Here is a 54,402-nt window from a genome sequence, read left to right on the forward strand (position 1 = left end):
CACTCCGCTGTGTTTAAAACGGGTAGCCAGCAGGGACCTACTACAGAGCAGAGGGAACTCTGCTCAGCGTTCCGTGGGAGCCTGGGTGGGACGGAGCTGGAGGGGGAAGGGATACATGCTCATGTACAGCTGAGGCCCTTTGCTGCTCACTTGAAACCATCACAACATTGTTAATCGGCTATACCCCGATACAAAATAAAAAGTGTTTAAAAATTGCATGCGTGCATAAACAAACAAACGTTAACAGAGGCACAGAAAAGAATGAAGGTGACTGACTCTGACTGGGGAGGGGGCTTAAGGAGATTTTCCTCTCCAGATCACACCTTCCTGTCCCCTCTGACTGTCTCGTTACAACTATCTATGGTTATGAAAGAGAGTGATAGTTGCTCAGTCGTGTCCAAGTCTCTGCAACCCCGTGGGCTGTAGCTCTCCAGGCTCCTCTGCCCCTGGAATTCTCCAGGCAAGAGTACTGGAGTGGGTTTCCATTTCCTTCCGCAGGGGATCTTTCTGACCCAGGTCGAGCCCGGGTCTCCGGCATTGCAGGCGGACTCTTTACTATCTGAGCCACCGGGGAAGCCCTGAGCTATGGATACAGAGAACCGCACACGCGTTTAATCTCACTGACGTTTATAAAGCGTTCGAGAGCTCGGTAGTGAATAGCTGCAGTATGTATCTGTAACGGAGAAATGCTCACGTTGCAAATCTAAGTTACAAGTGCAAGAGAAGACAGCACACCCAGAACATGAATCCCGCTGCATAAATATTCACGGAAAACGACTGAGGGAGATCCGCTAGGACGCTAACAGCGGGGCTTCCAGGCAGGGAAATCATGGATAATTATTTCCTCCTTTCTAGTTTTTTAATACTTCCCAATTTTCTGTTATAAGCATGTATCACTTTTATAATTGAAAAAATAAGCACTCTTTAAAAAAAAAACAACTCTAAGTGTAAGCGCCAAGTGCAATGCAGGGTTCACGTCAGTGAGCTGCCAAGTTTTCCTCCCAGCAGAGGCAGCTTGAGAAATAGTCAAACGCAGAGCTATTCCCGGTGAACTTGGGTTCCCAGGAAAGCGGGTCCCGGGGGGAAGGTGAGAGGGCATCGTGTGACGGCCACGGAGCGGCCACTCTCGGGGTCCTGGAAAGGCCCACCACCCAGGTGCACGGCTGGCACGTGCTGAGGACCTGCCGTTTTCCGTACAGACCAGATTTCTGAGCCACGTACTCCTCACCGCCTGTATGATAATACGATGTTATAATACCCCATGGACAGCAAGGAGATCAAGCCAGTCCATCCTAAAGGAAATCAGTCCTGAATATTCATTGGAAGGACTGGTGCTGAAGCTGAAGCTCCAATACTTTGGCCACCTGATGTGAAGAGCTGACTCATTGGAAAAGACCCTGATGCTGGGAAAGATTGAGGGCAGGAGGAGAAGGGGACGACAGAGGATGAGATGGTTGGATGGCATCACTGACTCGATGGACATGAGTTTGAGCAAGCCCCGGGAGTTGGTGATGGACAGGGAGGCCTGGCGTGCTGCGGTCCACGGGGTCGCAAAGAGTCGGACACGACTGGGCAACTGAACACCGCCACCCCCTCATGTGCGATGCTCCAGCAGGCTGATAAGACGCTATCTCAGTGCGTATTCACCCAGCTCAGGGGACGTGCAGGCCCCTGCAATGACGCTCTCACCGGGCAGGCCCTTCCCCAGGCTCCCGTACCTGTGACCCGTCAGTCCCCGTCTGGCTGGCAGCGAGCCCCTGCCCCCCTCGCCCAGATGCCGTGGGAGACTCAAGCATGCAGAGCGGGACACGTGGGCTCCTGAAACTCATGACCGATGAGACACAGCGCAGAGACGAGACAGAGGGTGCAGGGGGATGGGGCCTGGAAGGCGCCTCGTCGGGGGGGTGACTGCAGCGTAAAGAGGGGAGTGACAGCTGGGCTGTGACTTAGAGCACGTGGAGGACTTGTTCACAGGGAGACGAGGAGACAGCGCGCAACTCTCCAGCCCGCCCCCACAAAGGCGGCAGGGACCCCCCCGTAACAGGCTCCCGGTGAAGCCCACCCCCACAAAGGCGGCAGGGACCCCCCCCGTAACAGGCTCCCGGTGGAGCCCATCCCCACAAAGGCAGCAGGGATCCCCCTGTAACAGGCTCCCGGTGAAGCCCACCCCCACAAAGGCAGCAGGGACCCCCCCATAACAGGCTCCCAGTGAAGCCGGTTCCCACAAAGGCAGCAGGGATCCCCCCATAACAGGCTCCCGGTGAACCCCGTCCCCACAAAGGCGGCAGGGACCCCCCCGTAACAGGCTCCCGGTGGAGCCCATCCCCACAAAGGCGGCAGGGACCCCCCCATAACAGGTCCCCGGTGAAGCCGGTTCCCACAAAGGCAGCAGGGACCCCCCCGTAACAGGCTCCCGGTGAAGCCCATCCCCACAAAGGCGGCAGGGACCCCCCCATAACAGGCTCCCGGTGAAGCCGGTTCCCACAAAGGCGTCAGGGACCCCCCCATAACAGGCTCCCGGTGAACCCCGTCCCCACAAAGGCGGCAGGGACCTGCCTATAACGGCTTCCGGTGAAGCAGGACAGGATGCGCTGGAAGGGACAGGAAGAGAAGTTAGACACACACAGGGTTTTGAGATTTGACTTAGAAACAGCCATTTGCACCCCAGCAAGAGGTGCTCTAAAGACCAAAGAACTGCAAGGATATCCTGGAGCGTTTTCAATAATCACGTACGTGAGTACTGACCGTGTAATTCTGAAACACACATACACAGAGTAAATAAGAAGTAGGCAACACTTATCACTAGGAACCGAGCTTGTCGCTATTATTGCTGAAAAAGTATAAAATCTAACAATTTAAGGAAAACTCTGTAAGCCTTCATTGAAATACCAATATAACCTCAGCACACGCTTCAGTAGAGTAAAGCATTTCCCAGCAATGTCCGGAAACAATAATGTTCCCAGGAGTTACGAGCACCCCCAGCACCCAGGTTGTGGTTTTTAAAGTGCCTTTCCTGCTACGAAGCCACCAAGGGTCCACAGAATACAGTTAATTCCAGGTATGGGGCAGGAAATACAGGAGATAAGCCTGAAACACCTGTCCTTCCTAGGGTCACGTCAAAAGGACTCAAGACGAAACCGAAAGGGGCTCAGACAAGCCAAAAATGAAACCATTGATCATCAGAAAGAGCAACTGCGGGGAATTGGAGCTCATCACCCACAGGTTCAAAGTGAAACTAAAATTAAAAATCTCCTTTGTCATCTCTGGAGGATGTTTAGAAACTAATTATTATTCTGAAAACTGGTAAATATGAAGGAAAAAATCAGACATCTAAGGAACACTGCCCTAGAATAATCATACAATCAAAGAAAGAAAAATCTTCTTTTGGGAAAAAAAAAATCCAGCAAATGAAAAGAAGGACAGAATCAGAACTTTGCCATTTTGCCTCCTTGTCACACGATGGATCTGGGCAAAGATCATTGCTGCTCCTGGACCCAGAAGGCCACTGGCCAGTGGTGGACAGGATGGACCAGGCTGCCCATCCGAGTCCTCTTGGTCGAAACACCGGCTGACCAGACATGAAGGTGATGAAAGAACGTGGTGGACTCAGCAAAGCACGTTGATGTGGGAAACTCTGCAAGACCAGAGAGCTGATTTCCTCACTAAATAAACTCCAAGAAAAAGATGAAAAAGGCAGAGGGAGAATCCATAAATTAAGAGATTAAGGACCCATCAACCAAATGCAACATGGGAATATGGATCCTGAGTCACATGAACTAGCCGTGAAAAGCACTTATGAGTCAATGAGGGGAACAGGAAGGTGGAGAGCTGGTGATGTCGATGGATCAAATGACTGAGACTCACTTTAAAACATTACTGCACCACCTCACTTGGTCAGAATGGCCACCATTAAAAAGTCTCCAAGTGTCAAGTGCTGGATAGGGTGTGGAGAAAAGGGGAACCCACCTACACTGTTGGTGGGAGTGTAAACTGGTGCAGCCACCGTGGAGAACACTGTGGTTCCTCAAAAACTAAAAATAGAACTACCATGTGACTGAGCAACCTCACTCCTGGGCATGTATCCAGAGAAAAATATGGTTCAACAAGATACACACGGCCAACGTTCATAGCGCTAGTTACGATATCCGAGACATGGAAGCAACCTAAATGTCCATCGATAGAGGGATGGATAAAGACATGATACATTTATACAATGGAATACTACTCAGCCGTGAAAAAGAACTCAGTAATGCCATTTTCAGCAATGTGGATGGACCTAGAGATTATGATACTAAGTAAGACAGAGGAAGGACCCTGATGCTGGGAAGGATTGGGGGCAGGAGGAGAAGGGGACGACAGAGGATGAGATGGCTGGATGGCATCACCGACTCAATGGGCATGGGTTTGGGTAAACTCCAGGAGTTGGTGATGGACAGGGAGGCCTGGCGTGCTGCAATTCATGGGGTCGCAAAGAGTCAGACACGACTGAGCAACTGAACTGAACTGAAGACAGAGAAAGACAAACACCGTGAGACGTCTCGCGTCTGTGGAATCTAAACGATGGCACAGATGAGCCTGACAGTGGAGCAGAAGCATGCTCACAGACACAGATCAGACGTGCGGTCGCCGAGCGAGGGAGGGAAGGGCCGGAAGCGTGGGATAGCAGATGCAGAGCACTGTACGTAGGATGCGCAGACAACAAGGGCCGACTGCACGGCACAGGGGACTCTGTCCAGTCTCCCGGGATAAACCGTGGTGGAGGTGAGCATTCCAGAAGAATGCATATACGTGTATAACTGAGTCACTTTGCTATATAGCAGAGATTGGCACAGCATTGTGAATCAACCATCCTTCAATTAAAGCAATAAAATTAAAATAACTGCTGCAAAATGGAGGAGGTACAGGGAAAACAAAATAGACCAGTAATTAATAATTCGTGAAGCCAGTCATTATTTATTCTGTTTTTTTATATATGTTAAAAACCTCCCCAAATAGAAGTTTCTGAAACGTTTGAAGGGTTCTAGTCACAGCTCACTGCAGGCTCTCAGGAAGAGCTGTTCACACAGCCTATAAAAGACAGCATGCTTCTGGAAATCTGCCTTGGGTGACTTAGCCTCCAACTATAAAAATAAATGGAAAAAAAATGCACATACCTTAATAAAAAATAAGTATTGCTAAAAAAAATAAATAAATAAAAAATTAAAAAAAAAAGAAGCAACTTCACAGCAAAGGTGAAGTCAGCAGTACATGCGAAAAGGTTGAAAAGAATTGTTTTCATAAAATGAGAGGGTAGGAAAATAGAAGCATTTCAAATTAATATATTGTACAATATGCAATTTTAAGTGTGCAACTAAAGTCATAAATAGTACAATTAGGTCACTGATTATTTACTCCATATTCCTGCCTGAAGGTTTGCATATTCAGGGTAGCAAAAATGAAGCTCCTTATTTTTATCCTTTCATTGGGAAAAGAGAAGATTGCCTAACATGTAGGTTGTCTAGATCCCCTGGAGAAGGAAATAGCAACCCACTCCAGTATTCTTGCCCGGAGAATCCCATTGACAGAGGACCCTGGCAGGCTACAGTCCACAGGGTCCCAAAGAGTCGGAAACGACTGAGCAACTAATGCTTTCTCCTTTCACTTGGAAAAAGTATCTGACGGCTCTGAGACAGACTGGAATCTGGGCCATTTCGCTGCAGCTCTTGCACCCGGACAAAGTTCTCTCCCAGCAGCAAAATACAAAGAAACCATATAGGGCTAAAGACAACTGCGTGCATACACAGTTAGGGCGAATTCTGGGGAGAAGATCCCGAGAAGTCCCCACTGCCACTTCTGAAGACCCAAAAGCAAAAGCAGGATGTTGGGGGCTCCTCTGAAGCTCAGTGGTGAAGAATCCGCCTGCCAATGCAAGGGACACAGGTTCGATCCCTGGTCCAGGAAGATCCCACATGCCACAGAGCAAACTAAGCCCGTGGGCCACAACCACTGAAGCCCAAGTGCCTGACCCCGTGCGCCACGAATGAGAAGCCACTGCAATGAGAAGCCAGCACTCCACCCCGAGAGAGCAGCCCCCACTGGCCATTACTGAGAAAAGCACACAGGCAGTAAGACCCAGCATAGCCAAAAGTAAAGAATAAAGAAGTTAGTAAAATAATTTAAAACACAGGCGATCAGGAGCAAAAGCAGGGTACTGTGCATGCCCCCTGCACACAAAACCACTGGAGTGGCGGGCAGACAGCTGAAGCCACCCTCCGGCCTGACCCCTGGACACGCCCCATCCTCAGCCCATGTAAGGAACGAGCTTGCCCCCGTCTCGGGAAGCTGGCGGGCAAGGGCAGCTGGTTGGTCGTTCCCACTCCTGCCAGTGGAGTGGGGCACAGTGAAGCCTCTCCTGGGTTTCTTGTCTGGCCTCTGCTCAGTTTCCACTGACTGAGGAAGGCCAAGAACCCTGGTCAGTGTCAGATCCTTACAAAACGAAACATGCACTTCACCTATGACCTGGAAATATCACGCCTGAGTCTTTGCTCAAGAGAAACGAAAACATGTTCACACAACGACTTGTGCAAGAATGCTCCCAGAAGCTCCATCCCTACTTGCCCCAAACTGGAAACAACCGTGTCTCTGAGCCAGCGACTGGATATACACACCTGGGCTGCCCCTTGTGCAAGGCAGTACTGCGTGGGGACAAGGGATGGACTGCCAACGTGTACAAGAGTGTGGGCGAATCATGCATGACGGTCAGAGAAACAAGCCTTGAACAAACACTGTGAGTCCATCTACAAGCTGTTCTAGGACGGGCAAAACTAAACCACAGCAGGGAAATCAGAACACTGCTTCCCTCTGGACTGTGAGGAGAGGGCAGGGAATCTCTGGGTGATGGTATCTTTTTCTCTACAGAGGTATCAGTTCAATGCAGTTCAGTTGTTCAGTCATGTCCGACTCTTTGCGACCCCATGGACTGTGGCACGCCAGGCCTCCCTGTCCATCACCAACTCCCAGAGTTTACTCAAACTCATGTCCATCCAGTCGGTGATGCCATCCAACCATCTCATCCTCTGTCGTCCCCTTGCTCCTCCTGCCTTCAATCTTTCCCAGCATCAGGATCTTTTCCAATGAGTCAGCTCTTTGTATCAGGTGGCCAAAGTATTGGAGTTTCAGCTTCAGCATCAGTCCTTCCAATGAACATTCAGGACTGATTTCCTTTAGGATGGACTGGTTGGATCTCCTTGCAGTCCAAGGCACTCTCAAGAGTCTTCTCCAACACCACAGTTCAAAAGCATCAATTCTTTGGCCCTCAGCTTTCTTTATAGTCCAACTCTCACATCCATACATGACTACTGGAAAATCCATACCCTTGACTAGATACACCTTTGTTGGCAAAGTAATGTCTCTGCTTTTTAATATGCTGTCTAGGTTGTTCATCACTACAGAGGTATAATTGACATAAAACACTGTGTTAATTTCAGGTGGTATGCCATGATGACCAGATATTTGTATATCCTGTGAAATGATCACCATAATAAGACTAGTTAATGTGTGTCATCATCCAGCTACAGAAGTTTTTTCTTGTGATGAGAACTCTCAAGATCTACTCTCAACAACTTCCAGACACACAGTGCAGGGCCTTCTCTGGTGTCCAGTGGTTAAGAATCTGCCTTGCAATGCAGGGGACACAGGTTCCACCCCTGGTCGGTGAACTAAGAACCCACGTGCTATGGAGCAAGTAAGCCCTTACATCCGAACCAGAGAGTCTGTGACCGAGAGGGTCCCACACGATGCAACCAAGACCCTTAGTGCTGCAGCTAAGAGCTGATACAGCCAAACACATAGATAAATATTTTAAACATATATGTACACAATACAGAATTACTAACTACGTCACCATGCTGTACCTTCCATTCCCAGGACTTTGTTTTATAACTGAAAGGTTGTACCTCTTGACTCTCTAGGTGACGGTATCTTGAAAAGGGTCTGGGTTACATAGGTTCACATACTTGTCAGAAATGACACATCATTAGTTGAAATTAGGACATGTCATTATAAGTAAATGTTGTTGTTGATGTTTAGTTGCTAAATTGTGTCTGACTCTTTGCAGTCCCACAGACTATAAGCCATCAGGCTCCTCTGTCCATGGGATTTCCCAGGCAAGAATACTAGAGCAGGTTGCCATTTCCTTCTCCAGGGGAGCTTCCCCACCAGGGATCCAACCTGCGTCTCCTGCGTTGCAGGCAGATTCTTTACGTCTGAGCCACCAGGAAAACCCAAATAAATGTTACCTCCACAGAAAAAAGTAAGAAACATGGAACTCTACTTAACGATATTCATGGTGAAGCATGGTGAAGCCCAGATGTCTGAGACCCACTTTGAAAGACATCCTCATAAACTGGACTTGGTTACAGAAATGGAAAGATAGACAGATGGGTGAGAAGCAAGCGTCCAGCAATATTACAGGATCCAGGTGACAGGTAATTAGGAGTTGGCTGTAACATTCGTCTGTCCTGTAAACCTCTTCATGACGACACATTGAGGAAAGATCTGCCGATGAAACCCGCAGAGGTGTGGGCAGGAGCTCCTAGGAACTCACCCTGGGTCCTGCTGCCCCAGTTCCTGGCGGGGTGTTAATGGCTCGGGCCCTCCCACTGCACCCAGTCAGACAAGCTTCCCTCCACCCCCGGGCCACGCTGCCCCCGTGGAGCCTGGGGCGTGTCTTCCTGAAGCCACCTGCCCAGGCCACGGCGCCTGGCAGCCTTCGGTGACACCTACAGTCTCACTGAGCCCTCTCTCCTGTGAAGACACCCCTCTCTGGGTACATCTGCTTATTCAAGTCACAGCAAAGCTGAGACGCGGGTGAAGAGGCATCGCTGACCCTGGGTGCCAGACGGCGGGCTGCGGGGGACATTAAGAAAGGCCCGTAGGGTGCCGTGGGGCAGGTGGGGGGTTCTGGAGGTGGGGGGTGCGGAGGGGAAGGGATGGAGAACAGAGCTTGGATCCTGATCTCATCTCTTACAGCTGCTAAGAGGTTTGAGTTCTGTTCTCAAAGCTACAGAGCTCTCTAAGCCCTCCTGAAAAGCTGGGTATAAGTCTTATTACATTTCAAACATTTTACCAAAATGCCTAAATATTTTGAAATTTAAAAAACGATGCGTGAAAGATCTAAAACAGGCAAAGCAACAGTCAGAAAGTAGATGAGAAAGTGCCAAAAAAAAAAGAAAGAAAGAAAGTGCTGAGAGCTGGGGTGGACAGGGGAAGCGATGGCCAACAGGTACAAGGTTTCTTACAAGGTGATACAAGTGTTCTGAAATACATAGATGGTGGCAACGAGTGCACAGTGCTGCGATACCCGAAAACCACTGTACTGTATACTTTACACAGGTGGACTATACGGCATTCGAATTACATCTCAATAAGGCTATTACTAAAAAAATCTTCAATATAAATTTTGGTCAATTTACGAAGTAAAAGATAGGGAAAGATAGATCCAACTGAACGCGGAGTTCCAGAGATTAGCAAGGAGAGATAAGAAAGCCTTCCTAAATGAACAATGTGAAGAAGTAGAGGAAAACAACAGAACAGGAAAGACTAGAGATCCTTTCAGGGAAATCGGAGTTATCACGGGAACATTTCAAGCAAGGATGTTCATGATAGAGAATAGAAACAGTATGGACCTAACAGAAGCAGAAGAGATTAAGAAGAGATAGCAAGAATACGTGGAACAACTGTACAAAAAAAGATCTTAATGACCTGAATAACCATGATGGTGTGGTCACTCACCTAGAGCCAGACTTCCTGGAGTGTGAAGTCAAGGGCGTTAGGAAGCATTACTATGAGCAAAGCTAGTGGAGGTGATGGAATTCCAGCTGAGCTGTTTAAAATCCTAAAAGATGATGCTGTTAAAGTGCTGCACTCAACATGTCAGCAAATTTGGAAAACTCAGCAGTGGCCACAGGACTGGAAAAGGTCAGTTTTCATTACAATCCCAAAGAAGGGCAATGCCAAAGAATGTTCAAACTACTGCACAATTGTGTTCATTTCACATGCTAGTAAGGCAATGCTCAAAATCCTTTCAAGCTAGGCTTCAATAGTACATGAACCAAGAACTTCCAGATGTACAAGCTGGGTTTAGAAAAGGCAGAGGAACCAGAGATCAAATTGTCAACATTGTTGGATCATAGAGAAAGCAAGGGAATTCCAGAAAAACATCTACTTCTGCTTCACTGACTACACTAATGCCTTTCACTGTGTGGATCACAGTCACAAACTGGGAAATTCTTGAAGAGGCGGGAATACCAGACAACCTGGCCTGTCTCCTGAGAAACCTGTATTCAGGTCAAGAAGCAACAGTTAGAACCAGACATGGAACAACTAACTGGTTCAAAATTGGGAAAGGAGTATGTCAAGGCTTATATGTGTCACCCTGCTTATTTAACTTATATGCAGAGTACATCATGCAAAATGCCGGGCTGGATGAATCACAAGCTGGAATCAAGATTGCTGGGAGAAATAGCAACAACCTCAGATATGCAGATGATACCACTCTAATGGCAGAAAGTGAAGAGGAACTAAAGAGCCTCTTGATGAGGGTGAAAGAGGAGAGTGAAAAAGCTGGCTTAAAACTCAGCATTCAGAAAACTAAGATCATGGCATCTGATCCCATCACTTCATGGCAAATAGATGGGGAAAAGGTGGAAACAGTGACAGATTTTATTTTCTTGGCTCCAAAATGACCATGAATGGTGATAGAAGTCATGAAATTAAAAGATGCTTGCTCCTTGGAAGGAAAGCTCTGACAAACCTAGACAGCATATTAAAAAGCAGAGACATCACTTTGCTGAAAAAGGCCCTTATAGTCAAAACCTTGGTTTTTCCAGTAGTCATGTATAGTTGTGAGAGCTGGATCTTAATGCTGAGCACTGGAGAATTAATGCTTTTGAACTGTGGTGTTGGAGAAGACTCTTGAGAGTCCCTTGGACTGCAAGGAGATCCAACCAGTCAATCCTAAAGGAAATCAGTCCTGAATATTCACTGGAAGGACTGATGCTGAAGCTCTAATACTTTGGCCACCTGATGCGAAGAGCCAACTCATTGGAAAAGAGCGTAAAGCTGGGAAAGACTGTGGGCAGGAGGAGAAGGGGACAACAGAGGATGAGATGCTTTGACAGCATTCTGGACTCAATAGACATGAATTTGAGCAAACTCTGGGAGATAGTGGAGGACAGAGGAGCCTGGTGTGCTGCAGTCCACGGGGTCTCCAGGAGTCAGACACGGCTCAGTGACCGAACAACAGCAGCAGGGAAGTACAATACAGTGATCCAAAAAATTTATATGGGAGAGCTTTTGGAGATAAATATTATTTTATATTGAAAATCATTTTTTACTTTTTTAAAATTTAAGATTTGCAAATGTATGCTATACTTGCTTTAAAGGGAAGCATACTAATTGCAAAACCCACCCCGTTCACAGACAGTTCCCAAGCAGCGGAGGGTTTAGGTCAGGAGATGGTGTGGTCCAGAGCCAGAAAACAACTAGGGGGTAACATCTGTACCAGTAGTGAGTTTGAGACTCAAGTCAAGACCCCTTACCCTCCAGCGGTCTTTATTTCATCAGTGAGCAAGTACACATATGTATGCAGCTGTAACTCATAGCTAAGTCAATTCAATCTCAGTGTAATGATATAATAGCTTAACATAGAACCACAACCTAACATGGCTAGGAGAGCTGTAGGGACCTCTTGGTCCAAACCCCCCCTCACTTCATCGTCAAAGCTGACAAAACCAAACTATGCTAAGTGAGTTGGAGTCACACAGCTTTTAATAGTAGAAAGCAAGGCTGAGACTACGAACAAAGCTAGAGGAAGTTATGGAATTCCAGCTGAGCTATTTCTAATCCTAAAAGATGATGCTGTTAAAGTGCTGCACTCAATATGCCAGCAAATTTGGAAAACTCAGCAGTGGCCACAGGACTGGAAAAGGTCAGTTTTCATTCCAATCCCAAAGAAGGGCAATGCCAAAGAATGTTCAAACTACCATACAATTGTGCTCATTTCACATGCTAACAAGGTTATGCTCCAAAATCCTTCAAGCTAGGCTTCAGCAGTACATGAACCGAGAACAGCAAAGGCTGAGACTCGGAGCTTCGTTCTCTCATACGCTGTCATACGCCCTTCACCACTGTCTCTCTTTTTCTTAATCCATAGTATTTTACTTTTCTTGAGAGAAGGTATAAATAAGAATTAAAGTAACAATGTTAAATATTTCTATTATTTTAAAGGTTTTTTAGGAAAAATGTTTGAGGAAAAATAACTCAAAGTGGTTAAAACTCAAGGTCTATGGGACGATTGTGTCATGTACATTTCACATGGGTCTCTGCAGACAGAAACTTGCTAGGGGTTTATGGAGTTTGAAAATATGACCTATTTCATTAATGAGTATCAAAATATCTTTCCAAAAAGGCAAGTTCCACCAAACGAGAAAATCTTTCAAACAGGATGGTCTCTCTGAATGTTGACCAAGCACCAAAGAGCGGACATTCAAGGCTCTGCTTCAAAGACCGAGTCTGTGTTAACTCACATCCCCTAACAACCCCAAGAGGGTCCCTTCTCCAGCGAAGATCTCGGGCTGTTTGCTGAACCCAAAAAGCAATCCCCTCGAGATGGCTTGATGTTAATTCCACAGGGAACTGTGTCGCTTCAGGCAAGTCTGTCCTTTTTGGTCTTTCGACTTAACCCTTTTTTCTCTCCTTATGGGATGGAAGCGTTTGTCCCTAACAGTGGGGCTCCAGCTGGGTTTTTCCAGTGGGAGGTGCTCATGGACCCACATGCTGAAGATGCTCCCAGACTACATGTGGACAGATGGGGTGGGGCAGCATCTCCACTCACCTGCTGCTGTCTGGGCACCAACAGCTCACCCCTTGTGACCCTCCTAAGGCACCCCTCCCTGCCTTCGTTGAAAATTGGTCTCCTTTCTTAAAGTCCCTCTCTTAAAATATACAGGTCAACTTTTTCCTTGAGTGCTGACTGATTCTGCCATCTTACTTAAATATGTAACATTTCCCTGCCTTCTCAAATGAATCCAATGACGTGTGTATCCTTGACTTGATGTCCAAAGCTCAGCACGGGGCTGCCACGGTGAGGTGCTTGGGGCCCATTTAAAGGGTGCATGCCCCCACCAGCCCTGCCTCACAGGATCACGCTGTAATGGTGAGACGGGGAGAACTGTTTATGCGCTGTCGACGGGGATTCCCTTACGGCTTACATGGTAAAGAATCCGCCTGCAATGCAGGAGACCGGGTTCGATCCCTGGGTCGGGAAGATCCTCTGGAGAAGGGAATGGCACCCACTCCAGTATTCGTGCCTGGAGAATGCCATGGTGGGTTACAGTCCACAGGGTCCCAAAGAGCCAGACACGACCGAGCGACTAAACAACCATGCCCACCACCACCAAGTACCACAAAGACCGAAAGAAATTTGAAGCAGGCAAGTGACCCCAAAGGCATCAGAGATGATTCAGGACACCAAAGAAAAAGTAAACACCTTAAACATTTTAGTTTCCTTTAAACTAAGTATTTTAGTTTATGTAAAATTAATGTATTAATTAATTAATTAAAATAAACTAATGCATTTTGTATTTAGCTGTGCTGGCTCTTAGTTGTGGCATGTGGGATCTAGTTCCCTGACCAGGGATTGAACCTGGGCCCCTGTGCCTTGAGAGCGCGAGTTTTAGCCTCTGGACCACCAAGTGACCCAGTGAAGTTGCTCAGTCATGTCCGACTTTGCGACCCCATGGACTGTAGCCCACCAGGCTCCTCCATCCATGGAATTCTCCAAGCAAGAACACTGGAGTGGGTTGCCACATTCTCCAGGGGATCTTCCTGACCCAGAGATCGAACCCAGGTCTCCCGCATTGGAGGCAGATGCTTGACCGTCTGAGCCACCGAGGGGACCACCAAAGAAGTCCCTAAATTAATTTTTAAATTAATGTTAAAGTTTAATTCAGTTTTAATTTTTATTTAAAAAATCTGTACTAGCACAATTCACAGATCAGAAGAAGACAGAGACGCCACATTCAGAAGCTTCACTCCCACTCTGCCCCCAGCTTCATTCCCCCCCACCCACCAGGTGACCAGTTTGATGGTTTCTTGTGAAACTGCAAGCAGGTATGAAGAAGTCTCCGATTTCCCTTCCTGGCTTGCGTGAAGCATGGCGGGCTGGGTGTGTGAGTTCACCCGGGTGCTGTAACAGAACACCGCACGCTGGGAGGGCTCCGGAGGCTGGAGGTTTGACCTCAGGGTACCAGCAGAGTCGGCTCCGTCCGCGCCGCCCTCGGGGGCAGGCAGCCCAGCCGCCCTGCGCCTCTGCCCGCGTCCACGTGGCCGCCCTCTCTTAGGGCGCCGCTCATCCCGGGTTAGGGCCCCCGGCGAGCTCACTGCGGCTTGGCCACCTCTCTGTAAATTGTTTATTACTCCATACTTGGCTGCATCAGCATGCAAATTTGGAGGGAGACAAAATTCAACCCATAACACTGTGATACTTTTCTTCTTTCTTTTTATTTTTCCACTTAGTCACATGACCCTGGAGATCTTCATATATCGATAGACAGAATTTTCTTGTTAGACATCACTTTTTTGTAGATACCAAATTCCCATATAAACATGAGTCAGTTTATGGACTATATCCATTTCCAGTGAAATAGTACCTATTTTTCTTTCAGTAATACACTGGTTTAATTTCTCTACAGAAATTAATTAGTATTATTAATTAAATGAATAAAAATGTTCTCTGTTGAAAAATTAACGTTTCAATATTTGATCGGTCAAGTCAGCTCTCTTCACCACTGCCTTTTCCAAGTTGTATTGTCCATTTCTGTAATTCTTTTTAAAAATTATTATTTTCTTTAAATTAAAAGCAAAAAACTAAAAATTAAATAAGAAATATAGAAAATCTTATAAAAGGAAGTCTAAATAAACTACCCAAAATGCTACCAAGCAGGAAAGAAAATAGTGTTGAATATGGAATGAATATCATTTCAAACATATGTCTAAAACTGTATACAAATCAAAGGATTTTGTTGAATTTTTAACCATGAGAGAAGAATGAAAACTTGTGTGAACTGAAAAAAAATCGCTGAACTTCAGAAAAAAAGGGGCTTTTAAAAATAAGATGTCCCTGAAATATTTCTCTGAGGTTATAAAACAATCAGAAACTTGAATTTATTATATGCTTGTATCTACATGTCTCAGTTTCAGATGAAAGCTGTGGATTCCGTGCTACGCAGGAAGAGATTTGTATTCCTAAACTTCTTTCTCCACTAACCCTTTGTTACTTATATTTTCATTTTTATTTTGTCAAGTGTTATAACACATTTAGTTCAACAGACATTTCTCGTTGCGTAGTTTTAATCTGTGTTTATATGAATTTAACACATAATATTGACCATTTCATTTTTTTTACTGCATAAAAATTTTTATAACATTTTCATCTCATCGTTGGTTCTATTTCTTGTCATTCTTTTTTTTTTTTTTACAAGAAGTGCTATACACAATATATCTTGCGTCCTTCCATGCTGGCGTGTGACTTCCTGTTTCCTTTCTTGGCTGGTGACGTCATCTAGGGTCCCACTTTCTTCCTTTCTTGGCTGGTGACGTCATCTAGGGTCCCACTTTCTTCCTTTCTTGGCTGGTGACGTCATCTAGGGTCCCACTTTCTAGGGTCCCACTTTCTTCCTTTCTTGGCTGGTGATGTCATCTAGGGTCCCACTTTCTCCCCCCACACATCACTAATATTGCCCCCTCCCCACAATGTTTGGTGCTGGCGGTTTAGTCGCTAGGTTGTGTCCAACTTTTGCAACCCGTGGACAGTAGCCTGCCAGGCTGCTCTGTCCATGGGATTCTCCAGGCAAGAATACTGGAGTGGGCTGCTAGTCCCCTCTCCAGGGGACCTTCTCAGACCAGGGATTGGACCCAGGCTTCCTGTGCTGCAGGCAGAGTCTCTACCAGCTGAGCTACGAGGGAAGCCCCCCGCCACCACGTTTGCTGGTCACGAATGCTGCTGACCTCCTCCCTGATAAATGACTTCTTTACCCACCTACATGCTAGAAGGAGTGCGTGTTCAGTATTAACTTTCAGTAATTTAACAAGGTCTATGGTATTTACTCAAATGCACCCTCTCTGTTCCGGAAGGAAAATCCGCCCTGCAGAAAAGCCTTACGAGTGCAGTGAATGTGGGAAGTCTTACTGCTGGCTCTGGCCTTCAGTATCAACAGAGAATTCACGGTGGAGAAAGGCCTCAGGTGCAGTGACTGCAAGAAATCTTTTCTTAATAAATCTAGTCTTTTTGATCATCAGAGAGCTCACACTGGAGACAGGGCCTGATGAGCGCAGCTGGGGAGGCCAGGGCTGGGGTTGGTGGAGTCTGGGGTGGTAACAGCGTGGAGGACGCAGGGCAGGCATCAGGCAGCAGATGGGCCATTTCCAGGGCGGGATCTGAGGCACAGGGCGGGTGTGTCTTCTTATCATCACCTCCCAGCAATGGACAGGTGTTTGGGATTCAGGGTCAGGTTGCCTATTTCAGGACAACGGGAGTCTGGTCACCGTAATCCTCTTTCGCTTCCAACCCAGCTTTGGGAACTCAAAGGGCACCTGGCCCACCCTCTGTCCCTGCCCTGCCCTCCCCTCCTCAAGAGCCCTGCTCACGCACTGCACCCCACACTCAGCGGTCACGACTATCCGCTGGGAAGCAACACTGATGGCTTTCCTGTGAACGATCCCATTGTCTACCTGGTAATGCTCTGTCACCTCCATGCCAAGCACTGCACGGGGTTTAGCCAAGAGTGGAGAAGAGACTTGCATGATCCTGCATGATATCACTTAGGTGCAACTGACAAGCAATATGAATGAATGCACATGCAGAATAGAAACAAACTCAGATTAGGGGCTTTGCTGGTGGCTCGCTGCTGAAGAACCTGCCGACGCAGGAGATGTGGGTACGATCCTGGGTCGGGAAGATCCTCTGGAGGAGGAAATGCAACCCACTCCAGGGTTCTTGCTGGAGAATCCCATGGACGGGGAGCCTGGCGGGCTACAGTTCATGGGGTCACAAAAAGTTGGACACGACTTAGCAACTCCAGAGAAGGTATTGATTGTTCTGTATAAATTTCCCCCGAAACACTGTGTTCCTTTGAGCCAGAGATTTAACGGCTTCTTCATTACAGGGTTCCTTGACCCTATCATATTCATGAACATTCTTTCTGTTCAGGGTCTTGGGTTCTGTTTTTGGGCTCCTCTGGTTATCCTTGTGTTGGTTCATCAGTCATCCCTTCAAATCCATTACCTTCGCTGCTACAGCCTCTTTGTATTTTCCTTCTGAAATTACTGTGTTATCTCAAACTCCATGTTCTACATCAGGAATTTGACTTCTTGTTCTTTCCAAATAATGTATTAGATCTGTGATAGGGCTGGAGTCTCGTTTTTCATCTCTTTTATTGCCTCGGCCTTGAGCTAGGTTTTACTGAGTTCATATCCTGTCTAGTTGCTCCATATCATGACACCTGGATGTTTTCTGCTGTTCCTTAGACTACGGCTTCCAGCAGACCAGGTTCTTTGATACTTCTATGCAGTATTTTACGCATTTTGGTTGTTATAAACTCGCATAGCTGAGTGTCACTTCTTTCATCTTGCACATTCTTATGATGGTACCCATCTGCCCAGAACGTCTACTTGTTCTGCTATTGTGTGGATAAGTCCTCCTTGATATTCTTCCCAAGACTCAGTTTATGTTACACTTTGTGTGACTTGAGGGCACGTGGTGTGGTGGGGCCAGTGTAGTCACCTGGAGATGTTAGCAGCCCTTGTCAAGGCACCGGCCGTCTCCCGAGCGCTCATCTGGGGTCTGGGGTCTGGGACACCCTCCCTCCCTCCTGGGGCCTTTGAGCCGTCTCTCTGAGACAGTGGCCTCCCTGTAACCCGGGGGTGATACGTAAGACTGCCGCTTGTAAGGTTTCCATTCTCTCCTCCCCAGGGCTTCCTAGCTACCACTCCAACCATTTTCTTCCAATTGGAGGATGTTTGTGAAATTTTCTACACTTCTTTCTGTGGGAGGAGGTGAAGTGGAGGATATTCATCAGTTTCAAGCACCTCTGGGGGGATTTCAGTAAAACATCTTGTTGAACCATTTGACACGTCAGAAGTTGGACCTCAGAATCAAGCGTAGATTGATGAGAAGGACCCTACAGTGGGGAGCTGGGGACTGCAGCCAGCTAAGAACAAGATGACAAAATACTAAAACTGGAAAGGAGATATACAGCCTAGGATATATGGATATATGGCCAGATACTGGATACAAAATGTAAAGAATATGAACAATAAAAGATCCAACGGAGTCTATTTATCATTTGATGTGCTATGTTGGGACAGTGAACTACTTACTCTAAGGCTTCAAAATTCCAGTCAAATAGGCTTGACGCACAACCTTGAATCAGTGGTACTTAGAAGAATGACAATATTCTGCTGGCGTTATGAAAGTGAAAGTCACTCAGTGTGTCCAGGGGATCTTCCTGACCCAGGAATTGACACCAGGGTCTCCTGCACCACCAGGAGATTGTGGTGCAGATTCACCACCAGCTGAGCTATAAGGGAAGATGTGGTGTTATGCGGAGTGTCCAAGAAGAAGAAATCACCAGTGAAACAAGGCAGCGAGTCCAGAACACAGATCAGAAAATCAGTGGAAGCAGAGTCTTAAAGGCAGGAATGATCAAGAGAATCAGTCCCCCTAATAAACCATGAAAATGTCGGCTGGGGAAAGCAGGTCTCCAGTTTTCTCACCAGCCACCAAGATGGGGTGACATTCACCGGCATCCAGTGTCAGCTGTCCTGACACAGAGCTACAAACACTCAATAACAAAAGTTATAGGTTTTCCTTGAAACAGATTGCATCACACCCGTGTTCTCTTAGTCTTGATATGTGGAATTGTTATTATTGGGGCTTGCTAAATTATTCATGTGGAATCTACATCAGAAGACTTCTAAAGACCTTTCATATGTAAATATTAGATAAAACCATTATTTATTGGGGATTTTTGCATTTTTTAATTGAAGCAAAATTTACATACAGTGAACTGCACAGATCTTAGAATGCAATTCAATACACATCAAAAAATATCTCCACCCACATAGCCAACATTCGAGACACAGAACCTCCCCAGAAAATTCCCTTTTACCCACTTCTGCTCATCTCTCCCATTCCAAGCAACTCCTGCTCTCAATTTTATTGTAGATTATTTTGCCTGGTTTAGAACTTCCTGTGAAAGGAATCATACAGCATAGGCTCTTTTGTATCTGGCTTCTTCGGCTCATCATTTTTCGTGCTGTTGCATGCGTCACTAGTTTGTGCCTTTTCATGACTGATCAGCATTCTACTGTATGGATACGTTGCAAGAAGTTTACTCTCTTATTGCTAGACATTTATACTCTTTCCAGTTTTCAACCATTTTTTTCTGTGTCTTCTTGTGAACAAATATTTTTGTTTCATTTGGGTAAAACTCAGAGATGGAATTTCCTGCAGGTGTGTGCACAACTTCATAGGAAAACACCAGTTTTCCAAAGTGGCTGTACCACCGTGCACTCCTGCAAGTAATGGAGGAGTGGTCTAGCTGTTCCTCATCTCTGCCAACACTTTGCCTGGTCTTCATATTCGCCATTCTCTTGGGAAACAACAGGCCCTCATTTTGGTTTTAAACGGCATTTCTCGGATGATGACGATGTGAGCATCTCTTCACGTGCTTGTTGGCTATTTGAATTCTTCTTTTTGAGGTATCTGCCAGCAACATTTGATGGAATATCAGCTGACTATGTACAAGTCTATTTCTGGGCTCCCTGTTCTCTTCCAGTGACCCACTGGTCCATGCTATGGCCTTAGAATGCTGTCTTTTGATCTCTTTAGCTCTACGGTAAGCTATGAAATCATCCTGCATGAGTCCTCAGCTTTGCTGAGTTTTTTCAAGATTGTTTTGACTCCTCTATAATCTCTGAGCTTCATATATGCTTAAGAGTTTATCAATTTTTGCCAAGGGTCTGCTGCACTTTTGATTAGAATCACATTAAATCTGTAGATTAACTTGGGGGAGATTTTACATTTTAGCTAAATCAAGTCTTCCTGTTTATAAGTTAGGTATATTTCTCCATTTAGATCTTTAATTTCTCCTTGCAATGTTTTATATGCAAATACATTTCACATACATATAACATGTAAATGCTTTTATACAAAGAGTCAAGGAAACTATGATTATATGGTTTTTTAAAAAGTCTGATGAACTGATGAAAGACCTCTCAGCGAGTGGGAAAGGCACACAGCAAACAGTGTGTGGACAGGAGCACCTGGACACTCAGGCGCTTCCAGTTCCGCAAAATCGGGGGTTTGACTATTAGGCACAGTATCAACTCTTCCAGAGCTTCCCAGCTGGCACGGCGGTGAAGAACCCGCCTGCCAACGCAGCAGACTCAAGAGACCCGGGTTCGATCCCTGGCTCGGGAAGATCCCCTGGAGGAGGCAGTGGCCACCCACGCCAGGCTTCCTGCCTGGAGAATCCCACGGACAGAGGAGCCTGGCGGGCTACAGTCCACGGGGCCGCAGAGAGTCGGACACGACTGAGCGCACACGCATCACAGGGCAACTTTCAGTGGAAAATAAACTGACACCGGGAACAAGGTCTTAGTCTGACTGCCGTCCTGTGTAAAGCATGCTTTCCAAGCCCACATTCCACGATTTGTTCCGACACTCACCGCCCCCTACTCGGGAGTCTCTCCTGTTTGTCCATCAGAGTGGCGCCCTTGCCCCCAACGGGCCACTACTTCCTGGAGTTGGGTGCTGCTCACCTCCTCGCTGGACCATTGAAATAATATCCTAACTGGTCTTTGCGCACCCAGGTCTTCAGCTGCCAATTCAACCCACATGCTGGACTCCAAAATTACTTTTAAAAGCATACACCTGTGTGTATAATATATATTTGTTATTTCTGCTAAACAAAATGTTTCTTACGCATGGCTTTTCTTTCAAATGGTATGGCAGAATACATTCTCCATATATTCCATGGTAGTTTTGTTAAGTTAGAGGTTATTAATTTCCCAGTAAATAAAAGAATATGCTTTGACTAGTTTGCTTGAGACATCTGAATCACCACTCATTTTTCTCAGCTACAAAATTATCGAATTTGAAAGGATATGAAATTAAAATATGGCAGGAAGACAGAATATACCTCCTGCCTCTGTGAAGAACATTAACTTCCCACCAAACCAAGCCTCTAGACTGCAGAAGAAGCCAACAGCAAATTGAGTCTCCTTGATGGATGATCTGAGTCGAATCTTCCTGCCTGTGACATAAATCATGATTTAAAATGTGATTAGCAACGATGTAAATAAAATCCACACTTCCTGGAAGCCATGTTGGCAAAGACGAATCATTGGCCATCATGTCAACGACCCCAAGAGAAGATTTCAGTGTGATTTGCCAAGTATAAATCAGCAAGAGGAAGTCTGTCCTGGATAGAAGTACAGCTCTGTGCCTCCAAGGGGTTCATCCACTTTACTTCCAAGCCGTTCTACAAACCTGACATAATTATGTCAAGGGAAAAAAATGCAAAACAAAAGGCGTGGCGTGCTGCCGCGTCTCTGCTCGCCAAATTGGAAGGGAGAAAGCGAGCTATTGTGCGGCTCCGCAGTCCGGCGCGTCCCGGCAGCTCCGAGGGACAGAAGAGCATCCGTCACGCTCTGCATCGCAATTGCTCCTTGCCGCTCTCTCTCAGCTCATCATAACATACTACGTTCCACTTTTTCCCCAGCCAGGGGCATCATTCGGGACAACAGCTGCAGGGCCCGGCCTTGGTGCCTCCTCACAACAGTGAGATGTGTTTGCTCGTTGTTTCAGGCTTGGCAATCCCCATGTTCACACTCCTGCTTGACAGCTTTTCTTGCTGCCAAAAAAACGAATGCATTCAGCCCTGAAACTTCCATGGGGCTGAGCAAAGGAGCTCCCGGGGTACTCAGCACTCCTCTGTACTGTAATTTACCCCCGAGCCAAGTTGTTCTGGGAATGTGTTGAGGGGACGCACTGCTTTCATTCTTTTTATAGCTTCATAATTGCCCAAGGAGGGCTGCCTTTGTGTCCAACCCATCGGAACATTTTTATTCCTCTTTCTATTTGTGTCTACTCATGTATACACGCGTCAACGTTTTCTGGGCCAAAATCTTGTCAATAAAAATGCTCTGCTTCATGGCGAACATTCTAAGATCTCGTGTGAATGGTAAGACTAGCTAATGGCTTTTCTGAGCACTACTCAGGGACAGACCACTTTCTCAGGGCTTGTGGTAAAAAAACGGCTAATCTCATCTTCACGCCAGTCACGAGGTGGTACCACTAGGATTCTCCCTTTTCCGAAGAGGATGAGAAGGTCAGAGAGTTTGAGAAAGTTGCCACCGCAGACATGGCGGAGCTGGAGTTAAGTTCAGGCTGCCGGAGCCCTGGTCCCTGCCTCCCACGGGGGTCACCACCAGCTCCCAGGACCCAGGAGGTGCAGATCCTCCTTCCAGCCCTGCCAGGAGGCAGCGTGGGCTCCTGGCTCACAAAGCAGATGATGGACGTTAAAAGCCTGACACGCAGTTGGGACTGGCTGCATCTGACACCCTGGGGCCCTTGTTGAGAGTTCTCTTCCTAACTATATAGATTTTTAGACTGCTATGGTCATGGTCAAAGACCATACGTATATCTGAGCATCAGCAGTTCTTCATCCCGAGGTTGAAGTGGAACAGGAAGTGCATAGGCTTGCAGGCCGCTAGTCAACGGCGGCCACACAAGAAGCCTGGCCACGCTGGAGAGACACTCGCGGAAAGATGACAGACGGAGATGGAGATTCCCACGGGCCCGGCTGTTCAACCGTCCACACGCCAGACACGTGACAAGTGAGACTTTCTGACAGCCCAGCCAGTCACCCACTGCTTACGACCTCACGAGACCCCACACGAGGACTGCCCAGCTGACTCAGTCAAACCCCAGACTCATGGGCACAGTAGATGGGGGCTCCTTGTCAGACTGCTGCCTTGGGGTGGTCTGTCACCACATGAAACAACGTCAGAGGACGGCGAGGGGATGTCCTGGTGGCTCACGTCTGCACCAGATGTTTGCAGGCGGACCCACCATCGCAACGATCTCACTGCATTTCCAGCGAATGCTGCCACCTGTCGGACTTGCGTCCCTTGGATTGGGTCTCACTTGAGGACTGACATGATTATTGAAGTCTTACCTGCCACCTGAGGCCTGAGACAAGTCTGTCCCCAAACAAGAGCCACGTGGAACCACCTGAGAGGTGGATAACGGAGGATCACTTTCTTGGCCAAACGGGCAGCACAGCACGTGTGTGAGGATGAGTCGTGGGCCACGGGCAGTGGCTTCCGCAGGGACGTGGCCCATCTCCCGGTGCCAGCCCAGGGACCTGGGGGGAAGCAGGGACCACACGGGACCCGTGTCCCCATCAAGGTCGCCAAGGTCTCGGAGCTGAACCCATCTCCTGCTTCTTATATGCCCGTGGTTTTCTCTTCCGTTCTCCTCGATAATTAACGAGGTCTTTTTGAAAACTCCAGCCTACTTTTGGATATGCTGCAAGAAATCACAGCTGGGTGCAGCTTTGAAAGGGGAAGTGCTGGGTTTCTGCAGGGACAGGTATCTGCTCCCGAGTACACCGCAGCACTGGTCACAGGAGCCAAAGCGTAGAAACGAGTTTGCATCCACAGACCCCTGGAAGCGAGATGTAGTCTGTAGTGCAGACTGCATGTGTATCCAACCCGGCCTCAAAGAGTAACAGACTCTGACCCCTGCGATGGCGTGGATGAACGCAGAAGACACTGTGCTTAGTTCAGTAAGCCAGAGGCCAAAGGATAAATGCTGTAGGATTCCACTCACAGGGATGACTCAGAATAGGCGACTTCACAGACAGGAAGTAGATTAGAGGTTAGGTGGTAGGGGAGGGGAGTCAGTGTCTGATGGAACGAGATGCCGGCTGGGAAGATGAGAAGCTTCTGGAAATGATGGAGATGATGACTAGATAAGGTTGTGAACGGATGTAATGCCACTGAATTGGAGACTTTAAAATAGTTAAAAGGGTAATTTCTATGTTATGTGTATTTAGCGCAGTAAAAAGAGAGAGTAATACACCGTCCCTCGCAACACGAGGAGGAATTTTACGGGGGACAGAAAGAGGATCACGTGGCCCATTCTCCACACATAGTTCTCCAACCGCTGCTGAAACCAGACGTCTTGGTCTCATAGGTAAGGAATCCATTCCTAATTATGATGAAAGAACAATGAGAAAAACGGCAACAGACGCACTCATTGACGTCACTCACTGGCGTCACTCACCGGCGTCACTCGCCGACGTCACTCACTGGCGTCACTCACTGGCGTCACTCACTGGCGTCACTCGCTGGCGTCACTCGCTGACGTCACTCACTGGCGTCACTCGCTGGCGTCACTCGCTGGTATTAACACATTCGGTCACAGCCACAGCCTTGTGAAGAAGGTCCTAGTTTTCAGTTGTGTGTGTGCACACACATCTATACCGGGCACACACCAAAGAGGAACAGGCTACAGAGAGGTGAGGCAGCGTGCCTACAGTCACTGAGCCGGTGGGAGTGGGGTGGGCCACTGAGCGCCCAGCCGCTGGTCCTGCGTGGGGGCCCCTGTGCCCGGAGCCTCCCACAAATGGGGCGCCGTCCAAGCGGCTGCCGGCACAGGCAGCTGGTGCCCCACGGAAGCCAGGGCCGCGGGGGGCTCACCCCAGAGACCAGCAGAGTCAGGCTCAGCAAAATGAGCAGACGGCACGATGCGGTGACCCGACTCAGTCGGAAACAGACGGTAAAACCTCAGAACTGTTCATTTTTAGTTTTGCTACAATTCACAAGAAAAGACTCGCTGACCATTTACCAGTAGCTTGAAGAAGAGAGCCTCTCTAGGCGCTGCTCCCTGCAGACACCTGACTTCCGCTGGGACCCTCGACTGGGGCGGACACGCTGGGCTCCAGGCACCCCTCCCCGCCCTGCCTCGCAGGCCTGGCCTCTCGCAGAAGCCTGCCTCCAGCGTCATCCGGGTCCCCCAGGGGCCGCTGCCCCCAGGAGGTGGCCAGGCTCGCCCTGTGCCCGAGCCAGTCGGGGTCTGGCATTCCCAGGTTGCGGCAAGGGAGCAGGAAGGGCCACGCGCTGGTCAGTCTCCTCGCCGCCCCTCCCCCACGGGGCGCAGGGCCGGAGCCAGACCCCCAGCACAGGGGGGCGGTGGTCGCCGTGGACCCGTGGGAAGAGGTCCCGGACGAGACGTCCGCTCGTCCTCTGAACGCTGGTGGGAACCGGCGCATGCAGTGAGGACTGCAGTGACACGGAGGAGGAGCCCACGGGGCCCCCACTCCAGGGGCGGCTGCTCCTGCAAGTCGCCTCCGTCGTGTCCGACTCTGTGCGACCCCACAGACTGCAGCCCAGCAGGCTCCCCCGTCCCTGGGATGCTCCAGGCAAGAACACTGGAGTGGGGTGCCATGCCCGCCTCCAGGGGATCTTCCCAGCCCAGGGATCGAACCCACATTCTCCTGTGTGTCCTTTGGTGGGCAAATTCTTTACCACCAGCGCTCGCGCCACCTGGGAACACACACAAAGCTTAATGCACAAAATGAAGCTTCTTCTGGACATGCCACCATAAGTACACACAAATTCAGGCTTTGAGGTTTTACATATAGTGTGTAAAGAAAGTTCTCAGAAAGTTAATACAAACACTTGAGACTGGAACAATTGATTATAGGTATCACGGTATGGAACTAACAGAAGCAGAAGATATTAAGAAGAGGTGGCAAGAATAAACAGAAGAACTGCACATAAAAGATCTCAATGACCCAGATAACCTCGATGGTGTGTCACTCACCTAGAGCCAGACATCCTGGAGCGTGAAGTCACGTGGACCTCAGGAACCATCACGGCAAACAAAGCTAGTAGAGGTGATGGAATTCAGGCTGAGCTATTTCAACTCCTAAAAGACGATGCTGTTAAAGTGCTGCACTCAATATGTGAGCAAATATGGAAAACTCAGCAGTGGCCACAAGACTGGAAAAAGTCAGTTTTCATTCCAATCCCAAAGAAAGGCAATGCCAAAGAATGCTCAAACTACCACACAATTGTACTCATTGCTTATGCTAGCAAAATAATGCTCAAAATTCTCCAAGCCAGGCTTCAACAGTAGGTGAACCATGAACTTCCAGATATTCAAGCTGGATTTAGAAAAGGCAGAGAAACCAGAGATCAAATTGCCAACATCCATTGGATCATAGAAAAAACAAGAGAATTCCAGAAAAACATCTACTTCTGCTTCGTTGACTACACTAATTGCGGGGAGCCAGCCTGACTGCTCAGGCTCCTTCTTGGCTCTGAGAGAGATCAAGAGGTCCCTCTCTGTCCCGCCACCCCTGATTTATTAAAGCACAGGTTGGCCTTTCTCACCTCCCTCAAGGAAATTGCTGTAGCGATCTTTCACCTGTTTTCCTGGTGCTGATAAACTCGTCATGATTGAAGCCTGTTTTCTATCTAGTTAATGTTCTATTGATTTCAGTTGGGTGCTAAGGTGATGCTTTACTGTCCTTAAGTGGAGGAATTTAAAACATCTGTGCCTGTAGCTCTGCACATATGCAAACCTTTAATCTATTAGTAACTCCTGTTAGCATATATATAGGTGTGGTATTCTTCAATAAAGTGGGCAGAGTCAGACGCAAGCTGACTCTGTCCCTCTCAACCCCCATCTTTCTAAGTCTGTCTAAGTCTTATTTTTCTCAGGTACTCTGGTAATTGCGTTCTCGACCAGTTCGTTTGCCGGCAGGCTCCGGCAACTAATGCCTTGACTGTGTGGATCACAACAAACTGTGGAAAATTCTGAAAGAGATGGGAATACCAGACCACCTGACCTGCCTCCTGAGAAACCTGTATGCAGGTCAGGAAGCAGCAGTTAGAACTGGACATGGAACAACAGACTGGTTCCAAATAGGAAAAGGAGTACGTCAAGGCTGTATATTGTCACCCTGCTTATTTAACTTCTATGCAGAGTACATCATGAGAAACGTCGGGCTGGAGGAAGCACAGGCTGGAATCAAGATTGCCGGGAGAAATATCAATAACCTCTGATACTCAGATGACACCACTCTTATGGCAGAAAGTGAAGAGGAACTAAAGAGCCTCTTGATGAAAGTGAAAAGAGAGTGAAAAAGCTGACTTAAAACTCAACATTCAAAAAACTAAGATCATGGCATCCAGTCCCATCACTTCATGGCAAATAGATGGGGAAACAGTGGAAACAGTGGCAGACTTTATTTTCTTGGACTCCAAAATCACTGCAGATGGTGACTGCAGCCATGAAATTAAAAGACACTTGCTCCTTGGAAGAAAAGCTATGACCAACCTAGACAGCATATTAAAAAGCAGAGACATTACTTTGCCAACAAAAGTCTGTCTAGTCAAAGCTATGATTTTTCCAATGGTCATGTATGGATGTGAGAGTTGAACCTATGAAGAAAGCTGAGCCCTGAAGAATTGATGCTTTTGAACTGTGGTGTTGGAGAAGACTCTTGAGAGTCCCTTGGACTGCAAGGAGATCCAACCAGTCCATCCTAAAGGAAACCAGTCCTGAATATTCACTGGAAGGACTGATGCTGAAGCTTCAATACTTTGGCCACCAGATGTGAAGAACTGACTCACTAGAAAAGACCCCAGTGCTAGGAAAGATTAAGGGAAGGAGGAGAAGGGGATGACAGAAGATGAGATAGTTGGATGGTATCACCGACTCGATGGACATAGGTTTGAGCAAGCTCCAGGAGTTGGTGATGGACAGGGAGGCCTGGAGTGCTGCAGTCCATGAGGTCACAAAGAGTCAGACACGACTGAGCAACTGAACTGAACTGATCCTTAATGAGCATGGACTTCCCTTAAAGTTGATTCTAGCCCTTTGGAGTCAGAACCACCCTTCTTCTCCTGGACTGCCCATCAGAACCACCACTCTCCTCCTGGACCCATGAGATTCTTCCTTCTGCCTCCAGGGAAGGAGTCCTCTGCACAGATCTTTTGCAATCAGGCCCTATTACCCTAAATTGGAGCGAGGAGGAGGGGCTCTGGGGAAAGGTCACAGGGATTGCAAGAGCCCAGTTTCCCAAGAAGTTGGAACCAGAACCATTTACTAGATGGGCTAAGTCTCAGGTCAATGGCTTTAAGTCCTGGATCATTAATAAAACAGCTACTCTTTGGTAAGAGTCCAGAGCTTCTGAAGGAAAAACAGTTCAGGATAGAAACTATTCCCAAGAGGAGCCAAAATATCAAGCAAGATGTTCTGACAACATCTCAGCCCTTGAAAAGGAAAGCAATGAATTCCGTCTCCTAACAGGAGGGCACCTGGAGCATTGGGAACTGAGCATTTTAGTGAAATTTAGACAAGACCCACTGTCTAGTGTGACATATGAATTACAATTTATGATTACACATGAACTCTAGCCCATGTCCCAGATAATTTCTCTCTTCTACGAGACTGATGTCTTTACTAATAATGAGCTTCTTTGAGGTAACTTTGTGTTGTAACCCCTTCATTTTGTGCCAGGAAAACCAAGGTACAGAGGGTTGCCTGGTTCATGCATGCATGCGTGCTAAGTCACCGCCGTCCTGTCTGACTCTGCAACCCCAAGGACCATAGCCCCCCAGGCGCCTCTGTCCATAGGACTCCCCAGGCAAGAATACTGGAGTGGGCAGCCATGCCGTCCTCCCGGGAATCTTTCCGACCCTGGGACTGAACCCGCATCTCTTGCGTCTCCTGCACTGGCGTGTGGTTTCTTCACCATTAACGCCAGCTGAGCAACCTTAAAACGAGAAGCCATAGCTCCCAGCCTGGTAACCTGCGCAGTGGCCCACGCTGTGTAACTTAGCATGCTTCCTCCTGTGTCTCCACGTTCCAGAGCTGGCTGCTTGGAGCGACATGTGCTGAAGATGTCCGAGTTGCATTAAATGAAAACACGAGCGACTGAACACCAGCAGAGGACCAGTGCACTCGTAAGTGCTTTGGGGATCGCCATCTTAGCCGGTCCATTCTGGGCAATCTCTGGGCTTCTACTGGAAACACAGGACAAAGAGCAGTCCCTCTCTCCCTTTCTGGGCATGAATAAGGGGCCAGGGGGTCTCAGTAGTAGCCAAACAAGACGGAAGGAGACCCCCTCCAAAGCAGAGCAGAAAGGGGGAGAGAAGGCGGGTCGTGGTGAGAGTCCCGAGCTCCCCAGTCAGGCCTCACGCAAAGCAAGCCCCACCTCCAGGTTCTCCAGCCACCGGAGAGGACTTCACCCTCTGCCTTTCATGCTCCAAGAGGAGCCCGCCCGAGTCCCAGCACTGATACAGCTCACTCCGCGGGGCCCGTCCAGACGGATGCGGAAGAAACTGTCGCACGCTCCTGGGGATTCCTCGGGCATGCAAGCTGCGGAGGCCCACAGGACTTTTCCTTCCTCCTTCCCAGCCCTCCGCACGGCGTGAACCGAGCAAATAAATGCCTCTGCCAGTGCAGCAGATGCGAGAAGCAGGCCTGATCCCCGGTTGGGAAGATCTCCCGGAGAAGGAAATGGCCACCCACTCCAGTATTCTTGCCTGGAGAAGTCCACGGACAGAGGAGCCTGGCGGGCTCCAGTCCCTGGGGTTGCAGAGTGGGCCCTGACTGAGTGCACACCTAAATGAATGGGGAAAATGCCTCCAAGGAAAATTCAAGCTTGAGAGTCAGGTCCCCTGTGATCACTATGACAGGACTGAGTGCGGCTTGTCAGGGAAGGTGGCCTCCTTTCTGAGGTCAAGTTGGACCTTTCCTACATGTTTAGGATGACACTGTATGAAGGTTATTTAAGGAATACTCATAAATCATAATCTGAAGTCACAAATTATAATATATTTGTGGACAATATAATATGCTATATACAATACATTCTGTGGACAGAGACACAGAATGAATGACAATTACACAGATGATTGAAACCTCATTGCATTCAGAGAAAGGCTTCGATGGCTAATTTCAAACTAACAGTGAGGTTCTCAAAGTTTTAGACTTGACTCTCAGCTATGACACTCATGAAAATATCTAACTAGGTCAATGAAACATGGATAAGAAAAAGGATAGCATGATATTCAAATTTCCACAGAATGCTGAACTATGAAAAGTAATTCATATTTTACCCAAATAGATTCTAAGAAAGACCTCAGGAAGTTGATAGACTAGTCAAAGAGAAGATAGAATTCAGTTGGAACAAAGTTCTGAATTTACACAGGAAAAAAAACGACTGAAAAATCCATGGGACAGTGGAAGACTTTTCACTACAGCAGCACAAATTTTGTCTTTCCCCGTGAACATGAAGCACCCCCCCCCCCCCTCAAGGAGCTCAGGGGCTCCTACTCACACGTGAACTAGAGTTGTCTCCCAGGTCTGGCTCTGAGATTTCAGCACGAAACATCCTTCACAACCGCGGGTGTTCTCAGCCACGCCCGCACAGAGAAGAGCCAGCCTCGCCACTTTCAGTCCTATATGGTCATTGCCTCCCAGGTCTTGCAACTCTGGCTCTGGTGTATAGACACATTCAGGATTGTTCTTTCTTCTTGACGAGTTATGTAATGTCCTTTTCTGGCTCTGGTAATCTTTCATTGTTGTTCTGAGGTCTGCTTTATCTGATATTAGAACAGACACTCTTGCTTTCTTTTGATTAATATTTGCGTGGTATGCTTTTCCAGGCTTTAATTATTTTTAACCTATATACATCCTTATATTCAAAGTGAAGTTCTTATATGCAATATATAGTTGGGTGTGTATTTATCTACTTTGTCCGTCTCTGTTAATTTCTGTGTTTAGACCATCTCCATTTGGGATAATTTTGGCACATCGTGGATTAAGTCTGGAACTGAGGCAGAGAAATGTTTTCTGTTGGTTTCCTCTGCATTTTTATCTTCTTTTTCCTGACTTACTGATGTTTTCCAGAATTCCATTTAAATGTATCAATACAATTTTTTTTTTTTTTGGACCATACCACAAGGCCTACGGGATCTGAGTTCCCCAACCAGGGACTGAACTCAGGCCCTCAGCAGTGAGAGCACCAATCCTACCCAACGGACTGCCAAGAAGTTCCCTACCTAGACTATTTTAAGTGCATCACTTTGCATAAGTTTTTTAGCAGTTGTATTAAATTATATACATAAGCTATCACAGTCTATAGTGTTGACATTTGACTTGTTTGAGTGAGCTGTAGAAACCTAGCCTTGCTTATATTCCCCATTCGTGACTGTTTTACATATTGTATATACTCTACAAAACTGGAGAATCACATCAAACACGGTTTTAATTTTTCTTCCAGGCATCAAACCTAACTTGGGAAACTAAAAAGGTGAAGAGGAGAGGGTGAGGGGGTGCTCAAGAGGAGGGGTCTGTGCGCACGGCTGAACCCGCCGTGTCCACAGCAGAAGCCAACACAGGCTGTAAGCAGTTACACTCCAATTAAAACAAAAAACAAAGTGGAAGAAAGCTGAAAGGAAAGGAGAAGGAAATCTATGGCATCCACCCTTATTTTGACCCTTCTTTCGTCTTCTCTTCCTTCCTGATATTCCCCAGTTTCCTTCTTTTATCCTTTTCTTTCTGTTTCAAGAAGTCTCTCTAGTTATTTTTTCAGCTGGCAACATACATATTCTGTTAGTTTTCCTTCATCTGAAAATATCTTAATTTCCCTGAAAGATGTTTGTTGGATATAGAATTCAGTATTGATGGGTTTTTTTTTCTTTTTGGATCATCATGGTTTTTTGAGAAATTCACTTTCAGATTATTTTTCCCACATAGATAAGGTGTCATTTATCTCTCATTGCTTTCAAGATTTTTAACTTTTAAGTTTCCAGGGTTTTATTTCAGACACACACAAACCATGCAGCTTGGCATGGGTTTCTTTGGGTTTATTCTGTTTGGGGTTTCCTCAGCTTCTTGAATCTGTAGGTTGATGCATTTTGCCAAATTAGGAAAATTTTGAGCCATTTTTCTTCGAGTACTTCTTCAGGCCCATCTTCTTCCTCCTTTCCTTCTGGAACTTCAAAGATACAACTGTTACATCTTTTAGGATTATCTTCTGGGCTGTCCCAGAGTCCTGTACATTTTTTCAGTCCATTCTCTCTCCTTTCCAGACTGAGTAATTTCTCTCCCTGTAGCTCCAAGTTTACAGACTCTTTTCTTTGTCTTCTCCATTCCTATTTAGCCCATTCACTGATTTTTTGTTATTATATTTTGCAGCTCTAAGTTTGTCACTTGGCTCTGTGTGCCTTCTACATGCTGCTGAGACTGTCTACGCTCTCACTTGCTTCAAGCACATTTTCAATTGCTTACTGAAGCATTTTTTATGACAGCTGACTTAAACTCATTGCAGATGATTGCAACATTTGTATTATTTTGGTCCTCCTGTCTGTTGATTGTCCTTTGTCATTCAAGTTGATATTTTCCTGGTTCTTGGAATGATTCATGATTTTTTATTGTGTCCTGGACATTTTGCAGGTTATGTAATGAGCGTCTGGATCTTATTTCACTCTTCTGTTTGCAGCAGCCTTCTGCTGCTGGTGAGGGATTGAGGATGTATCCTTCTTATAGCAAGTGCCGCACTCAGCCTCTGCTGACCCCGCCAGTGTGGGGGAAGACCTCGTCACTGCTGAGCGGGGGTGGGGGGCGGTTAGGCTCCCAACTAGACCTCCATGGGGGGCTTCCCAGTGAGTGGCTCTGTGGCAGAAGCTGTCTGCAATGCAGGAGACGTGGGTTCAGCTTCTGGTCAGGAGACAAATCCTGGATCTGGAAATGGCAACCCACTCCAGTATTCTTGCCTGGAGAATTCCATGGACAGAGAAGCCTGGCAGGCTACAGTCCATAGGGTCGCAGAGAGTCAGACATGACTGAGCACTCACTCACTCAGACCCCCACGGATCCTCCCTGGCCAGGGAGAGAGGGACACCCTAGTACTGATCGTTGTGTGGGTCCTCTTAATGCTGCCGGGAGAGGGGCTTATTACCACTGGGCGTAGGTCCTGGCTCCCCACTCAGTCTTCTCTGATGCCCCCCAGCTGGGAAGGATGCCATCTCGCAACAGCTGAGCCAGAGTAGAAGCCCAGGCTCCCCAGTGAGCCTTTGTTATGCGGTAGAAGTGGGTCCACACTTTCTCTAGGGTGTTCGGCAGTAGAATGGTTATTACCTGAGAGTTTTCTGTCTAGCTAAGCTGCGCTTTTCTTGGTCGTTCACCTAAAGAGGATTTTATCAAGGTTTAGTTTTGGACGGGTGTCTGTTCTCATTGGTGTCTCCAGGTTCTCATCTTCTCCAGCACCGTCTCCAGGGCATATGAGGCAGAAGGAAAACCCAGAGAACTCACTGCCGTGTCGCTCCCCAGCCCCAGGGTCCCTGGATGGTCTGCTTTCCCCTCTCCACCTTTCAGACTCTTCTCACCTTCATTTTATAAACAACATTCAGGGTTTCTAGTTATACTTATCAGGAGGAATAGAGAAAAGTGTAACTATTCCACCTTGTCCACATCCACTGTTCATTTCCTCACTTAAAAAAAGTCATTTGATCATTTATGTGTATCTCCCTAAACCTTATGTCATATGATTTTCCTGTTGTTGCGAGAATTACGATATTGTGACTTTGCCTTCTCAACTCGATGTTGTGATTCTAAGATTCATCCACACTGCTGCATTTGGCAATGGTCCCCTCATTTCCACTGCTGTGTAATATTCCATCCTGAATAGAATGCACTTTACTATGCATTTCCTGTTGACGGACATTTGGGTTACTTATGGGTTTCTTGTTGTTGTGAACAATGCCACCATGTACTTTCTTCTGCAAGGTTTCTGCTGCACAGAGACAAGGATGTCTCAGGAGTGGGATTGCTGTGAATGATGAAATTCAATGTTTTTCACATCAGTTCAGTTCAGTTCAGTCGCTCAGTCGTGTCCGGCTCTTTGTGACCCCATGGACTGCAGCACGCCAGGCCTCCCTGTCCATCACCAACTCCTGGAGCTTACTCAAACTCATGTCCATCAAGTCGGTGATGCCATCCAACCATCTCATCCTCTGTCATCCCCTTCTCCTCCCACCTTCAATCTTTCCCAGCATCAGGGTCTTTTCTAATGAGTCAGCTCTTCCCATCAGGTGGCCAAAGTATTGGAGTTTCAGCTTCAGCATCAGTCCTTCCAATGAATATTCAGGACTGGTTTCCTTTAGGATGGACTGATTGGATCTCCTTGCAGTCCAAGGGACTCTCAAGAGTCTTCTCCAACACCACAGTTCAGAAGCATCAATTCTTTGGCGCTCAGCTTCTTTATGGTCCAACTCTCACATCCATACACGACTACTGGAAAAACCATAGCCTTGACTAGACAGACCTTTGTTGGCAAAGTAATGTCTCTGCTTTTTTTTTTTTTCCACTTATTTTTATTAGTTGGAGGCTAATTACTTTACATCATTACAGTAGTTTTTGTCATACATTGAAATGAATTAGCCATGGATTTACATGTATTCCCCATCCCAGTCCCCCCTCCCACCTCCCTCTCCACCCGGTCCCTCTGGGTCTTCCCAGTGAACCAGGCCCGAGCACTTGTCTCATGCACCCAACCTGGGCTGGTGATCTGTTTCACCCTAGATAATATACATGTTTCAATGCTGTTCTCTTGAAACATCCCACCCTCGCCTTCTCCCAGAGTCCACAAGTCAGTTCTATATATCTCTGCTTTTTAATATGCTGTCTGGGTTGGTCATTTGTAAAGAAAATGTTATCTGAAGCTCTCCCCTGGCCATTAAGTATCACTTTCTTGGACGCTGTCATCTCCTCTAGAGCCCTTTCATCTCTCTGCTCTGTCTTCCCCAGCACCAACTATTTCCTAAGGCAGACCATTTCCCCCCAGGGCCCCAAGGCGATGGCCAAAACCTGCCCAGGGCTAACAGCCCTCCTCACTCTGATGCAGCAGAGGGAGACTCAGCCCCAGCACCCCCAGGAGAACTGTGCGTGGCACTAACACTTAACCTCAGTAACCCGCCACGTGGACGGATCTGGGACGAGGCCAGGAAGAGCAACAAGGCAGTGAGGTCTCGCCCGGCGGACAGTCACCTGGATCCATGCGCCAGTCGGGGGAGCGTCCAGTCTGGCCACACGAGCCCAGTGGCTCAAATTCACCCACAGTCAGTTCTCACAGCCTTAGAAAGCAAACTCACGGCTGCCGGGCAAGGGATGGTTGGGGAGTTTGGGAAGGTCACGCACACTCTGCTGTATTCAAAGTGGGTAACCGACGAGGCCCTACCGCAGCGCACAGGGAACGCTGCTCGAGGTTATGTGCCTGCCTGGAGGGGAGGGGGGTTTGGGGGAGAATAGAAACATGTGTATGTCTGGCTGTTCACCTGAAACCAGGACAGTATTGTTAACTGGCTGTGTCCCAATACAAAATAAAACAAAAAGTTTAAAGTCTGAAAAAAAAATCTGCAGACAGGGTTGATAGGGACAAAGTAAGTAATTAAATAGTTAATCCCACTAGCAGATTGGAAGCAGAAATAACATAGGAGACCCCTGTAAGTTACTGATTACTAGAAAAATCAGGCTTGTTAAACCACAAAACCAAGCAGGCCGCTCAGTAACAAAGTCACACAACAGAAACACGAAACATGCCTCCAAACAATAACACGATCGAGGCCTGAGACTCACATCCTGCCCAGGGAGCTCAGTAAGTTCATGATCCCTAGGACACGCCCTCTGAACACATCAAAGAAACAGTAATTTATGGAAAGGTCACATTTCCAAGTAAAGACCCTCATTGTACTGAGATCTGAAATAATATTTCCATTGTGCCATGATATCTGGGCTTGACCACGTAGGGACTAGAAAACTCCACCGCCCAACCCGGAGGAGGAGCTGATAATAGTAATATGACTTTCTTCCAAAAATGAGGAAGAAAGGGGACTCCTCCCCCTCCCACTTTCCCTCTGATTGTTAAGCTGTGGCCCGCGAGGTTCTCGGGTGGAATCACCCGCTTGCCCACCTGCTCGTGAGCCTCGAGTGCGTCTGTGTGTGCAGTCGCTGCGTCGTTTCCAGCTGTCTGCAACCTCATGGACTGTAGCCCAGCAGGCTCCTCTCTCCATGGGATTGCCCAGGCAAGAACACTGCAGTGGGGTTGCCACTTGCTTCTCCAGGGGATCTTCCTGACCCGGGGATCGAACCTGCATTGGCAGGTGGATTCTTTACCATTATGCGGTGGGCCAGGTGTCAAAATCTGGCCCACGTCCAACACTCAAGGGATGACCGAAGTCAGACAGCACCATGCAGGGAGTTTTAGCACAAGCCAGATAAACTGGAAGGTCCTTCAGCAAGGGAAGCAAGGATGAGCATTTTACTGAATCACTGCAATGAGAGAGGAGCATGGGCCCCTGAAGAAGAACTCTGCCTTTTCTCTGGGACCACCTGAGTTGCAGTTACTGGATCCACCGAGGCTGCTGGTTGAAGATGCCGGGTCCTGAGTGTGGTGACCATGGGGTGTGTCCCTTCATGCATCCCCTATTCCTTTCTCATCTCAATGCACACTCCACCTCTCAGCACAAGACTGCCCAGGACAGAAAACTAATTTTCCTATCTTTCAGACAGAAAGATACAGCTGCATATCAAAATGGGTGCCTATATTTTGGCAACCAGATGTAAATGGAGGTGTCACGCTACAGCTTCCAGGAAGATATCTCATACGTGACTCATGTTTGCCCTTCGCCTCTTTTTGCCTTCCTCCTTCCTCCTTCCTCCTGGCTGGAAAGCAAACATAATGGCTGGAGCCCCAGCAGTCATCCTAGACCATGGGGTGATCTTGCAGATGGAAGCCTGTCACAGCTGAACGAGATAAAATGTAACAGGGCCCTTGGTGCGGAATATTCCACCAGCTCTACACTGCCCACATTCACACTTCTTGCACATGAAACAAATTTCTATCTCACATAACCCACTGCTACTTTTGTTGCTTAATCAAACCTCATCCCAATACAACAGGTGTTTACTGAACCTACAGGTCTTGGTGGGGCCAAGGAAGTGGCATTTTAAGCTGCATGCTGCTGGCCCGAATGAACCGCCATAATCAATACTGACCTTCCACTCCCTCATTTGTTATAAAAATATTGGATGATGACCCAGCAATCCCACTACTGGGCATTTACCCTGAGAAAACTGTAATTCAAAAGGACACATGGACCCTCAATGTCCATTGCAGCGCTATTCACAACAGCCAGGACTTGGAAGCAACCTAGATGTCCATCAACAGATGAAGGTATAAAGAAGATGTGGTACACACAGACACAGGAACACTACTCAGCCATAAAAAAACAAATGAAACCGACTTACTTGCAGAGACGCAGATGAACCTAGAGTCTGTCATACAGAGGGAAGTGAAGTCAGAAAGAAGAAAACCAGCGCTGCTTATTTATGCATACATTTGGAATCTAGAAAACTGGGGCCAATGAGCCCATTTTCAGGGCAGCAATAGAGATGCAGACGTGTGGACCCAGCTGGGGGAGGGGAGGGGGACGAACTGTGAGAGCAGCAGTGACGTGTGTAAACCACCACGTGTAAAAATAGCCAGCTAGTGGGAAGCTGCCCATAGCACAGGAAGCGCAGCCCTTGATGACCCAGAGGCAGGGGATGGGGATGGGGGGGAGACCCGAGCGCGAGGGAATTGTGCACAAGTGCAGCTGACCACTCGTGACACAGCGGGAACTAACACAGCACTGTCAAACAGTCACACGCCAATAAAAACGACGCCCCGGGTGAGCACCTCTGATACCCGGCAGGGCTCGGGGTCTGGATGTCAGACTGAACGAAACCCACACAAGCCTCAGCCCTCCGGAGGTGATTCACCTCTCATTACCCTGACCCTCAGCTTGCCAGACAACTCTGGATCCCTCCTTCAGTTTTCTCAGGGCTTTTGAGAGCAGAAACAGGGTGTCACTCCCTGGGAAGGTGTAGACCGCATTGGAGATTACTGACGTACACACCAGTCTCTGAGGAATTCGATTCCTGCAGGCTGACCCAGGTAACCATGAGCACCTTGATGAACATGCATTCACAGACCCTTCAGAGCTGAAGGGCAGCCCCACCAGGGCGTCGGAACATCTCCACCACACCCTGACCTTGATCCAACTTCAGCAGAAACGACGAGGAACACTCAAACTGCAGGGAAAATTGACCAATACTGGGACCCTGCCTTAGAAAGCACGTTTATTGATGCTTACGGTAAATGTTCACATTATTACTTTCTTTTCTTGTGATTTGAACAGGTCTCTTATTTTTTAGTTTTTTAAAACTTTTTACTTTGTATTGGGATATAGCTGATAAACAATGTTGTGACAGCTTCAGGTGAACATAAAATGGGTGCAACTATATATAAATTTATATATATTATATATAGTATATATTATTATAGATTATATATGTTATTGTATATAATTTTATATTATTTATTATATATTATATAATATATATTATAAATATATTGTATATAATATATCATAATTATCATAATATATACATATATTATATAAATATAATATACAAATATATTGTAGTTAAAATAATATTTATAAACACATTGTAATTATGATATATTATATATAATTATATATATATTATATATATATAATATAATGTGAAACAGATCACCAGTCCAGGTTGGATGCATGAGACAAGTGTTTGGGGCTGGTGCACTGGGATGACCCAGAGGGATGGGATGGGGAGGGGGGAGGGGGGTTCAGGATGGGGAACACATGTAAATCCATGGCTGATTCATGTCAATGCATGGCAAAAACCACTACAATATTGTAAAGTAATTAGCCTCCAACTATTAAAAATAAATGGAAAATATATATATTAATTAATTATATATATTATATAAATAACTAATATATTAATATAATATATGTTGTATATTATATTTAATACACAATGATTATATATTAATATAACAATATATTATATAATAGTATATAATATATTATTTTATATATTATATGATATATATTTATTATACATTATTATTTATATATTTTATTACATATTAAATAAATATATTATATATATATTTAAATATACATTTAAATAAGTTATATAAATTATATAAATATTATATATATGATTTATATAATATATAAAATATATTCATATAATATATAATTTAATAAATTTAATATAACATTATATAAATTTATATTATAAATTTTATGTTATACATTTATATTATATTATATATAAATATTATATATATTATATTATACTTATATATTTATATTATATTATAATATAATTATATATAATATAACAATATAATTTATAATTTATAAAATATATTTTATATATTACATCATATAGAAATAATATATCATATTATATATTATTTATGTACAATATATATAAATAATATATCATCATATTATATATAAATGATATATATTACTTTATATATACAACTATATATATAAACACACGCATATACCCCCAGGGATCGATCCCAGCTCTCCTGCATTCCAAGCAGGTTTTCACTGTCTGGGCCACAGGGAAGTCCACACGTGTATCCATCCTCACCTAGACCTGCCTCCCATCCGGGCTGCCACATAACACTAACCAGTTTCCTGTGCTATACTGAGGTCCTGTTGGTTTCCGTTTTACACACGGCAGTGTGTCCACGTCCATCCCAACGACCCCCGGACGATCCCTTCCCCGCCCTTCGCCCCGGCAGCGGTAAGGTCGCTGGCTCGGTCTGGGGGTTCGCGTCTTCGGCTCTTCACTTCCACGGCCTCGGTTCGGTACTGAGCTGGACGCGGCCAGCGGAGGAACGGGGCCGGTCTCAGGGGAAGCAGCACTAACTGCTTCCTTCACGGGTAAGGGCGGTAGGTCCTCCACAGCTCTGATCAGCTGCCAGCGCCCGTCCGAGGAGATTTCAGGGCATTTGCCGCAGAACAGCTCCAAGAGACGGGAACTACTGTCTGCATGTCGCCGATAAAGAGACTAGATCATACAGTTTGCCGAAGATTATACGGTTTGTAGCCCCTGGTCTTTTTCTACCTCTTTCGAAATGATTTATACCGCAGGTCAAGAAGAAATCCTGTGTTAACAGTTGGCCTTTAATTTTTAGACTCTTAAACTATTCTGTAGCATGCTTTTGTGAAAAAATGCAAGAGGAAATCAAAAAGTGCCTAGAGATAAATGAAACACAATTCAAGACCTTTCAGAGAGCAGAAGCAGTTCTAAGAGGGAAGCTTTTAGCAATACAAACTTACTTCAGGAAACAAGAAAAACTTCGAATAAACAATCTAACCTTACACCTAAAGCAGCTAGAGAAAGCAGGACAAACAAAACTCAAAGTAGAAGGAAAGAAGTCATAAAGATGAGGGCAGAAGTACGAGCCTTGTACGGTCTTAGTTCCCTAATCAGGCATTGATCTGTGCCCCCTGCGATGGGAGTGTGGTGTCCTGAACGCTGGACTGCTGTCAGTTCCCAAAGTGAGAACATTCTTTACCACCATACACAGAAAGGAACTCAAACTGGACTAGAGGCCTGAATACACGACGGACAGGATAAACTCTCAGAAGAGAGCGTAGGTGGAGCGCTCCAACGGAAGTCACAGCAACACCTTTTTGGATGCATCCCCTTGTGACTCAGCTGGTAAAGAATCTGCCTGCAGTGAGGGGGACCTGGGTTCAGTCCTTGGGTTGGGGAGATCCCCCCGGAGAAGGGAAGAGAACCCCTTGGACGGTAGAGTCCACGGGGCCGCAGAGCCGGACACGACTGAGCGACCTTGAGGTCACCTCTACAGTGACAAAACAAAAGCAAAAGTAAACAAATGGGGCCTAATTAAACTTAAAAGCTTTTGCAAGCAAAGGAAACCATAAATAAAAAGATAGCCCCACAAAATGGGAGAAATTATTCACAAAGTAACCAACAAGGGATTGATTTCCAAAATATAAAACAGCTCAAGCAGCTCAGTATCAAAAACAAAGAAAACCCACAAACAACCCAATCAAAAATGGGCAGAAGATCTAAATAGACATTTCTCCAAAGAAAACAACAGATGGCCAAAAAGCACATGAAAAGATGCTCAACTTTACTAATTACCAGAGAAATTAAAATTAAATTAATTGCAAATCAAATTTGAAATTTTAATTTGCACTGCAAATTAAAACTACAGTGAGGTATCACATCACACTGGTCAGAATGTCATCATTAAAAAGTCTAGAAGCAATGAATGCTAGAGAGGATTTGGAGAAAAGGGAACCCTCCTAGACTGTTGGTGGGAATAGAAATTGATTTAGCCACTATGGAGAACAGTATGCAGTTTCCTTAAAAAAAGAAAAAAACCAACTAAAAATAGAGCTACCATAGAATCCAGCAATCCCACTCCTGGACATATATTCAGAGAAAACCATAGTTCAAAAAAGATACATGCATGCCAATGTTCAGTGGAGCACTTTTTGCAGTATCCAAGACATGGACGCACCCTAAATGTCCACCAACAGAGGAGCAGACAAGGAAGACGTGGTGTGTACACTCACACACACAATGGAACGCTGCTCTGCCATAAACAAGAACGAAATCATGCCATTTGCAGCGACATGGATGGATCTAGAGACTATCATACCAAGTGAAGTCAGTCAGACAGAGACAAATATATGTCATCACTTATATGTGGAATCTAAAAATACGATACAAGGAGTGCATTTGAGTCAGTGCTAATGAGGTGGATGAACCTACAGCCTATTATACACAGTGAAGTAAGTCAGAAAGAGAAAAACAAATACCATGTCTTAACCCACATACATGGAATCCAGAAGGGTGGTGATGAACCTATTTGCAGGCAGCAATGGAGACGCAGACACAGAGAACAGACTTGTGGACACGGGAGAGGGGAGGGGGGAGGAGAGGGTGGGACAGACGGAGAGAGGGTGGGACAGACGGAGAGAGCAACATGGAAACCTACACAACACCAGGTGGACACTAGACAGCCGGGGGATCTGCCGTGTGGCTCGGGGAACTCAAGTGGGGTGGGAGGTGGGAGGGAGGCTCAAGAGGGCGCGGACATCTGTTACCTACGGCCGGTCCGTGTGGATGGATGGCGGAAACCACCACGGCATTGTAATCATCCTTCAATTAAAAATAAAAATGTGTTTAAAAGATGATGCAAATGAGCTTATTTACAAAACAGAAAGACTCACATACTTAGAGAATAAAGTCATGGTGACCAGAGGGGGAAGGTGGTGGGGAGGAATAAATTAGGAGGTTGGGATTAACATCACACACTGTGATATATGAAGTGGTTAATCAACAAGGACCTATGACATAACACAGGGAACTCTACTCAATATTCTATAACAACCTATGTGGGAAAAAATCGGAGAAAGAGAAGATACATGTGTATGTGTAACCGAACAGTCTCATCCACCTGAAACTAACACAACATTGCAAATCAATTACGAAAGTGTGAGTCCCTCGGTCCCGTCCGACTCCTTGCAACTCCACGGACTGCAGACCGGCAGGCTCCTCCGTCCATGGGATTCTCCAGGCAAGAGTACTGGAGTGGCTTGTCATGCCCTTCCCCAGGGGGTCTTCCTGACCCCGGGATCAAACCCAGGTCTCCCCAACTGCAGGCAGAGTCTTTATCATCTGAGCCACTAGAGAAGCCCAAATCAACTATGCTCCAACGTAAAATAAAAAATAAAGGCAATTACAAGCAAAACGATTTTCTTATTTTTTAATTAAAACATTAAAGAAAAAAAGCAAAGTGCATGAAATCGAGGCTCTCTTTTGGGGACTGAGCTAACTGGGATCCAGTCACTTGTTTCCTGTTTCTATATCCCTTTCAGAGTCTGGGCTAGGCCTCTAGCAACATGAGTTTTCAGGAGAACTTAGGAAAACAGGATCCCAGTCATCTAAATGGCCTGAGGCAGCCCTCCTCCTGGGGATCTGGCCTGTTTTATGTTTTAAAATCATGGACATCCTCCCACCCATCCACCCACCCACAAGGCCTTTAACTAAGTCAGCCAAACAAACTAAAAGTAATCCAGGATTACAAGGGCCATTATGGGGAACTTTTAATCTTCCCAGAGTTGCTTTTCTTAAGATTAAATTGAAGGACTCGAAAATTAAATAACATGAATGGGGTATTTTTCTTCACTGGTATCTGGAGGCTTCCAAATGCGCACAAAACTCTAAAATGGCCTCTTTGCAAGATTCTGTTACTAAATTGGCCCAAATAACTGAAAAACTAGAAGAGAGGGCTTCCCTGGTGGCTCAGTGGTAAAGAACCTGCCTGCCAGTGCAGGAGACACGGGTTCGATCCCTGGTCCGGGAAGATCCCACGTGCCGAGGCGCGACAAGGCCCGAGGGCCACAAGTTCTGAGCCCGTGCCCTGGAGCCGGGAGCCACGGCCCCTGAAGTCTGCCCACCCTGGGCCCGCGCGCCGCAGCTGAGAGCAGCCCACTCACTGCCACTAGAGGAAAGCCACGCCGCAGTGAAGACCCAGCACAGCCAGGAATAAATGCACACGTGTGTGCTCGCTTCGGCAGCACATATACTAAAATTGGAACAATACAGAGAAGATTAGCATGGCCCCTGCGCAAGGATGACACGCAAATTCGTGAAGCGTTCCATATTTTTAGGGGGAAACAGATCACCAGCCCAGGCTGGATGCATGAGACACGTGCTCGGGCCTGGTGCACTGGGAAGACCCAGAGGGATCGGGTCGAGAGGGAGGTGGGAGGGGGGATCGGGACGGGGAATACATGTAAATCCATGGCTAATTCATGTCAATGTATGACAAAAACCACTACAATATTGTAAAGTAATTAGCCTCCAACTAATAAAAATAAATGAAAAAAAAAAAAGAGCAAAGCGGCGTTTGAACCCCCACGCTCCTTGCATCCCCTTCCCCCGACTTCTCTGTCCCGGGCACCACCCCGTGTGTCTTCCCCCCGCCCCAGCCTCCACCAGGGGCCACCAGCCCACCCCGACACCAACTTCCTGTCCCCCTCCACCCTGCACCCACCCTAGGAGAGTTCTTCACAAACCCCGCGACTCTAACCCACCGCCCTGAGCCCACCCTGCTCTCTGCCCTTCTGAATCCATTAGAACCTGCCATTTGAAGGTTAAACCATCTGAATTTCCAAATAAACCTCCGATTCTTCATATTTGCACTAAGACTGCATTGCAAGCTGTTGTTGGTTTGTTTCCTCTAAGGTTTTAAGGTCACGTTTACTGAAGTAGAATTTAGATTCAGTAAAACTCTCTGTGAAGTCTGACAAACGCGAGCACCACCACAATCTCAGGGTCAAACAGCTCTGCGGTTCAGTTCAGTTCAGTCGCTCAGTCGTGTCCGACTCTGCGACCCCACGGACCACACACGCCAGGCCTCCCTGTCCATCACCATCTCCTGGAGCTTACTCAAACTCATGTGCATCGAGTCGGTGATGCCATCCAGCCCTCTCATCCTCTGTCGAAGGGGACAAACCTAATCACCAAAAGGATCTATTATAGAAAAAATTTGTGAGCATCACAACTGAAGTTTTTCAAAGGATTCTTGGAAACATTCAGTCTTTAGAATAGTCAAAAGAACGGGATTTAAAAATAACCTTTTTAAAGTAAAGCAGCTGACAAAGTTGTCTTAAAGATAGTTGTACAATAGCTAGTCTAGTTACTGTGTCGAGCTTCAGGGTGGGGTGGTTGGAAGAAAACCTATTTTAAATAGTGGAATTGAATTCTACGGAAATTCTCTAAGGGGTAGATATAGCTCTTACAATAAGTGGCACCTTCTCACAAGCTCAGCCCTACTGCCGCCGTGAAAAGGACAAAGAAAGCAAAAGCCTCTGCTCTGTGCATATCGGGCGTCACATGTTCAACCCCACTTCAACTCCCTGAAAAGCTCCTTTCAAGCAGCACCCTGAAGTCGGTCAGCCTCTTGAGCTGGACCGAGCTGAGCCACACGCTGTGGCCAAAAGTGCAAGCTGTGGCTCAGGATTTTCCAAAAGCACCAGAAGACCCCCCACAGACTCGCTGATGAATTTAAGGGTGTCATTCAGACCCCCTCGCTGGGCTTTTCAGATTTGTATCGGTTGATTCACGTGCTTGTGGGTGAAAGTCAGGCTCAGCGATGGGCCGAGAGCCTGTGCTCCACAAGAGAGAAGCCGCCACAATGAGAAGCCCGCTCACCGCAACCAGAGAAGGCCCACACACAGCACCCAAGCCCCAGCACAGCCTAAAATAAATTAAAAATAAACACATAAATGTAGCAGTGCGTACAAACATAAAACAGATTTTTAAAATAGAAAATAGCAAGAATAACCACGTGGCGCACTCTTCGCACAGTGAAGTGGAAACTAATATTAGCGTCATGCCTACAACCTACAAATCCAGAAGGACTCTGTCCAGCCCTGCTGGAAGGGCGCCACCAGGTGCCGTTGACCAACTTCTGCGCCATCCCCTCCAGGGAGGGGCTCCCGGATCCGCGAGCTGCAGCTACAGAAGGCGCTGAGCCCCACGGGGACCTGCTCGCCGCCCAGCAGCCTGCAGGCAGAGCCCCGAGACGTGGAGCAGGGGCGTCAGAGGCCGACACCTTTCCCAAGACATCAGACGAGGGCTGAAGCCCGTGCTGCCCACACTGCCTCTCACCTGTATCCTCCTCACCTCCACAGAGAGACGAGTTCCCTTCCACGCGGCCCAACCCCTTGCAAAAACCTGACTGCTAGGTTAGCCGTCAGAAATCTCAGTCCGTCCGGGACACCAGCGGCCCTCTGGTTCACCCTGTAAGTGACTCACAGGCGTTTCAGATGCTGTGAGGACTGCAGGTTAGCCCACAGGTCCATTTTATGCATCCAGAGAGCTAAGCCCACCTAGACTTACTACTGCTTCAATTTGACCCTGCCCTGAGATGGGAGAACAAGATCTTGACTATCTGACAAAAGTCAGATAAGTATTGCTCAGCCTCTGTGCCAGAATTCCACAGACAGGATCATTTGTGGGAGGGCTGGAGTGTGTCCCCCGGTTACGCCTTCATAGGTGGGAGTGTGGGGATGCCCCTCACGCCTGGCAAACTTACTGCCTGGACCGCTGGAGAACACAGAGCGCTGCGCCCTGCCGCGTCCCCTGCTCCCGGCAAAACCGCACAGCCCCTTCACAGCGCACTGCCTTGTGCTGAAGGGGCCCAGGTAACTCAGTGAGGCTGTGAGCCACGCCTCTCTGGAAGGACTGACGCTGAAGCTGAAACTCCAGTGCTTGGCCACCTGATGCGAAGAACTGACTCACTGAAAAAGACCCTGATGCTGGGAAAGATTGAGGGCAGGAGGAGAAGGGGATGACAGAGGATGAGATGGTTGGATGGCATCACTGACTCAATGGACATGAACTTGGGCAAACTCCGGGAGATGGTGAGGGACAGGGAAGCCTGGCGTGCCGCAGCCCATGGGGTTGTGAAGAGTTGGACACAACTGAGCAACTGAACCACCACCACCAAAAAAGCCGCTCACCGGTCAATTCTATTAAGCCTCTGTAACCACCTTCTCAGGACTTCCAGGAGTTCTTCCAGGAGTTCTTCCAGCAACAGTCACTTCGTTCACCAGCCAAGGTGGTAGCACTATTCTGTGATAACTGCATGTGCATAGATGCCTCTGGGGAAGCAGGTACCCAACTGCATAAAATTAAAGAGTGGGCACCCCGGTTACAGCAAACATCACCCGATAACCTGCAGTCTTTTCAGTTACAGTGAGTTCCCTACGGCACAAACGTGCAAGTTGCAAACATTCAAAGGCATCAGTGTGTATCTGATTCCAGCAAGGAGCTGGAACCTGTGCCATCAACCTCAGGCATTGCAGCCTGCCCGCCCCCGTCCCCTGTGGCAGGCGACCCTGCAGCTCCACCACCTCCCACCCCGTCCCTCCTCCAGGCCGTAACTCCTCTTGGCTGCCCGCTGGCGGCCAGCCCCTGTGCCAGCTGCTGGGCTGCACTACTCTGCTTTTCGGGGTATGGCCCCGTGAGGTTAGAAATGCCGTTCTTTCCTGTGTTTGCTGCGTATTACTTGTGTGACAAGTATTATAAACCTGTTACAGGGCAGTGCTATATAGCTGACCGTGTTACTGGGTACCTAGGCTAGCCCCTCCCAACTCCCCCCTTTTCCCTGTAAAAGCAAGTTCCCCTTCCTTATTCTCTGGATTTGCCTACGGTTCACCCTGGTTCACATATCCTGAAGAGCAATCTCTCTGCTCTTCCCAGACAAACTTGCTTCTGCTGGTGAAACAGCTGCCTATCGTATTGTTAAAGCTGAGAAGCTACATCAGCTGTATTAAAACAGCAGTGCATTAATACAGCTGAGTCAGCTTTATTAAACTTCTCTTTACATTCTTTTACTTTTAACCTCCCTATATTTGTATTTATGTTTAAAGAGTGCTTTGTTAACAAAGAGTTAAGTCTTTGTTTCCTATCAAATCTGACAATCTCTCCCTTTTTCATTGGGGGTCTATTCCGCTTACATTTAAGTTTCCCATATGACTGAGTTTAAGTCTCTCACCTTGCTATCTGTTTTCCATGTGTCCCTTCGGATCCATCATTCCTCCTTTCCAGACTCCTCAAGCTTTTTTCCAGTGTTCCTTTTATCTCCTCTATTGGATTTTTAAAAATTAATTAATTTGTTTGTATATTGTCACCCTGCTTATTTAACTTATATACAAAGTACATCATGAGAAACACTGGGCTGGATGAAGCACAAGCTGGAGTCAAGACTGCCAGGAGAAATGTCAATAACCTCAGATATGCAGATGACACCACCCTTATGGCAGAAAGTGAAGAGGAACTAAAGAGCCTCTTGATGAAAGTGAAAGAGGAGAGTGAAAAAGTTGGCTTACACCTCAACATTCAGAAAACTAAGATCATGGCATCTGGTCCCATCACTTCATGGCAAACAGATGGGGAAACAGAGACTGACTTTATTTTTGGGGGGCTCCAAAATCACTACAGATGGTGACTGCAGCCATGAAATTAAAAGACGCTTGCTCCTTGGAAGAAAAGTTATGACCAACCTAGACAGCATATTTGAGCAACTTCATTTCACTTTTCACTTTCATGCATTGGAGGAGGAAATGGCAACCCACTCCAGTGTTCTTGCCTGGAGAATCCCAAGGACGGGGGAGCCTGGTGGGCTGCCGTCTATGGGGTCGCACAGAGTCAGACACGACTGAAGCGACTTAGCAGCAGCAGCAGACAGCATATTAAAAAGCAGAGACATTACTTTGCCAACAAAGGTCCATCTAGTCAAGGCTATGGTTTTTCCAGTGGTCATGTATGGATGTGAGAGTTGGACCATAAAGAAAGCTAAGTGCCGAAGAATTGATGCTTTTGAACTGTGGTGTTGGAGAAGACTCTTGAGAGTCCTTTGGACTGCAAGGAGATCCAACCAGTCCATCCTAAAGGAGATCAGTCCTGGTGTGTTCATTGGAAGGACTGATGTTGAAGCTGAAACTCCAATACTTTGGCCACCTGATGCAAAGAGCTGACTCACTGGAAAAGACCCTGATGCTGGGAAAGATTGAAGGAGGGAGGAGAAGGGGACGACAGAGGATGAGATGGTTGGATGGCATCACCGACTCAATGGACATGAGTTTGAGTAAACTCCGGGAGTTGGTGATGGACAGGGAGGCCTGGCGTGCTGCGGTCCATGGGGTTGCGAAGAGTCAGACACGACTGAGCGACTGAACTGAGCTGAACTGAATTTATTTGACAGCCTCAGGTCTTTGCTGCAGCATGCAAGACTTCCGTTGCTGTCCGCGGGCTCCTCTCTAGTGGTGGCACATGAACTCAGCTGTCCCACAGCTTGTGGGGTCTTAGTTCCCCAACCAGGGATCAAACTCACATCCCCCACACTGGAAGGGGAATTCTTAACCCTGGACCACCAGGGAGGTGCCTCTTCTATTGGATTTTAGTTCTAACTCTTAGTGTTACACTGTCGTATCCACTCTAGAAATTAAAGCATGCATCCTTATTTCATCACACTCCACCTCAGATATTTTAATCATACCTATGACATAAATCGTACCACATTCTTAGTATTTGTCTTTAAACGGTCAGTAATTTTCCAATGTGTTCTTTAAACTCGTCTTTTATATGCATATGCCCATTTATTTTTCCAGTGGTTCTCATTCCTTCTTGAATAAATGGACTTCTAACTGGGGTCTTTTCTCTTCATCCTGGAGAACTTCGGTAATTCCTACAGTGCAGCCCTTCTGGCCAGAATTTATTTTAGCCTTTATTTTTGGAAAATGTCTTTATTTCACTTTCACTGTTTAAAGGCATTTGACTGGATTTAAAATTCTGCATCTTCTTCCTTTTAACCTCTTCAGATGCCATTCCCTTGCCGTGTCCTCCACCAGCTCCGGTGGAAAGCCATCATTCTTCTGCTGTTCCTCCATACAAATGTCATTCTACTGCTCCTCTGAACGCAGTTTCTTGATTTTCCTGCCTGCTTTCAAGACTCCTCTCCCACGTTCGGCTTCCATCACTCCCACTGTAATGTGCTCAGATGTGCCTTCTTGGCCTTTGTGATTTCTCAGAGTGCCCTGGCCTCTTGGGATCCCTGGGCTCACACGTTTCATCAGTTTCAGGAAAGAATTGCCCATTATTTCTTCAAATGTTTCTCTTTTCTCCTTCTGGAAGTTCAACTGCACGCACATTAGATAATCTGATACAGTCCTATGGGTCCTCAGTCTTCTGTTCCCCTGGCGTGATAGCTGTTCTTCATGAGGGTATTCAGGATATGTGAACTAGGCCTTTTGGGGTTTTAACTGAATGCCCAGAAGGGATGTTCACCGAAGTCTCTGGGTAGGTTGGCTGGGACTCCTCAGCACTGTTTGACCTCTGAAATCTCTGTTCCCTGGGAGCTGCTGTCTACTGGGTCTCGCGGTACCTTGCCCGACATGTGCCCAGTTGAGGGTCTGGCCAGGTACCTGGCAGGTACCTTCTCTGGCACTAAGGAATCCCCCTCCCGTCTGGTACTGACCCACGGATTGCAGTCGTCTCGGCAGCCACGTTCTCCGCTCTGTGTCCTCTGCCCAGGAAGCTGGTCGTCTTCACTGGACTGGACTTCCCTGGGCTGAGTTTGCACACCGTCGCCTCTGGCAAGAAGCCAAGAGAAACACGGAGGTCATCCTGAGGGCACCGCTTGGCCCGAGGGTCATGGCCCCAAACTACATTGCCGGGACTTCCCTGGTGGTCCAGGGGTTAAGACTCCGTGCTCCCAACACAGGGGGCCTGGGTTCGATCCCTGGTCAGGGAACTAAGACCCCACGTGCTACAGCTGAGAGCCTGTGTGCCATCCCAAAGAGCCCATGTGCGCCACGAAGGCTCGGCACAGCCGGATAAATCAAAAAAATCGAAGCACCATGTGCTGCCCGCTTCCCGCTGGGCCTGCCCTGAGCACAGGTCCCAGCCTCCCCGTCTTTCCCCACAGCCAGTGACAGTCAGTCCCGTTCAGGCTGACATTTCATCCGACGCCCCTTCTCCTTTCATTCTGAGCCCTTCCCAGGACTCGAATTACAGGATGGCCTTTGTTTGGAGGAAAGCGATATTCAGTGAAAAGTCGCCAGAAAGGTCTCAAAATACGAACATTATATAACACGACAACAAAAGCAGGACAAAGTCTTCTAAACGGAGGAATGTGTCCTGTGGAGGCCTAACTCAGCACGAGGAGCTAGAAACCCGGAGAGCTGTTGGCTTGCATTGCATTGTAACAACGCAGAAACCCTCCGGACAAGAGCGCCCTGGTGGAGGAGTGCCAGTGACAAATCGCAATTCAAAGCAACTCCGCAGTTCATAACAGAGAAGCAGAAAACACAGAGGTTTCAGCTGGAGACTGAGAATGTGTGTGTGTATGTGTGCACGTGTGTGTGTGCACGCGTGTGTGTGCGTGTGTGTGTGTGCGCATGTGTGCATGTGTATGCATGTTTGTGCGTGTATGTTTGTGTGTGTGTGTTCGTGTGTGTGTGTGTGTGTGTGTAATATTCCCAATCTACAGCTCAAGTTAAGGTTGGGGTTGAAGGTTTATCACAAAGAATCCATAAATTGGAAAGCAGTGAACATTTCACAGCTTTAACAATTCGCTGTGCGCGATGTGGGGTTTCCCAGGTGGCTCAGTGCCTCACTGGCTTCACTTGCCAACGCAGGAGACCTGGGTTCGATCCCTGGGTGGGGAAGATCCCCTGGAGGAGGGTGTGGCAACCCACTCCAGTGTTCTTGCCTGGAGAACCCCACGGACAGAGGGGCCTGGAGGGCTGCAGTCCATGGAGTCACAGAGAGTCGGACACGACTGAGAGTCAGGCGTGCTAATGCAATCTTGGACCCACTCTAGGTGCTTCCAGATATTTTGAATAAATGTGTTTATCACAATTCTTTAAGCAGCAAGTTTCCCTTCAAGCACCACACACAGACTCTTCCCCAGTTCCCTTGTTGACCTGAGTTCTTATCCAGCCGCTGTGCTGACTGTTTTCACAAATCTTGTTTAACTTGGAAAATGCATCTCTAAGAAGCATTTTATCTTCACATCTGGCTTTCGGGACCATCAGTTTACCAAGTCTACTCACGCCTGCCAATGTTTCCACAAGCTTTATTTCAGAAATTTGGTAATCTTTGGCTTTGAAACACGTGTATAGAAGATTTTTAACATAAGAAGCCCTGCCTGCATTGTTATTTTTAAGTAAATGTATGCAACTGTTAAATTTTGTGCCTCTGGGGTTTTTGTTTTCCACAGCTGCCTGGGCAGACTCCCAGTCAGGAAATAAGGTCAGTGAAACAGCTGCAATCGTGAAAAAGGGACCAACAGCCATGAGAGAGAAACAAAGAAAAGGTTTGCTGCTATCCTAGTGTGATGGTGAGGAAGAAGCAACTCCGTGTAAGATGTCGAGTGTGAGATTTCCTTGCAATGCTATTTTTTTTAATGTGTTTTATGTGGACCATTTTTAAAGTCTTTATTTGTTACAATCATGTTTCTGTGTAATGTTTTGGTTTTTTTCCCCTGAGGCATCTGGGATCTTAGCCCCCTATCAGGGATTGGACCCCCACCCCCTGCACTAGGAGGAGAAATCTCAACCACTGGACCACCAGGGAAGCCCCCGGCGTTCCTTAAAGGCTCAGAAAATCACAAATATGTTGGCAACACTTCATGGATATGTGTACACATGCAAAATGAATCATGTGTAATGTAACATTTATCTGAAAACATGCTAAGTTCTGAGGCTAATGAACACTCAGGTGGTGGAGTGGAAGAAAATGAACACTTTTCTTCTTGGAAAGCAGCCGAAGTGCTAGTTGCTCCCTCATGCCCGACTCTGTGCGACCCCATGGGCAGCAGCCCACGGGATTCTCCAGATAAGAATACTGCAGAGGGTCGCCATGTCCTTCTCCAGGGGATCTTCCCAACCCAGGGATCGAACCCGGGTCTCCCGCATTGAAGGCAGATTCTCTACCCTATGAGTCACCAGGTAAGCCCTAATTTTGTTCTAATCTCAACCCTTCTCCTACCTGGTTGTGTAACTGTGAGTGAATCACTGAATCAGCCCTCTGAGCTCCCAGCGCATGGGCCCGGTTTCCAACCTGGTCAGGGATCAGGTACCACACGCCACAGCTAAGACCTGGCGCAGCCAAAAAGAAAAAAAAATTAAAAAAGAAAAAAGAAATAACACGACTTGTCTTAGTTTCTTTGTTGGAAACCAACCGATTTCTCAGATTTCTGTTATTTTATCCACGCCCACCCCTAGAAGTCTGTAATTCTCTGGGAACTTGATGTATTCCTTTCAGATAATTACATTCTTTCAGCTGAGTGCTGTAGACAGCAATGAAAGACGGGTTGGTAGGAAACACTCTTCCCGCATCAAGGCTTATGTTTAGGGCATACAAAGTGGGAGGCCGACGTCTGGCTCAGGGTCCCGGGCCCAGCCTGTCAAATCTGCCAGTTTAACCTTAAAGTCGGATGCTCTGAGGTTAGTCATATGCTGACCTAATTTATAAATGACTTTATCTCATGCTTAAACATTCCTATGCGGACCCTCACGTGGGCAAGTATTGGCGTTGCTCAGTCATTCAGTCGTGTCCTAGTCTTTGCAACCCCATGGACAGCAGCCCGCCAGGCTCCTCTGTCCATGGGATTTTCCAGGCAAGAGTGGGTTGCCATTTCTTCCTCCAGGGGATCTTCCTGACCCAGGGATCAAACCCACGTCTCCTGTACTGGCAGGTGGGTTCTTCACCACTGAGCCACGAGGGAAGCCTGGCATACTTATCATTTAGAACTATATAATCTTCATTTATAACAGCTACACAATAGGCTAGTGAGAGACACCGTGCGCGTTCATGTTTATCTTTTCATTCTTAAATATTCTTAAATGTGGACGGCACATTTCTCAGCACTGAAGACAAGGCAACCCCCACGCTCGTTCTGTGTCCCGCTGCCCGGCATCGCTGTTGAACAAAGCACCTCCAAACGTGGTGGCTTTCAGCAGCGAACAGTCGTCATTCGTCCCCACTGAGCAGAATGAGGGGCCAGCTTGCCCAAACCATCTAGTTCCGAGGTTGGCAGCGGGCTTGGTCCCTAGAGGCCCACGGGCGGGTCTGGCGGTAAACATGACGTCAGTGAGGCTCCAGCCTTGCCCGATCACCCAGCTGGCCGGCCTGGGCTTGTCCAGGCGCAGGCAGAAGGGTGCTCGGCAGCAAGAGAAGGCAAGCCCAGCACAGGGCACCCTCCCTGTCTCTGCCCGCATCACGTGATTGTGCCCCCCGACCAAAGGGGCACCGGGCCAAGCCCACAGTCCGCGCGGGACAAGGGCCGCCGTGCAGAGCCTGCCCCACGCTCCGTTCCGTTTTCGCTTAGGCCTACTGTCTCTTGCAGACATGTTCAATACCCCATCCCGTTCAGACGGTTCTTCTGTCATTTCGCAGTTGGATGGAGTTTATTCTCCAGAGCGTGGGGTGGGGGACGAGCCTTCTTCTGACCTGACCAGCATGTGCTGGCTGCAGCTCTGACGTCCAGCTCTTCAGAAGACAGGCCCTGAGTCCGAGGACGAGGAGGATGCGGCCAGAACACCGAGGCCGGGGCTCCACTCACTCACCTGGCCTGCTGTGTCTAACTCAGAGTGGGCTGCCAGGGGCTTCCCTGGGGGTCCAGGGCTGAGATTCTGCGCTCCCACTGCAGGGGGCCCTGGTTCAATCCCGGGTCAGGAAACTAGACCCTGCAGGCCACAACTAAAGGTCCCACACACTGCAGATAAGACCTGGCATGGCCAAAGAAAAACGAACAA

At 47.2% G+C, this 54,402-nt stretch overlaps 1 long non-coding RNA gene and 1 other non-coding gene across 2 annotated transcripts; both read left to right on the forward strand.

The window, feature by feature from the left end:
• The first annotated feature begins 24,489 nt into the window (after nt 1-24,489).
• On the forward strand, nt 24,490-52,059 carry LOC110129615 (uncharacterized). The gene is made up of 3 exons (XR_002311553.2): nt 24,490-24,629; nt 28,995-29,088; nt 51,864-52,059. It is a non-coding gene; the product is annotated as an uncharacterized lncRNA (long non-coding RNA).
• On the forward strand, nt 43,632-43,738 carry LOC139033815 (U6 spliceosomal RNA). Its single transcript, XR_011486298.1, has one exon. It is a non-coding gene; the product is annotated as a U6 spliceosomal RNA (small nuclear RNA).
• Nucleotides 52,060-54,402: the final 2,343 nt, after the last annotated feature.

The sequence above is a fragment of the Odocoileus virginianus genome, unplaced genomic scaffold (genome assembly GCF_023699985.2).
Source record: "Odocoileus virginianus isolate 20LAN1187 ecotype Illinois unplaced genomic scaffold, Ovbor_1.2 Unplaced_Contig_3, whole genome shotgun sequence".
Lineage (NCBI taxonomy): Eukaryota > Metazoa > Chordata > Mammalia > Artiodactyla > Cervidae > Odocoileus > Odocoileus virginianus.